The following is a 72,089-nucleotide window of genomic DNA, read 5'->3' as shown; positions in this document are numbered from 1 at the left end:
TTAGAGAAATAACCTTATTGGATTTTTTGGAAATTTTTAGAAATTTTTCATGATTTAAATGGAGTTCGTATGACTCGTTTAGAGAGGATGAACCGGTGGAACTAGTTGGAGGCCAGTTTTGAATACCCAAATAACTGGGAGTTGATTAGGAATGGACTTAGGCTTTAATTAAAGCTAACCTAAGTAGAGATTAAGGTTAGCCTTATAAACGACGAACTCCTCTTCTGTTCCCCCCGATTCTCCCTTCTTCCCCTGTTCATCGCATCCCGAGCCTCACCATCGGCGATTTCTCCTCTCCGCTTCTTGGTGTCGCCGACACAACTGATGGTGGAGCGTTGAGGAGGGAAGGCAAGCTACAAGCACTACAACAAAAACCTTCATAGACATCGGTTTTCCACCGGTGTCTATTTCATTTTCGACCGATGTCTATGAAGCCGATGTTAAAAGTCTGTCATTTTAGACATCGGGTTAAAACCGGTGTAGTATCACTTAACGACACCGGTTTTCGAATCGGTTATTAACCGATGTAGTATCACTTAACGACATCGTTTCATCAACGGTGTAAAACCGATGTAATATTAGTTAATAACACCAGTTTTACAGCGGTGGAAAACCGATGTAATATCAATATTTTTTAACAGTATAAATTTGATTTCCGAAATAGTAACAAAAAAATACACAAATATTAACAAATTACACAAATATTCTTCATTCAACATTATCCATAAAATATACAAATATTCACAAATTACATAAATATTCTTCTTACAACAGTATCCATAAAATACACAAACATTCTTTTTACATCAAAAGCTAATAGATATCATAATCAAGGTAGAACATTCTTTTAACAGCACATCAAAGTAGAACCGCACTTCAAATGTAATCTAGCATGCATTCAGCACACTCGAACCGCACTTCATCAATTTCAACTCTGGAGTACTTGAGATTTGTAAACTGTAAAAACACATAAATAATATATTAGTAAACCAAGATAAAAAATCATAGTTGAAAAAGTAGTAAGAGCACCAGGTAACAAGATGACTAATTTGAATGCTTAAAAAGAGACATATTCATCATTTATCTCAACCACATCAATGCTTACTTCAATGCTTGCAATAAGGATCTTCAGTGGTTCACAAGGTATCAGAAAGTTGAATTTGCAGTTACAAATGAAGTAAAAGAATCATATTCAGCTGTCAAAAGATAACTAGGTCCATGCTCTTAGAGAGAACCATACAAAACAAAATGAAAGGTTTTGAACATAAAAAAAAAAATGTTAGTCATGCCAAGACTGAGATCACTCATCTATCTATCATTTCAACCTAATAAATTAGTTACTTTGGTTTTGCAAAGTCTCCCAATTGTGTAGGAAGATCACAGAAGAATATTCCTGATAAAAGTTAACTTTCTTTAGTAGAAACAACCAATAGCGCTATAACAAATCCAGGAACAGCAACCAACCATTAGTCACTAATATATGAAGAGATTGCAAATGGAAGTGAACTTAAAGAAACAAAAAGAGCAAATAAAAATCAACTAGACAGCAATGGATCCAACATAAAAAATTGTGCAAAAACTAATAAATAATAATAAGGGTTACAAATCACTCCTACACAATCAGCACTACACTTGCTTCCAACTAAGAGAGCCTATAATTAAACAATCAAAAGTGTACCAATAATTCTCCTTTCTGATAAATAGCTGTAATAATAAATCAAAAGCATAGCATGTTGTGCTCATATAGCTAACAATAAAAGTGAAACAAAAAAATATAGCTCTTGGGAATTAACTGACACGTATGGTAAACATGACCACCAAATCAAAGATGAAGTGTGTGAAAAATACCTTTGGTTTCTCTTCCTCCTTTGGTTTCAGTAGCTCTTCCTTTGAAATAGCTTTCCCTGCAGAAAATAATTCAGTCACTCAGCAGTCAGAAACATGCAAATATAAAACTACAAAACCGGTAGAATCTGGGCTTCCAAATGTACATGAAAAAATTTCAAATTCAATGCTGTGTCAGAGAACTCAAACCTTTTGCATCACGATATATTGGTTCTGCACTTTTACCACTCAAACTAGGATCCAAGGATGCAAATCTGGGACAAAAAAACAAAGAATAGTGAACATATATATACCAGTCGTGAAGGCATACTCAGCCGATGTCGTATCCTTTTCCCAGTCCTTCCATCTGTGTATCTGCCCAAGAGAAGATTATCAATGCAAAGTGGATACTGCAATAGCTAAACTAAATCATCCTCAGGCAATGCTATGGAATTATTCAGAATGATACATAATGTAATCCACTACTCTGTCACTGCAGATTCACCTTTGCTCTTCCAAGGACCATTATAAGAGCACTATTTACCACATGAAACACAGCCAAAAAGAAGATCAGAATGTGCAACTGGTGCAAGCCTGTGGAAGTAATCAGTTGCTCCTTTTCCTACAAGTGATCGCAACTGAACATTTTAGTGAAAGCTTCTTAGATTTTGTTTACAATAGATTATTTTCAACCAAACAATCAGAGAATTGGAAGTTGCTGTGCACTACTCACTGGGGGGCATTCAACCACTGAACCACCAGCAGCTAAAATCCTGCGCTTCAGGTGTGACTCCGTCAGCACCAGCGTGAGCAGCCGCCTTTTATTTCTGCCAGTTGACTCTGCATCAGGGCGACATGGCAGCATAGAATCTGCAACTGCCTTTGGCACGCAGATTTTCGCGATCTGGTCCTGACTAAACGTCAACAGCAAGGAGATGAAGCCGAGAATCATCAACTCTTCAAAAACCACAATGGATCACAGAGTTACAGTAATTCATCTATTCCGGATACCATGCACGTCGAAAGAGTGCTCCAATTTAGGTATGAACTTTCTAGTTTTACTGGCTTTCACCTTCTCAAGAACTTCAAAAAGAGTTCTCTTTTGCCTCTTGATAAACCACTGACAACGAAGTCAAAGCAGATGTAACTGTCAGTCATATGAGAAAATGATGTTGATGCAGGACAAGATGGAGTAGCATAATTCCAAGCTAGGAAAAAGATAAGCCATTCAAGGATCTGAAGTATGAAATTATCAGGACAATTTCTCACTTGCAGCCCCAGACATTCCAGAAACTGAAAAATGATTAATCTTTAAGATATAAACTGAGAATTTATAAAACCATGCTTCCTCGTGAAACATGACTGATAACTCGTAAAGAAACCGCTTTCGCTTCATTTAATTTCTTGATGTTACTGATAACTCCCAAAGAAACAACAAAGCAAACAACTTTTTGTATTCGCAAACCAAGTTCATCCTGATCAAGATAGTTTAGATTTTTTTTCCCAATACATACATACATAGATCAAGATTGAGACAAACGCCTCATAATTTTCCTTTAAAAATTATAGTAAAAAAAATAAATTCCTGAGCAACTTTCTTGTCAAGAAAAATACCCAAACACATATCAGACAAAGTGAAACTCTGACTCACCTCCCGGACATGATGAAGTCCCTTCTCCAGCAACAGGGAGATGATGATGATGGCCAACTCAAAATCCGAGCAATCGACCTGCCTATCCATGAGCTACGCCATAGGACTCAAAAATCGGCCCGGCGTCGAAGATAGAACCCTCAAACGCCATTCCTTTCTTAGGGTTAAATCGGCCGCCCATGTCGCCGCTCCACCGCCTGCCTTGAACGTGCATCGCCTCGTACCCCTCCCCCTCGAACCACCGCTCCCGTTCCAGGTGGTGGCAAAGGGGGAGCCGTCGAAAGGGCGCCCACGAAGGCAAGGTCGTGATTGCCGAAGAGGTAGATCTGGCGCAAAAGGGGAGATAGCGGGAGGGGAGGGATAGGAGGAAGTAAGTCGATGCCCCTTCTGTGTACGAGCTCCTGGATCTCGGTGTTGTTCTCTCTTCCTTCGGATTCCCTCACGTTGCCGACCAACCGTGCCATGGTGGTCGTGGGCGTCCTCTCGCTGTTCGGATCTCGTCGGCCCCTACCTTAGCCGGGAAGAGCGAAGAGAGGAAGGAGGAGGAGGAAGAGAGGATCGGACGAGCTTAGGACCGAAGCAGATGCATTTTGATCCTGGGAGAGGAAAGGGCGTCGATCCGGAAAAAACGTCGATCGAAGGGGAAGAAGGAAGGGGCGTGGATCGAAGGGGAAGAGGGAGATGAGGCTGAGAGATGGTCGGAGGTTTAGGTTTAGGTTTAGGCTTGAGAGAAGGGGCGCGATATTGGTTTAGGTTTGGAGGGAATTTTGTGAAGTGTAGCCGGTGGAAAAATTAAATTATTATTTTTGGTTCATTAACACCGGGTTTTAAAAACTGCTGTTAAAACCGGTGTATATTAACAAAAAAAAAAGGTGCTCATAGACATCGGCTAAAAAACCGATGTCTATGAGCGAAAATCTGAGCTCATAGACACCGATTTTTGAAAAAATCGGTGTAAAATACTCAAAGACATCGGTTTTTGCTTAAAACCGTTATTGTTCCACCGATGTCTATGAGGGTTTTTCTTGTAGTGAAGCGCTCATCTTCTTCCTCTCCCTCTCAATTTCTCTCTCTCGGACAATCCGACGCCCCCGACATCGACGGAGGGCAACTTCTTCCCCGACATTCTTGGCCTCACCGCGTCACCTGAGCATCGCCTGAGGACCGTCACCAGATTCTTGAAGGTGCTGATGCCGTCCAAGCCTTCCCCGGTGGAGCGATCGCCTTCTTGGCCATTCTTGCACGTGATCGGTGGGATCCGATCTAGGGCACAACGAGATTAGGATCGCGTCGCCCCCCTAGCCGATTGACCCCCTTCCATCCTCCTCCTAGATATGATCATAGGTGTATGCTCTGTAACGCCCCGCCCCTTCCTGCTTAAGCTGACGAGGGTTACTTATCTTTTCTTCTTAAAACAGCGGAAGTCTTATCTATAGTATATATTTTTTTTTCTTTTAAAACTTTTTCTTTACTTTTCAAATCATCATCACTAACTACCTATCATATGAGTCACATAACATGCTTAACATAAATTTAAGTCATAATACTAAAGAGCATGATGAAATGTCATGGAGTCATAAAAGAACGATATAAACATAATTCTTATTAACTAGAAGCAGGTCTTTCTCTTTAGCCGAGTCACTACTACACACGTCCTTCTTGCCCCCCTCCTGCTGCTCCCTTAGTACATCTATTCTTTGCCCTTATCTGTGGTACAAGGAAAGTAAGCTGTGAGCACACAAGGTTCAGTAAGATCCTTTCCTACTCACAAAAACCATATAGCATAACTTAATCTCCAAGGCATAAAACATAAAGACAACTAATCATATCATGTATAGAAGCATCATATCGTAACATAATCGTAAGGTATCATGGCATATCATAACATGCATCCTAGCTTAACATAATATAGTCATAAGCATCATGGCATATCATGGTAAATCATAATGTGCATCCTAGCATAACATAACATAATCATAAGCATTATGGCATATCATGATATAATCATAAAGTGCATCCTAGCATAACATAATTCATATGTATCATGGCATATCATAACATAATCATAAGGTGCATCCTAGCATAACATATCATAAACATAAGCATCATGGCATATCGTAACATAATCATAAAGTGTTATGCGAGATGACTTTCAAAAACATGTATCATGAAAAATATATGCAACATGTCTTTTGAAAACTTATTACATACATACTTAAACATAATCATAACATGATTAGGGCCCCCGTCTTGTACCACATACATAAATGCGTGCGTCCTATGTAGGTCCAAGGTAGCAAGTCTTGAACCCTACAAGGCATACATACTAGGCCCGTTTCTTAGTCCATCGACCTAGGGGCACTTAGGAACTCATCCCTAACGAGGCCCGTTTCTTAGTCCATCGACCCCGGGGCGCTTATGGAGCCCACCCTTGGTGCAAGCCATATAAAGTAAAGTAGCATGTCATACATATCATGGTTCTTATTATTTCATGCACATCATATTTCTTATCATATCATACCATACAACATTTGGGCACACAGCTCATCATAATAGCATGTATAATTTGGGCACACATCACATCATAAATACATGCATAGTTTGGGCACACAGCTCATCATAAATAGCATGCATAATTTGGGCACACACTCATCGTAATATCATGCATAAATTGGGAACACAGCTCATCATAAATAGCATGCATATCTTGGGCACACAGCATAGCATAAGGGTTACCAACATACATAGATCATAAGTATACATAATTAAACATAGAAGCATAACAAGCTCTTACCACATTATAAAACATTGCATGTGAGATACATGGGAAATCATATTTAGATTTCTAACCCTAATGTCATGTAATGGCCGAAACATATAGATGTGACTTAGGTTAGAAATCAACATACAAGCATGTGAACCCTAAACCAATATCATATCATATATCATAAGGAAACATCATGAGCATGTTTTAGGTTAGGTTCTAGGTTTCCTAAGCTTATAAATCTTATCATGGCCGAATCTTATCAATCATTACATTGGGTTAAGAACAACATTCAAGCATGTGAACCCTAAACCAATTTCATAGCAAATATTACAAGGAACATCATGAGCATAGTTAGGTTAGGTTCCAAGTTTCCTAGGCCCTTAAACTTGTTGTGGCTGAAACCTTTAAGGCTTGGAGTTAGGTTTCAAGTGTCATAAAAACATGGAAGCCCTAAACAAATTTCATAGCAATTATTACAAGGAACATCATGAGCATAATTAGGTTAGGTTCTAAGTTTCTTAGGCCCTTAAACTTGTTGTGGCCGAAACCTTTAAGGCTTGGAACTAGGTTTCATGTGTCATAAAAGCATGGAAACTCTAAACCAATTTCATAGCAATGATTACAAGGAACATCATGAGCATAATTAGGTTAGGTTCCAAGTTTCCTAGGCCCTTAAACTTGTTGTGGCCGAAACCTTTAAGGCTTGGAACTAGGTTTCATGTGTCATAAAAGCATGGAAACTCTAAACCAATTTCATAGCAATGATTACAAGGAACATCATGAGCATAATTAGGTTAGGTTCCAAGTTTCCTAAGCCCTTAAACTTGTTGTGGTTGAAACCCTTTAAGGCTTGGAACTAGGTTTCAAGTATCATAAAAACATAGGAACCCTAAACCAATATCATAGCAATTATTACAAGGAGCATCATGAGCATAATTAGGTTGAGTTCTAAGTTTCCTAGGCCCATAAACTTGTTGTGGCCGAAAGTTCATGGGGCATTAAAAACAAGTTCTAACCACACTACAACATGAGCATGTCATATTAATTTCATAACTTGTCTTAAGAAGGATCATGGCAAGATTAGTTTTGGTTTAACAATTTTCTAGGCCCTTAATCCTATCATGGACGAATACTTATGAGCATGGAATAAAGTTTAATCATCATATGAGCATATCATGTTAATAACTTTCTCATCATGAGGCACATATCATAAACCAAAAAGGAGCATGCTTGGTTTGAGTCTTTACTTACCTATTTCCTTTATTCATGTTTGGCCGAGAGTCTAGGGTATGACCCTAAGTTCTAACCAATCATTCTAGCATATGAACATTAGATAAATCCCTACCATAAGATACATGTTACAAGAAGCATATTGAGCATGTCAAAATTTAGGTCTTTACATTTCCTAGGTCCTTCTTTTTGGTCTTGTCTTGGCTGAAAATTTCATGAAGGTATCCTAGATTTTTAGGTAACCAAATCTCATAGAAAATACACAAGCTATTGTACTACAGGTGAGGGAAACTTACATCCTTTCGCTTATGGTTTTTCTTAAGGAAAAAGGTATCCTAAGTGCCAAGGAAGGAGAAAGCTTCTTCTTCTTGTACCTCCTTTTGCTTCTCTTGCTTGGAAGGTATAGAACTTGAAGGCTTCTTCTCGAAATTTAGTTTCCTTGGAGAGGAACTTAGCTTAGCTTTTGGAATAAGGAGAGGGAAGGGGCTCTTGGTTTCGGTGAAGAATGAAGAAGGAGAAGGAAGGAGGAAAAAAAAAGGAATTTAATCTCTTGTTTTTTTCTTCTCTCAATCAATTTATTCCTTTGTAAATGAACATGTCTTCATTCATTCCCTCAACTCCTCTCTTCCCTCATTCCTTTAATTCCCATGAAAATAGAGAGAGGGAGAGAAGTTGGCAATTTATCTTTTGCCTGCTTCTTCTCTTAACCAAGAGGAAGAGGAAGTAAGCAACTTGGTTTTCTCTTGCTCTTTTTCTTAGTTTTCTTTTATTTCCTTCTCACCTTTAACTAAAATTTCATTCTTTTCTATCCATATATTATTCATTATTCTAGTGGTTATCATACATCAATTTATCTCTATTATTTGTGGGAGGTTCAAGGTTTAATCCTTGCCCTCACCTCTTCTTATTCTATTTTTTGGTTTCTATTTTCCCTTTTCTCTTATTCTTTTTATTTCTATGCTCTAAAGAAAAATGATACCCAGATACCTATCTTATAATTTCGTGGGTGTTACAGTACCCTATACCTCTTAGAAAGTTCGTCCTCGAACTTAGAATAGCGATGTCAGGTGGTACCGGACTTCCGGCTGAGAGCATCAGCCACCTTGTTCGCTTTCCCAGGATGATAAAAGATTTCGCAATCGTAATCCTTGACTAGCTCGAGCCATCTGCATTGTCTCATATTTAGGTCTTTCTGCGTGAAGAAATATTTCAGACTCTGGTGATCTGTATAAATCCTGCATTGGGCTCCATATAAGTAATGCCTCCATGTTTTTAGAGCGAAGACCACCGCTGCTAGTTCTAAGTCATGAATGGGGTAATTTCATTCATGCTCTTTGAGTTGTCTAGAGGCATAGGTGATGACTTTGCCGTCTTGCATGTAATACCCACTAAGCTTGTAAGATAAATATATGAATGTGGGATTTTGCCTTAGAAAAATAATAGGAAGTGAGTTGAACCAAAAAGGAAATAAAAAGAAATAAAAATAGGGAGAGGTCAAGGATTGAACCTTGAACCTCTTATATTATATTTCATAGAATTAATGGGTAATAACCAGTTGGGATAGGAATAATATGTTGATAGCAAAGGAGGGAAACTCATGATAAAGGTAAGAGTAAAAGCTAGCCAAAAGGAAACAAGTAAAGAGCAAGAGAAAGGCAACTTGCCTTCCTCCCTTCCTCTCCCTCTTCCTCTTTGATTTTGCCGAAAATAAAAGAAGTTAATTAAGGGGATTCATTCCCCCTTATTTCACCATGAATGATGAGGATAAATAAACAAATAAAAATAAAAATAAAATAGAGAAAAAGGGCTAAGGGAGAAGGAAAGCAAAAACTAAGTTTGCTACCTCTTCCCCCTTAACATAAAAGGGAGCAAGAAAAGAGAAAACTATTTTTCTCTCATTTTCTCTCATTCATCCTCTCCCTCACCGAGAACACCACAGTCCCCTCTCCTCCATCTTCATCCCCAAAGCCAAGTTTTTCCCTAAGGAAGCCTAGGATACAAGGGGAACTTAGCAAAGGAACCAAGGGAAAGGAACTAGAAGAAGAGGCTACTTCTTCTTCACCATACCTTAGATCCACAAGAGAAAAAGGATGTAAGCTTCCCCTCACCTGTGGTACAAGGCTTTTATGTGTTTTTTGGATTTTATGAAGATTTTAAAACCTAGAAACAAGTTTGGGAAAATTCGGCAAAGAAGAGCTTCCAAAATCTAATGGTGTTTAAACTAGTCTTCACTACATGATAAATTTTTCTATGCTATGTAAAGGGGTTCTTCTTCATGCTTTTATACCTATATGATGCTTGATCAGAGGAGTACTGAACCCTAGAATTTAGGCCAAAAATATTCTTAAGAGGCTAGGGAAATTTATTGTTTCACCCAACTAGTACAAGGTTCTCCCTATGAAATATTAAGGGTTATGTATTAGTTTTTCTTCCTTAGAAGATATTTGAAACTAAAAGAAAACCACTCATATGTTTCGGCCAAGAAAGGGTTTAGGGTTAGAAAGACTTTTAAATTTAAATAACCATGCTCATGTGATAGAATACAAAGATCTTTAAGGATTTGTATGCTTGAATATTGCTAGAATTCCATGAACTCCTTCTTAGGGTTTTTCGGCCATGATGAGATGGATAGCTTAGAAAAGCTTAAACAAGATTTTAATATGCTCAAGACCTCTGTGCTGTTTAGATATGAAAGTTGTTCAATGCCCTCATGCTTAGTTAGGGTGTAGAAAAATTAGTGGATGACATATAACATGTATAACCACAAGGGGTCCTAGCTTATTCATGAACCAATTTGTATATATGTTTCTTAGTAACTTTTGCCATGAAACTTACTTAGGTTTTTCATGCTTTAGGCCACTTAAAAACCTAGCTAAAGAATGGTAGGTTTCGGCCATGAGAAAAAAATAAAAGAAAAAGAGAAAAAGAAACCTAGAAAGCCTAAGACACAATTCATATGTATACTCATTATGCTTGTCTTTATACATGCTATGAAACTTGTATAAATTCTCATGCTTTTAGGCTATTTGAAGCAAGTTTATATTCTGTGAGTTTCGGCCAAGTAGGGTTTAAAAGACCTAGAGGCCTTAGAAATGAAACCAAATGTGTTAAAAGTACTTCTTATGTAAATAGGATAATGTATTGATTTTGTCACATACTTGTATAATTTTTCCATGATCTAAATGGGCCATTGTGAGTCTCGGCCATGAAGGCTTAGATGCCCTAGAAACCCTAGGACTTAAATTAAATATGCTCATGTCACCCTATATGAAATATGATAAGTAGAAAGCCAAGGTTCAATTACTATATGTTGTTTTATGACCTAAAATGATGCTAGGGTTTGTTTCGGCCATAACTATTAGATGATGCCTTGTATGAATTTATACATAATGTTAGTCCAAGTTCACATGCTTGTATGCTTGTTTGTAGCCCTAATGAGAACTTGTTAAATTTCGGCCATGACATATGTTAAGGGCTTAAAGAACTTAGGAACTAATTCAAATGTGTCAAATGTGTTTACCTTGTTCCTTGGTAAAAATGTTATAAATATGATTTAAAGTTGTCCATGATTTTATGTCATATGGAACCTTGTTTCACACCTTAAGGTTTCGGCCATATGAAATTAGGGACTTGAGGAACTTAGAAACTAAGTTAATCATGTTTATAATGCTTCCTATGAAAATGTTATGATGATAATTTAGGTGCCACATGCTTGGATGTTGTGTTTAACCTAAATTGAGCTCTAAAGGGTTTCGGCCACAAGGGTTTAGGAAGCTTAAAACCAAGATAAATATGATACCATGTTTCCTATGATAGGATAATCACAAGATACACCCTTATGCTTAATATGTATGCTTGTGATTTATGACTTATGATATGATATGCATGCTTTTATGATATGATATGCTTTGTGCTTAAATTATGCATGCTTATGTTATGATATGTGGTTAAATTATGCATGCTTGATGCTATGTTTAGTGCTTAAAATATGCATGCTTTCATGATATGATATGTGGTTAAATCATGCATGCTTGACGATATGCTTTATGCTTAAGATATGCATGTTTTTATGATCTATGCCTAAGTGATGCATATTGATATGACATGATGTATGCCTAAGTGATGCATACCTTTATGATATGATGTATGCCTAAGTGATGCATACCTTTATGACATGATGTATGCCTAAGTGATGCATACCTTTATGATATGATGTATGCCTAAGTGATGCATACTTTTATGACATGATGTATGCCTAAGTGATGCATACTTTTATGATATGATGTGTGCCTAAGTGATGCATGCTTTTATGATACATGATATGTATGACATGTACTTTACTTTATATGTGAGTGGCTTGTACCAAGGGTGGGCTCCATAAGCGCCCCGGGGACTAAGGACCTCGTTAGGGATGGACTCCTAAGTGCCCCTAGGACTACGGGCCTAGTATGTTTGCCTCGTAGGGTTCAAGACTTGCTACCTTGGACCTACAAGGTTGCGCGCAATATGTAAGTGGTACATAGCCGGGATCCCCCTTATGTTGAGATTATTTTCAAGTATATATGTAAAAGAAAATGGTTTAAAAGATCATGAGACCTACACATGTTTTTCGGATACATGTTTTCCAAAATCATATTGCATACACCCTATGATTATGCTATGTTTCATGTTATGCTCTTGATTATGATATGCCATGATAAGGTATGATTACGTTATGTTCATGCTATACCTTATAGACATGTTTCGGCCATTGATTTGTTGATGCTTGCTATATAAATTTCGGCCATGGATATGATGATGCCTTGATGTACATGTTTCGGCCATAGTATGATGCTTTGATATACATGTTTCGGCCATGCTTTGATATACCATGATACTTGTTGTTATGCCATGTCTAGCTATGTTTTATGCAATGCACTATGTATATGTTTCGGCCATGGTGATGCTTGATATGCTATGACTAGTTGTGATTATATTATGATGCATGATATGCTTGAATAGAATGCTATGTTATGCCATGATTAGTTGAGATTATGACTTGTTGATGCATTCTTGATTATGTGCTGATTGTTGGTTTTAGTGAGTAGGAAAGGAACTTACTGAGCTATGAGTGCTCATAGCTTACTTTCCTTGTACCACAGATAAAGGAAAAAGCTGGATGAGTTAGAGGAGCAGCAGGAGGGGCAACGAAGATGTGTGTGGCAGTGGCTAGGCAACCAAATAAATAAGAACCTGCTTAAAGTTTCTTTAAAGAACTATGCATTGGTATTTTATGACTTGTGATACCTAAACATGTGTGGCTTGACATTATGGTTCCACTGGATTTGATGTTATGATTTTTGATGCCATGTGATAGTATAGTTCAAAAGAAATTTAAAAGAAAAGTTTTATTAAAACTATGAAAATTATTTTAAGTCTTCCGCTGTTTTAAAAAGAAAAATTTATACGTAGAGTATCGTAGCCCCGTCCCTTAGGGTCAGCAAGGAGGGCTGGCGTTACAGGTTGGTATCAGAGCCAGGTTTATTGCCAGCTCACTACACACACATCAAGCCTCCTACCTGCCGCTCCAAGTAAGAATGTTTATGCTAAATTTGTTGGTTATATTCTTATGTTTGATTTTCTTGTTATATTGCCTATGCTTTATTTCTTTATGTTACATTGTTGTCATTATATTCCTTATTTTTCCTTATGTTGTTTATGATTTAATTTAATGTTTTACTTGCTTATGTTTGATGCTTTATTCTATGCTTTTAGTTATAATTTTGATTAGGATTACATATTGGTAGGTTAGGAATAATACCAGAACAAATAGATAGAAACAAAAACAATAGGTTAGATTGGCTAAAAACGATAACCACTTACACTAGTCTGTTTGTCCGTATTTAGATAAACATGGTTAGGACACGCAATGCCCGAACCGGAGGAACAGTGACTCCACCAGATCTGACACAGGTAGTCGCAGACCTCCAGCATCAGATCGCAGAGCAACAGCAGCTGATCACTACCTTGATGGGTGAGCAAGGCAACCCAGTCACCCCACCGGTGAATCCACTACCTGTTGTACCTACAGCTGCACCAGTACCCCCGGCAGCCCCTACTCCGATGGTCCGACTAGAGGCCTATCTGATTTAGTGGCAAAGGCTTAAGCCGGAAGAATTCTCGGGAAACTGTGAACTATGGGATGCGCAAGCCTGGCTCAAAATCGTGGAGAACATAATGGAATTATTGGATTGGCCTGAACATGAGAAGGTCAAATGCGCGTCGTTCTGTCTTACCGGAGATGCCCGGATGTGGTGGGACAGAGTAAAGGCTAAAAGACAAATCAACCAAATGCAGTGGACAGATTTTGAGACAGAATTCTTAGAGGAATTCTTCCATATGCGAGTGACCAACAAGCACTATGACGAGTTCACTGAGTTCCGGCAAGGTGATCTGTCGGTTAACGAAGTCGTTAAGAGGTTCAACCGCCTAGCCCGACTGTGCCCAGAACTGGTCCGAACCGAAAAAGAAAGGGTCCGGTTAATGTTAAAGATGCTTCGACCCGAGATAGCTCTGAACGTAGCCGGCGGAGTTAATAGACCGCAGACTGCAGAGGAACTAGTCAGCAGCGCCCTGATTACCGAGCACTATCAGGAAGCAATGAATAAGGGCAAGAACCAAGCACTGACCGGAGGACAAAAATCGCACAGTACCAGAACTGACTGGAAAGGAAACTCAAGTGGAAAGAGGAAACAGTGGAATAAAACAAAAGGTGGTCCGGCCAATAAGCAGACTAAGTACCCTCAGTGTGCCACATGTGGGAAGATGCATTCTGGAGTATGTCTTCTGAGCACCAAAAAGTGCTACAACTACGGAGGGGAAGGTCATTTGGCGAGAAATTGCCCTACTCAGTCTCAGGCACTACCTTCGCAGAACTTCCAGAACATGAGTGCCCCTGCACAGCTTCACCAGATGCAAGCTGCCATAGAAGGGACTTCGATCAGCCAAGGAAGATTAGAGGCCCCTCCCACTATGACCAATGCCAGAGTCTACTCTCTCGCTCAGGATGACGTGGCAACCGCCTCTACTATCGTCACAGGTCAGATATCTAATTTCAGTCAGTATACTAGAATTTTTATTCAATGCTGAAAGCGAACTAATAAGGGAATCCATCGAGAAACTGAAACATGTTTCGTGTCCATTAGTTGAAACCATGTCCGGACGACTCTCTACCCTCACCATAACACCAACGTTATTCGAGAACATGTTAGAGAAGCAAACCAAAGACCCGAGCCTTCAAAGAATTAAACAAGAGACCGCAGAAGGAAAGAATGACAGGTTCCGTATCGCAGACGATGGAATATTATACCTCAGGGATCGATTATGTATTCCAGAGGATCCAGAGTTGCAAAAGAAGATACTGGACGAAGCCCATACAACGCCTTATGCAATGCACCCGGGTTCCACTAAGATGTACCAGGACCTGAAAAAGAAATTTTGGTGGTCCGGTATGAAAAGAGAAGTGGCTCAGTACGTCAGTACTTGTCTGACGTGCCAAAGGGTAAAAGTTGAACACTAGAGACCCGGCGGATTATTACAACCTGTCCAAATTCCAGAATGGAAATGGGAAGAAATCTCCATGGATTTCATTTCAGGTCTACCCAAGACGACAAACGGGTATGATGCTATATGGGTGATCGTGGACAGACTGACGAAGTCTGCACACTTTTTGGCAATCAAGATGACTTATTCAATTGAACAACTAGCTCAACTATATGTTAAGGAAATCGTCAGATTACATGGTATCCCTAAGACCATTATTTCTGATAGAGACGGACGTTTTATCTCGCACTTTTGGGAGTGCGTTCAGAAGGCCCTCGGCACAAAGTTGTTGTTTAGCACAGCCTTCCACCCACAAATTGATGGGCAGACTGAAAGAGTAAATTAAGTATTGGAAGATATGTTAAGAGCTTGTGCCCTGGATTTCAAGGGGAGCTAGTGTCGATATTTATACCTGGCAGAATTCGCCTACAATAATAGCTACTAAGCTACTATTGGAATGGCACCTTACGAAGCTCTATATGGGAGGAAGTGTAGATCTCCTATATGCTGGTATGAAAGTGGTGAAAAGAAGGAAATGGGGTTCCGAACGGAACTTATTGATGACACCACCCGAGCTATACAAAAGATCCGTCAACGAATAGAAACTGCTCAGAGTCGGCAGAAGAATTATGCCGATAAACGGCGCAGGCCGCTAGAATTCAACATCGGAGACTTAGTATTCCTTAAAGTATCCCCCATGAAAGGGATAATGAGGTTCAGAAAGAAGAGCAAGTTAAGCCCCCGATACATAGGACCGTATCGGATTTTAGAAAGAGTGGGCCAAGTCGCATATAGACTGGAACTACCTCCAGACATGGCAGCCATTCATAATGTGTTCCATGTATCGATGCTCAAGAAGTGTACTCCCAGCACAGATCAAGTAATTGAGCCGCAGTCGGTACAGGTTCAGGAGGACTTAAGTTACGAAAGTAAACCCATCCAGATTCTGGACCAAGAAATCAAGAGGTTAAGGAACAAAGAAATACCCTTAGTAAAAGTCTTGTGGCGGAATCAACGATTTGAAGAAGCCACCTGGGAACGCGAGGACGATATGAAACAAAAGTACCCGGAGCTATTTTAAAGTTCGAGGACGAACTTTTTTAAGGTTGTAATACCCACTAAGCTTGTAAGATAAATATATGAATGTGGGATTTTGCCTTAGAAAAATAATAGGAAGTGAGTTGAACCAAAAAGGAAATAAAAAGAAATAAAAATAGGGAGAGGTCAAGGATTGAACCTTGAACCTCTTATATTATATTTCATAGAATTAATGGGTAATAACCAGTTGGGAAATGAATAATATGTTGATAGAAAAGGAGGGAAACTCATGATAAAGGTAAGAGTAAAAGCTAGCCAAAAGGAAACAAGTAAAGAGCAAGAGAAAGGCAACTTGCCTTCCTCCCTTCCTCTCCCTCTTCCTCTTTGATTTTGCCGAAAATAAAAGAAGTTAATTAAGGGGATTCATTCCCCCTTATTTCACCATGAATGATGAGGATAAATAAACAAATAAAAATAAAAATAAAATAGAGAAAAAGGGCTAAGGGAGAAGGAAAGCAAAAACTAAGTTTGCTACCTCTTCCCCCTTAACATAAAAGGGAGCAAGAAAAGAGAAAACTATTTTTCTCTCATTTTCTCTCATTCATCCTCTCCCTCACCGAGAACACCACAGTCCCCTCTCCTCCATCTTCAGCCCCAAAGCCAAGTTTTTCCCTAAGGAAGCCTAGGATACAAGGGGAACTTAGCAAAGGAACCAAGGGAAAGGAACTAGAAGAAGAGGCTACTTCTTCTTCACCATACCTTAGATCCACAAGCGAAAAAGGATGTAAGCTTCCCCTCACCTGTGGTACAAGGCTTTTATGTGTTTTTCGGATTTTATGAAGATTTTAAAACCTAAAAACAAGTTTGAGAAAATTCGGCCAAGAAGAGCTTCCAAAATCTAATGGTGTTTAAACTAGTCTTCACTACATGATAGATTTTTCTATGCTATGTAAAGGGGTTCTTCTTCATGCTTTTATACCTATATGATGTTTGATCAGAGGAGTACTGAACCCTAGAATTTCGGCCAAAAATATTCTTAAGAGGCTAGGGAAATTTATTGTTTCACCCAACTAGTACAAGGTTCTCCCTATGAAATATTAAGGGTTATGTATTAGTTTTTCTTCCTTACAAGATATTTGAAACTAAAAGAAAACCACTCATATGTTTCGGCCAAGAAAGGGTTTAGGGTTAGAAAGACTTTTAAATTTAAATAACCATGCTCATGTGATAGAATACAAAGATCTTAAAGAATTTGTATGCTTGAATATTGCTAGAATTCCATGAACTCCTTCTTAGGGTTTTTCGGCCATGATGAGATGGATAGCTTAGAAAAGCTTAAACAAGATTTTAATATGCTCAAGACCTCTGTGCTGTTTAGATATGAAAGTTGTTCAATGCCCTCATGCTTAGTTAGGGTGTAGAAAAATTAGTGGATGACATATAACATGTATAACCACAAGGGGTCCTAGCTTATTCATGAACCAATTTGTATATATGTTTCTTAGTAACTTTTGCCATGAAACTTACTTAGGTTTTTCATGCTTTAGGCCACTTAAAAACCTAGCTAAAGAATGGTAGGTTTCGGCCATGAGAAAAAAATAAAAGAAAAAGAGAAAAAGAAACCTAGAAAGCCTAAGACACAATTCTTATGTATACTCATTATGCTTGTCTTTATACATGCTATGAAACTTGTATAAATTCTCATGCTTTTAGGCTATTTGAAGCAAGTTTATATTCTGTGAGTTTCGGCCAAGTAGGGTTTAAAAGACCTAGAGGCCTTAGAAATGAAACCAAATGTGTTAAAAGTACTTCTTATGTAAATAGGATAATGTATTGATTTTGTCACATACTTGTATAATTTTTCCATGATCTAAATGGGCCATTGTGAGTCTCGGCCATGAAGGCTTAGATGCCCTAGAAACCCTAGGACTTAAATTAAATATGCTCATGTCACCCTATATGAAATATGATAAGTAGAAAGCCAAGGTTCAATTACTATATGTTGTTTTATGACCTAAAATGATGCTAGGGTTTGTTTCGGCCATAACTATTAGATGATGCCTTGTATGAATTTATACATAATGTTAGTCCAAGTTCACATGCTTGTATGCTTGTTTGTAGCCCTAATGAGAACTTGTTAAATTTCAGCCATGACATATGTTAAGGGCTTAAAGAACTTAGGAACTAATTCAAATGTGTCAAATGTGTTTACCTTGTTCCTTGGTAAAAATGTTATAAATATGATTTAAAGTTGTCCATGATTTTATGTCATATGGAACCTTGTTTCACACCTTAAGGTTTCGGCCATATGAAATTAGGGACTTGAGGAACTTAGAAACTAAGTTAATCATGTTTATAATGCTTCCTATGAAAATGTTATGATGATAATTTAGGTGCCACATGCTTGGATGTTGTGTTTAACCTAAATTGAGCTCTAAAGGGTTTCGGCCACAAGGGTTTAGGAAGCTTAAAACCAAGATAAATATGATACCATGTTTCCTATGATAGGATAATCACAAGATACACCCTTATGCTTAATATGTATGCTTGTGATTTATGACTTATGATATGATATGCATGCTTTTATGATATGATATGCTTTGTGCTTAAATTATGCATGCTTATGTTATGATATGTGGTCAAATTATGCATGCTTGATGCTATGTTTAGTGCTTAAAATATGCATGCTTTCATGATATGATATGTGGTTAAATCATGCATGCTTGACGATATGCTTTATGCTTAAGATATGCATGTTTTTATGATCTATGCCTAAGTGATGCATATTGATATGACATGATGTATGCCTAAGTGATGCATACCTTTATGATATGATGTATGCCTAAGTGATGCATACCTTTATGACATGATGTATGCCTAAGTGATGCATACCTTTATGATATGATGTATGCCTAAGTGATGCATACTTTTATGATATGATGTGTGCCTAAGTGATGCATGCTTTTATGATACATGATATGTATGACATGTACTTTACTTTATATGTGAGTGGCTTGTACCAAGGGTGAGCTCCATAAGCGCCCCGGGGACTAAGGACCTCGTTAGGGATGGACTCCTAAGTGCCCCTAGGACTAAGGGCCTAGTATGTTTGCCTCGTAGGGTTCAAGACTTGCTACCTTGGACCTACAAGGTTGCGCGCAATATGTAAGTGGTACATAGCCGGATCCCCTTATGTTGAGATTATTTTCAAGTATATATGTAAAAGAAAATGGTTTAAAAGATCATGAGACATACACATGTTTTTCGGATACATGTTTTCCAAAATCATATTGCATACACCCTATGATTATGCTATGTTTCATGTTATGCTCTTGATTATGATATGCCATGATAAGGTATGATTACGTTATGTTCATGCTATACCTTATAGACATGTTTCGGCCATTGATTTGTTGATGCTTGCTATATAAATTTCGGCCATGGATATGATGATGCCTTGATGTACATGTTTCGGCCATAGTATGATGCTTTGATATACATGTTTCGGCCATGCTTTGATATACCATGATACTTGTTGTTATGCCATGTCTAGCTATGTTTTATGCAATGCACTATGTATATGTTTCGGCCATGGTGATGCTTGATATGCTATGACTAGTTGTGATTATATTATGATGCATGATATGCTTGAATAGAATGCTATGTTATGCCATGATTAGTTGAGATTATGACTTGTTGATGCATTCTTGATTATGTGCTGATTGTTGGTTTTAGTGAGTAGGAAAGGAACTTACTGAGCCATGAGTGCTCATAGCTTACTTTCCTTGTACCACAGATAAAGGAAAAAGCTGGATGAGTTAGAGGAGCAGCAGGAGGGGCAACGAAGATGTGTGTGGCAGTGGCTAGGCAACCAAATAAATAAGAACCTGCTTAAAGTTTCTTTAAAGAACTATGCATTGGTATTTTATGACTTGTGATACCTAAACATGTGTGGCTTGACATTATGGTTCCATTGGATTTGATGTTATGATTTTTGATGCCATGTGATAGTATAGTTCAAAAGAAATTTAAAAGAAAAGTTTTATTAAAACTATGAAAATTATTTTAAGTCTTCCGCTGTTTTAAAAAGAAAAATTTATACGTAGAGTATCGTAGCCCCGTCCCTTAGGGTCAGCAGGGAGGGCGGGCATTACATTGCATGAGTACAACTCCAAGTCCTAGTAAGGAAGCATCGCTATACATATCAAAGCCTTTGTTACTTTCCGAAAGAGTAAGGATCGGAGCACTGGTCAGTCTCTGTTTCAGTTCTGTAAAACTCTTCTCGCAGTCGTCCGTCCATTCATACTTTTTGTTTTTCTTGGTGAGATTCGTCATAGGGGCTGCAACTTTGGAGAAATCCTCTACGAACTTCCTGTAGTAGCCCGCTAATCCCAGAAAACTTCTGATTTTGCTGGCATTCTTTGGCCTGTTCCAGTTACTTACGGCTTCAATCTTGCTTGGATCTACCATGACTCCATCCTTGGAGATGGCATGACCCAAGAATATTACTCGGTCTAGCCAGAACTCACATTTGGAGAACTTTGCATATAGTTGTTTTTCTCGGAGAATCTGCAGTACAATATTCAGATGTTCAGCATGTTCTTCCTGGGTTCTTGAGTAGATGAGAATATCGTCAATGAAGACGATCACACATTTATCGAGATATGCCACAAATACCCGATTCATCAAATCCATGAACACAACAGGGGCATTTGTCACTCCGAAGGGCATAACTACGAACTCATAGTGTCCGTATCTTCTTCGAAAGGCTGTCTTTGGTATATCATCTTGTTTCACTTTCACTTGATGATAGCCGGACCTTAGGTCAATCTTCGAGAAGACGGTTGCTCCCTTCAATTGGTCGAACAGATCGTCGATCCGTGGAAGGGGGTATCTGTTCTTGATCGTCGCATTGTTCAGCGCTCGATAGTCTATACACATTCGCATAGACCCATCCTTCTTTTTCACAAACAGTACCAGAGCTCCCCATGGAGAGTGACTAGGGCGAATAAGTCTCTTGTCGAGTAACTCCTGTAGCTGTTCTTGAAGTTCCTTCAACTCAGTCGGCGCCATCCGGTAAGGTGCTTTAGAGATTGGTTTAGTACCAGGAACTAATTCAATCGTAAATTCTATTTCTCTATCAGGGCTAATCCCGGTAGTTCATCAGGAAATACTTCCGGATAGTTACATACTACCCTGACCTCTTCTAGCTTCTGGCCCCCGGTTTGACTTGTATCAACCACGTGCGCTAGAAATCCAGTACATCCTTTGTCTAACATCCTCTGTGCCTTTACAGCTGATAAGAATCTTTCAGTTTCTTTCCCAGATTCCCCAATAAATTCAAACATCGGTTCAGCTTTAGGTCGGAAGACTACCTTCCTCTTACAACACTCGATTGAGGCGCCGTACTTGCTCAGGAAATCCATGCCCAATATAATGTCATAATCCCGCATGTCGAGTACTATCAGATTGCAATAGAGTTCCCTGTCTGCGATTTGGATAGGTACGGCCCGTAGCATATGATCCGATGGCATAACTTCCCCGGATGGTAGGGTTGTTAAAAACGTGCCATTTAGTGTTTGGGGTGGTATGTCTAATTTCTTTGTAAACGGTGCTGAGACGAACGAGTGTGTCACCCCAGTATCAAATAATACTAAAGCATACTGACTGAAAATAGGCAGCTAACCTGTAACGACAGTAGAGGCGCTCGCCACATCTTCTTTAGTAAGCGAGAAAACCCTGGCGTTCGTTGTAGTTGGTGGGGCTTCCAATCTCCCTTGGCTAATCGGTGTTCCTTCAATAGTAGCTTGCATCTGATGTAGTTGTGAGGGGGTACTCTTGTTCTGGTTGTTCTGCTGGGGTGGTGCCTGAAACCGGTTAGTGCAGTCTCTGGCCAGATGTCCTTCCCCTCCACAATTATAGCACCTTCTTATACCCTTGTGACATACTCCGGAATGCAGCTTTCCGCAAATAGAGCACTGGGGGTATTTCGGTTGCTTATTCACTGAGCCACCTTTAGCATTGTCCCATTGTTTCCTTTTTCCGGTAGAGGCCCCTTTCCATCTTGTTTTGATACCTGAGGGTCTCTGTCCTTCTGTTCAGGCCTGACTCTTATTCTCGTTCATCGCTTTCTGATAATGTTCTGTGATTAGGGCACTGCTGACCAATTCCTCTGTAGTTTGCGGTCTATTAATTCCGCCGGCCACGTTCAGTGCTATCTCGGGTCGAAGCATCTTCAGCATCAGTCTGACCCTTTCTCTTTCTGTGCAAACTAACTCTGGACATAGGCGTGCCAGACGGTTGAAGCGCTTTACTGCTTCGTTCACTGATAGGTCACCTTGCCGAAACTCGGTGAACTCATCGTAATGTCGGTTTGTCACTTGCATATGGAAGAACTCTCCGAAGAACTCTGTCTCGAAGTCCGTCCAATTCATCAGATTAATCTGTCTCTTTGCCTTTACTCTTTCCCACCACATCCTTGCGTCTCCGGAAAAGCAGAATGATACACATTTCATCTTTTCCGATACGGTCCAGTCCAGTAATTCCACTATGCTTTCCACTGTCTTGAACCAGGCCTGAGCGTCCCATGGCTCACAAGTACCTGAGAAGTTTTCCGACTTCAGCCTTAGCCACTGTATCAAGTAAGTCTCCTGTCGGACCACTAGGACAGGGGCTATCGGTGGTACTAGTGCAACTACTGGGATGACGGGCACTGCATTCTGATTTACTAGCGGGGTGGCCGGAATTTCTTGCTGACCCATCAAAGTCGTGATCAGCTGTTGTTGCTCCGTGATCTGACGCTGGAGGTCGGTAACTACCTGAGTCAGATCTGGTGGAGTTGCTGTCTTGTTTGTTCGGGTAGTACGTCTCCTAGCCATGCTTATCTTCATTAAATGACAATAAATTATCGTTATTTCTATCCAGGCTAACATAAGATCATTATTATTCTTATCCTACCATCATGCATACCTAAACTAGAACTGTGACTTATCATCATAAAAAAAAAATAAGTAAACATGCATAATATGAAAGCATCATAGAAGAATTAATTTAAGCATATAGATTCTTACTTGGAGCGGCAGGATGGAGGCTTGACATGTGTGTAGTGAAAAGGCTAAACCTGGCTCTGATACCAAACTGTAACGCCCCGCCCCTTCCTGCTTAAGCTGACGGGGGTTACTTATCTTTTCTTCTTAAAACAGCGGAAGTCTTATCTATAGTATATTTATTTTTCTTTTAAAACTTTTTCTTTACTTTTCAAATCATCATCACTAACTACCTATCATATGAGTCACATAACATGCTTAACATAAATTTAAGTCATAATACTAAAGAGCATGATGAAATGTCATGGAGTCATAAAAGAACGACATAAACATAATTCTTATTAACTAGAAGCAGGTCTTTCACTTTAGCCGAGTCACTACTACACACGTCCTTCTTGCCCCCCCCCTTCCTGCTGCTCCCTTAGTACATCCATTCTTTGCCCTTATCTGTGGTACAAGGAAAGTAAGCTGTGAGCACACAAGGCTCAGTAAGATCCTTTCCTACTCACAAAAACCGTATAGCATAACTTAATCTCCAAGGCATAAAACATAAAGACAACTAATCATATCATGTATAGAAGCATCATATCGTAACATAATCGTAAGGTATCATGGCATATCATAACATGCATCCTAGCTTAACATAATATAGTCACAAGCATCATGTCATATCATGGTAAATCATAATGTGCATCCTAGCATAACATAATATAATCATAAGCATCATGGCATATCATGATATAATCATAAAGTGCATCCTAGCATAACATAATTCATATGTATCATGGCATATCATAACATAATCATAAGGTGCATCCTAGCATAACATATCATAAACATAAGCATCATGGCATATCGTAACATAATCATAAAGTGTTATGCGAGATGACTTTCAAAAACATGTATCATGAAAAATATATGCAACATGTCTTTTGAAAACTTATTACATACATACTTAAACATAATCATAACATGATTAGGGCCCCCAGCTTGTACCACATACATAAATGCGCGCGTCCTATGTAGGTCCAAGGTAGCAAGTCTTGAACCCTACAAGGCATACATACTAGGCCCGTTTCTTAGTCCATCGACCTAGGGGCACTTAGGAGCCCATCCCTAACGAGGCCCGTTTCTTAGTCCATCGACCCCGGGGCGCTTATGGAGCCCACCCTTGGTACAAGCCATATAAAGTAAAGTAGCATGTCATACATATCATGGTTCTTATTATTTCATGCACATCATATTTCTTATCATATCATACCATACAACATTTGGGCACACAGCTCATCATAATAGCATGTATAATTTGGGTACACAGGACATCATAAATACATGCATAGTTTGGGCACATAGCTCATCATAAATAGCATGCATAATTTGGGCACACAGCTCATCATAATATCATGCATAAATTGGGCACACATCTCATCATAAATAGCATGCATATCTTGGGCACACAGCACATCATAAGGGTTACCAACATACATAGATCATAAGTATACATAATTAAACATAGAAATATAACAAGCTCTTACCACATTATAAAACATTGCATGTGAGATACATGGAAAATCATATTTAGATTTCTAACCCTAATGTCATGTAATGGACGAAACATATAGATGTGACTTAGGTTAGAAATCAACATACAAGCATGTGAACCCAAAACCAATATCATATCATATATCATAAGGAAACATCATGAACATGTTTTATGTTAGGTTCTAGGTTTCCTAAGCTTATAAATCTTATCATGGCCGAATCTTATCAATCATTACATTGGGTTAAGAATAACATTCAAGCATGTGAACCCTAAACCAATTTCATAGCAAATATTACAAGGAACATCATGAGCATAGTTAGGTTAGGTTCCAAGTTTCCTAGGCCCTTAAACTTGTTGTGGCCGAAACCTTTAAGGCTTGGAGCTAGGTTTCAAGTGTCATAAAAACATGGAAACCCTAAACAAATTTCATAGCAATTATTACAAGGAACATCATGAGCATAATTAGGTTAGGTTCTAAGTTTCCTAGGCCCTTAAACTTGTTGTGGCCGAAACCTTTAAGGCTTGGAACTAGGTTTCATGTGTCATAAAAGCATGGAAACTCTAAACCAATTTCATAGCAATGATTACAAGGAACATCATGAGCATAATTAGGTTAGGTTCCAAGTTTCTTAGGCCCTTAAACTTGTTGTGGCCGAAACCTTTAAGGCTTGGAACTAGGTTTCATGTGTCATAAAAGCATGGAAACTCTAAACCAATTTCATAGCAATGATTACAAGGAACATCTTGAGCATAATTTGGTTAGGTTCCAAGTTTCCTAGGCCCTTAAACTTGTTGTGGCCGAAACCCTTTAAGGCTTGGAACTAGGTTTCAAGTATCATAAAAACATAGGAACCCTAAACCAATATCATAGCAATTATTACAAGGAGCATCATGAGCATAATTAGGTTGAGTTCTAAGTTTCCTAGGCCCTTAAACTTGTTGTGGCCGAAAGTTCATGGGGCATTAAAAACAAGTTCTAACCACACTACAACATGAGCATGTCATATTAATTTCATAACTTGTCTTAAGAAGGATCATGGCATGATTAGTTTAGGTTTAACAATTTTCTAGGCCCTTAATCCTCTCATGGACGAATACTTATGAGCATGGAATAAAGTTTAATCATCATATGAGCATATCATGTTAATAACTTTCTCATCATGAGGCACATATCATAAACCAAAAAGGAGCATGTTTAGTTTGAGTCTTAACTTACCTATTTCCTTTATTCATGTTTGGCCGAGAGTCTAGGGTATGACCCTAAGTTCTAACCAACCATTCTAGCATATGAACATTAGATAAATCCCTATCATAAGATACATGTTACAAGAAGCATATTGCGCATGTCAAAATTTAGGTCTTTACATTTCCTAGGTCCTTCTTTTTGGTCTTGTCTTGGCCGAAAATTTCATGAAGGTATCCTAGGTTTTTAGGTAACCAAATCTCATAGAAAATACACAAGCTATTGTACTACAGGTGAGGGAAACTTACATCCTTTCGCTTATGGTTTTTCTTAAGGAAAAAGGTATCCTAAGTGCCAAGGAAGGAGAAAGCTTCTTCTTCTTGTACCTCCTTTTGCTTCTCTTGCTTGGAAGGGATAACACTTGAAGGCTTCTTCTCGAAATTTAGTTTCCTTGGAGAGGAACTTAGCTTAGCTTTTGGAATAAGGAGTGGGAAGGGGTTCTTGGTTTCAGTGAAGAATGAAGAAGAAGAAGGAAGGAGGAAAAAAAAGGAATTTAATCTCTTGTTTTTTTCTTCTCTCAATCAATTTATTCCTTTGTAAATGAACATGTCTTCATTCATTCCCTCAACTCCTCTTTTCCCTCATTCCTTTAATTCCCACGAAAATAGAGAGAGGTGTTGGAACCCCAAGGTTGTTTTGGTGTGATCAACAACTTAAGTTAGGTCCTGCGTTGTTTCTAACCTTGTGTCTAAGTGTGCAGGAGCTTAGGAGCATAGGTACTCGAGCGGAAGACGCAGCTAGCGAGAAGGACGGCACACGGTGCGTCCGAGGGACGAGGTGCTGCGGAAGAGTACATCGGCGGACGAGAAGGAAGTGCGCACGGTGGTTCCGAGGTACGAAAGCCGGAGCGGAAGATTGCTCGGGGAGCAAGAGACGCAGCTAGCGCGAAGGTCGGCACGAGGTGCGACTGAGGGACGAAGTCTGCGGATGAGTACGCTGATGGATGAGAAGGGACACGCGGTAATTCCGAGGGACGAGAAGCCGGAGGGAAGCACGCTCGAGAAGACCGGAAGATGGGTTCGGGTGAGCCCTATTCCGGATGTCAGAGATCACCCAAGCAAGAGGAGCCTGAGCAGAAAGACCCAGACCAGAGGCGAGCTGAACCAGAGAAGAGAGCACGGACCAAAAGTCAACTGGGTTGACTTTTGGCTCCGGGGCGCCCGGAACTATCCAGGGCGCCCGGAGCTGTCCGGGGCGCCCGGAAGGGACTTTTTCATAGGATCGAGCTTTGACTCGATCCAACCGTTGGGGGATAAATTTTATCCCCCCAGGGCGCCCGGAACCCATCCAGGCGCCCCGACCAAGGCTATAAATATAGCCTTGGTCCAGAAGCTTTTCAACAATCACGATCATTCTATTTCCAAACACTTGTATGCTTTAGTTGTAGTTAAGCTTCTGTTTTCTGTGCCTAAACGCTGTAAGAGGCTTCTCCGCCTGAAGGAGTTTTTGAGCTTAATCTTCCTTGGATTAACAACCACATCGGTTGTAACCAAGTAAACATCTGGTGCATCGTCTTTTCTTTTATGCTTTTATTTATCTGCTTAATTCATTTTACAAGTGTTAGCTTAATCGTTCGAGGAAGGGTTGTCTGTTTTTAATTGACAGGTTATTTACCAACCCCTCTAGCCGGCCCAATGGTCCTACAAGAGGGAGAGAAGTAGGCAATTTATCTTTTGCTTGCTTCTTCTCTTAACCAAGAGGAAGAGGAAGTAAGCAACTTGGTTTTCTCTTGCTCTTTTGCTTAGTTTTCTTTTATTTCCTTCTCACTTCTAACTAAAATTTCATTCTTTTCTATCCATATATTATTCATTATTCTAGTGGTTATCATACATCAATTTATCTCTATTATTTGTGGGAGGTTCAAGGTTCAATCCTTGACCTCACCTCTTCTTATTCTATTTTTTGGTTTCTATTTTCCCTTTTCTCTTATTCTTTTTATCTCTATGCTCTAAAGAAAAATGATACCCATATACTTATCTTATAATTTCGTGGGTGTTATATGCTTTATGTCTATCCATTAAATGGATTGAATCGGGCGATCAGGTTAGGTAAGCTTCCTCTGGACTCTAGTGGATTCAAGGGTTTTGCTGCTTTGTGATGTTCTTCCTGTTCTGGATTGAAGGCATCGGATTAAGGTATTGGTGGATTTCCTTGCTACCGATCACTACTTCTCCACTTCTTGAAGCTGTGGAGGTCACGGGTGAGGAGGTAAGGGTCTATTGAGGTAAGTTTTGGTCTATTGATTCAGGTTTCAGCAAACCCTTTGCTGTATAATTGGTATTCTAGATTTGTTCTTGGAAGAAATTTGGTGGGTATTCTTTTGTAGCTTCCGGATAGTGAGTTGTAGGGCGGTTGAGCTACTCGATTTGCTTCCATACCTCAAGGTAGTTGTTTTTCCAATGATGTACTTTGGGTATTCTAATTAGTATGTTATGCAATTATGTTTTCTATGGATTATAGGGATTGATTATGTGGAAGAATTATGCATGTTGGATTCATGACGTTTAGTAGTTGATCCAATGGATTAAATGATTGGATGATTATCGAATTGTGAAGGATTATGGATTTAGTTAAACCTAATTAGATTAAGGAATTAGGTTAATTATTTTAATTAGGGTTTTTCCTAATTAGATTGGGGAGTTTATTTAGCTATTTGCTACCTATGTAATTAGCTAAATATATTATGTGATTGCAGGACTTTGATTTTAGGCGAGCGTCTCGACGTGCGATTGGTTTATCTGATCACGATAGACAAATAAAGGCGGGTATTTCTTCCTTGACCTCTATGTATATTTTCTTGATCTTAGTGCATGATTATTATGTGATGGTTTAGGCTGTCTTACCTTATATCATGTTCGTTTGTTGTTTTCCTGCTTGACACTGATGCTTGACCCTTGTGATGATCTATTTAATTCTTATACAGTCTGCACCTTTGTTATCTATAGTCTGAGGTATTTTTACATGTAGAGTATGTATGGTAGGGGATAATTCGTTGGTGGTATTCATATGATGATTGTTCATTTGTATATCGTGTATACATTTGTCTGGTGTGATGATTGGAGGAGTTGAGTTGATTGTATATACACGTGTCTGATGTATTTTACTAGAGGATACATGTTGATTGTACCTATGTTCTGTGTACATGTGTCTAGGGGGCACTACAACAAAAAGCCTCATAGACATCGGTTTTCCACTGGTGTCTATCTCATTTTCGACCGATGTCTATGAAGCCGATGTAAAAGGTCTACCATTTTAGACATCGGTTTAAAACCGGTGTAGTATCACTTAACGACACCGGTCTTCGAATCGGTTATTAATCGGTGTAGTATCATTTAATGACACCGTTTCATCAACGGTGTAAAACCGATGTAATATTGTATGTTAATAACACCAGTTTTGGTAGCGGTAAATGACCGATGTAATATTAATTAATAACACCGGTTTTGCAGCGGTGGAAAACCGATGTAATATGGATATTTTTTAACAATTTGATTTCCGAAACAATGAAAAACCGACAATAATAAAAAAAAATACACAAATATTCACAAATTATACAAATATTCTTCATTCAACAATATCCATAAAATACATAAATATTCACAAATTATATAAATAATCTTCTTACAACAGTATCCATAAAATACCCAAACATTCTTTTTACATCAAAAGCTAGCTAATAGATATCAAAATCAAGGTAGAACATTCTTTTAACAACACATCAAGGTAGAATCGCACTTCAAATGTAATCTAGCATGTATTCAGCCCACTCGATCCGCACTTCATCAATTTCAACTCTAGAGTACTTGAGATTTGTAAACTGTAAAAACACATAAATAATATATTAGTAAACCAAGACCAAAAATCATAGTTGAAAAAGCAGTAAGGGCACCCGGTAACAAGATGACTAACTGAAATGCTTAAAAAAAGAAACATTCATCAATTATCACATAAATATAAGGGATTAATTTGTAACAACAACTCAACAAAATGTACTACCTCCCTAAACTAAGGGATTGGTGTGCATTGAGATCAAGAAAGGTGAAACAAACAACTATATATATCCACTAAAGAACTTGAGCTTTTCTGACTTGTAATTCTCTCCCCTAAACAATCCAAAACTCTTGTATGTATAAAAAGTGACAAAGAATAAATTTCCTTTAGAACCAACAGAACTATGAGATCAACTTGATAATTAAATTACTAATATTATGGTCAATATATAACTGTATATAATTTCCAAGGCCTATAATATATGGATGAGGATGCTCAATAATACATCAAGTAAAACAAGAAATAAGTAAAGAAGTAAATTCACCATATATCATCATTGCTTATTGTATATTGTTTATAATGTGCATGTGTAGATCATATCATAAAAGAATGATATTATATCTGCTATAATACTACCCTGTTTACTTGATGATATGGACAGGATGGAAGGAAGAAATTTATGCACAGGCACAGGGGGATTAGCAGTGGATAAACAGGAGGGTAACATTTGCTACTTTCATTGTGCTAAAAATGCAAAGCCCGAACTCTGACAAAGGAAAGGCGGTGGATCAATATCTGCTATATCTATTTCTGTCATTAACTTTGAGATATCATCGACTAAAAATGGAATGCTTCATCAAAGGAGAATGTAAATCTAATTTATAGTAACTAATATGTAGAACAGAGGAAGAAAAAGTTTAAGGCCTACCTGGGATCATCATCTAACAAGAAAGAATTATTGGAAGAATTATTTGAGCCCTCGGCCATCACAAGTATCATACTTGAAATGATCTATAAAATTGAAAAGGAAAAAAAAAACTCTACGTCATTACTTGGAAAGACCTAAAAGTGCAGCAGAACAGTTTGAAGTCATTGCAAAATAAGGTTGATACCATTTGTCCCAAAGGCAAGCTATGAGATGGAACACTTGGTATAGGCCAATATATTTATTCCCAATTGTCTTCCATCAGTTGGTTATGTCAACAAGAATATTACTAGATGCTAGAAACACACCATTATTGCGTCACTAGACTGGCCCCGTCTTGGTGCCTTAATTGATCTCTATTTTGTCCCCACACAAACTTAGTTGGTACCACACTTAGCTATTCCATTGTGAATATGAAAATTATGCATGTGATATATATATATATATATAAACAGAATGCAACTTAAGAACATATCTAAGTGAAATCAGACCTCTGATGTAACACTCTGCATGCCATACTTGTCATCCCAGTACATAGTACTGATTTTGTATAACTGTTGTATGCTAAGAACCTGAAAACCAAATCAAACCAAAAAAACAGTTTGTTACTGACAATCTAAATGACTGAAACTTTGAATATTTATAAGTGGTCTCAACTGGGCATAAATCTTTGGTTATCTCCTTCAGTGTCTTCTTTGGTTTCTGATGTAAAACCTATATCACGATATAATATTAATAGTTCAAAGATAAGTTATTGGACAACAAGTACAGTATACAATAAGCAATTTTGATGTCTGGTAAGTACGTGCTGAATCGCTCAAACTCATGGCAAATCTGCACAAATATAAATATGAATCAAAATTCTAGAACCACCAAAATCAACATAAATCATTCTTTAAAAATTAAGTCAAACCTGGAAGGCCAATTCTCTTGTATGACACATCACAAGTGCAGCAACTTGGCCTGCTGTTGGCTCAATTTACTGAAGAGTAGAAAGTACAAAAACCGCCGTTTTACCCATTCCAGACTTTGCTTGACAAATAACATCCATTCCCAGAATAGCTTGTGGAATACATTCATGTTGTACTGATGAAAATTGAGGAGTACCCCAGTAAGTAAAAAATAATCTTCTGGATCCTTTAATGGAAAGGTTTACCTTATTCTCCACCAAACTGAGAAACATGCAAGTGATCTTTACCTGCAAAATACCATAAAGATTTATGCATCTATCCACTCGATGATGAAACGAGATATCTATTTAAATTTAAATAGGGTTCTCCTGATTTGCTCTCAAATTAAGAAAGTAAAATGAGCAGAGGACAAGTCTATAGTTCTAGTACTTTAATTGAAAAAAACCACTTCCGTATAATTTCACTGATTACCTTATACGCCTAAGATAAAAGCAGCATGGACTTTAATTGAAATTACTAGGCATGATAATGATAATGATCCTATTTTTTGCACCATCACTTACCAAGGCACACAATTCTTCCTAGTGTTTAGTGACTGTGGCTTTTGATTGTGCCAAATAATAGAGATAAACAGACTAAAAAATGTCTCTAAGAAGATCTTAACTACAAATATAAGTTGATGATTCACTCTGATCCAACATTTCCCACTGAATTAAAGGGTATATCCATTTTCAGTAGTCAAAAACCGCATCAAACTATTTATTCTCAGGTTTGTGTGAAACAATCAGAGAGAAGGTCAACAAGTAGAATATTTTCACTTCTCTCTGCAATATGGATAAGAACTCATGTTAGCCAACACAAAGAAAGAGATTGAGGATAAGATAATATTGGAATTCATTGTTTTAAGCCAAAGTGAAAGATAAACTTACAGCTAAACTATTTAAGGAACATTGATACTAATTCATAACAATAACCAATTTTCCCAACACACACATCTAGAAGTTATCCAACACTATTTTAATGTTGAAAAAGAATAAAAACAAGGTGTCGGAAAGATAAAAACAAGGAAACATTCTAACCGAGCAATAAACGTTGAAGTTGCCGCAAAATGTGGTTGGTGCACCAAGCGAGGTGCGGTACCATAGTATGCCATTTTCCACAAAGCACCATGCTTTACCAAAAAATTGTAGCTTCTCGGTAATTGATTAAATGGCCAGGGCGTATGCTCCGTCCACAAGTCAGTCACAAAGACCTACACTAGCACAAGATTTTGATCCATAGAGCAACAAGGGGAAAAAGCTACTTTTTGGACCACTTGGAGACAAGACCACTAATTAAATTTCTAATTCACCTGGTACTCATCGTCGAATTCCTGGTTGAAGGCAGCCCTGATGGCCTCCATCGACGCGCGATGCCCACCACCAGTATCACTCATCAAAATCAAAACCTTCTTCGGCCTCTCATACTCCGCCACGCCGTTAATGGGGGCGCCGTTGTCCTCGGCAAGGAGAGGGCTCTCATCCTCCAGATAGATCTCGTCATTCGAGAGGCCGGCGGAGGCAAACCCGATGGGGGCATTAAATTATGAGAATCAGAATCTGTTCAACTTGCTATACTGCTCCATTCTTCTTGCACCTTTCATTTCCCTAATCTCACCACTTTTCACCTTCAAATGCCTCTTGCAGTTCCCTCTTGACATTTTCCAGCCCACCAATATCATCCCAACTGACATTCGGTACTTCAACAACCTGATCAAAACCCAACAAACTATCAGCATATCTCAAGGTAGAAATAGAAGTGGTTTTTAGGCCATTCATCAATATATGACAGTAAACACAAGTTACCAACCAGGCACATGAGGCTATAGAATTTCTTGAGTTGAAAAAGGTAAGTTTAATTTAGAGTTGAAATGTGGTTCCAGTAAATCAAAACCCTAACATAGAGTTGAAATGCACTGGTATGCATAAATTCATGAGATTACTTATGGAAGAAACGATTAGGAACTGATCAAGACTGAACCAAACAAGATAGATGTAGCTAACATAAACCAAATGAGTGAAACCAGTCACTCATGCATAAACGAGACATGGAACTAGCATATGTTGAATCAAATTACAGGAACTATGATCCACTCCAATTAGAACCATCAATGTGAGGTCATGAAAACATTGAATATTTACAAGAGAAAAATACTCTTGAAGCTTCAAGCAATGACAGGTAGCTTGATTAGTTACCTGATTACAAAATTAGCAATTCTTTTTCTTAGTAGCCCACTGTCTTCAGTTTGAATCAAGTACTCTTGAAGCTCCTAATGGTTCAAAGTTTCCAAAGATTCACAACACCAATGAAATAGAAGTTAGGTTAACATTTCAAACAAATTGAATATAAATCATTTGCGCTGACAAAATTAGCACCTTCCAAGCCTCATCAAGACTTTGGTTGGTATTTTCTGCATTAACCTTCTTGGAAAGGGTAGTCAACTCAGCTTGTTGCAACAAGGAAGTTAGTTTTGGGTCATCTCTCCCAAGGAAAGTTGCTTGACTAACCTTATTGGAAGCTTCTTAGTCATTAGGAAAAGGCGAGGGCTTAGGGGGAAGCAGAAGGCATCAACAAATCTTTTCACAAAAAGAAGATAAACCAAATTGATAGTGGTTTACCATCATATGTATAGCCTCTCATATTACCTGATGACTGATTAACTGTGTCAAAGTTTTAAACTTCTAATAGAGGTGGCCTTTGCAGATGTTGAGCTGGACCATGTTCCCCAAGAGATCTCCTATGTGCTTCAATTGTCTCTTTGAGAGGAGAGATGTGATACCTATCTTGCAAATGAAATACTAATAAGAAAAATAAATAATTAAACTTTTTCTTGGTGGTTTAGTTCACAGTGAATTCATCTACCCCATCTGCTTATTTGATGTCGATGGTTCCCCTATTAGTATTGCTATAGATGGTTCTTCAACAAGAACCCTCTTATTGCTTGGGTCCAAAGATGGAACACTATTCTCCTTGGATGAAGCCTCAAATTTTGCCCTTTTCTTGCAGAGGGTGGAGAAGCGGTTCTTTACAGCGTTATCTGTTCTGTTGTAAAGCAAATACAAATCATATTTATACAACCTGTCCACCCATCACAGCGGATGGTTTATTAGTAAATACTAAATAAAGAAGTTTGGTTGAAATACCTTCCTGATACAACCTTTGCAATCTCTGTCCATCTGTTGCCAAACATCTTTTGTGCCTGATTGTTAGAAAGCTTCAAGCAATGATAGGTAGCTTGATTAGATAGATTACAAAACCCAAACAACTATATAAGAAATCCAGATTTGATCAAACCAGTAACTTAAATCAATAAATGACACAGATGTAAGTAATAATGCAATAAAAAGGAGAAAAGAAATTACTTAAAGGCAAGGTACTGATCTGTCTTGTTAATTAGCTCCAGGGAACACGAGCTCTGCTTCTTCAACTCAACTACTCGATCCACAACCAGCAAAACAATTGTTAGAAAACTAACTGAATTCCTTGCGATCAAACAGTCCACCCAAGAAGCCAAACAAAACAATCCACAACCATCATGCATGATCATAAAAAAAGGGAAATGTAGGACTTAGACTGTTTCGAAGACCAAATGCGAACCATTAAGCAAGTTTAAGATCGTACACGACTCCAACCTCACACCGTCCAGAAAGAAAGCAAACCACGAAAAACACATAAAACATGGATCGCTTGATCGAGGAGGAGAAAAGGGAAATGTAGACTTACAGACGAACTTGAGCTCCTTAGGCTCGATTTCCAGTAACCCTCCTCTCATTTCTCTTCGACTATGTTTGCGATTTGTTGCCTCCTCCTAACAAATTGAAAGTGTAGAACCTGGAGATTGGTACAACGATGGTATCTCAGAGAGGAAAGGTTCGATTTTGGCGGAGTGCGGATTTTGTAGACCCAGGAGATTGATATAATCGGAGTTCGAAGGTGGTCTCGCAGATAGCCACTAAAAGGTAGGAACCAAACCGATCTACGGGCGTAGATTTGCAAAGAAAACAAATTGATCGAGTAAACCCTACACATATCAACCGATCCACTCAAATCTCCCAGTGACAACCACAATAGTGAAAAGGCAAACAAAACCAACATCGGATTAAAGAACTGCAACAGGTAAGAGTGTAGATGTAAGGAGGGGATTAGGGTTTTCACATTTCCACAGGGCCTCAATCTTCACCCTCAATCTTCCCAGGCGGCGAAAAGGGCCTCAAAGACTTCATCCAGTGGAACCCCTCTCCTTCCGAGGTAAAGGCAAGGGCGGGCGGCGAGGAGAGCATCGCGGTGTTGCTAGCGCGGGCGAAGCCGATGCTCCCCGAGCTTCCCCTTTTCCTGCCCGGGATGATCGTGATCCCCAAAGAACCCTTTCCACATGTACAGTGGGATCGTGCAGAGGGTCACCGACGGGAAGGCCGGTGTGCTCTTCGAAGGGGGGAATTGCATCTATCATTTATGCTGCGGTTTTGCTTAGGACCGGAGCAGGTGGTTTTGATCCTGATCGGGAGAGGCAGGTACGCTAGAAGGAGAAGAGGGAGATGAGGGGCTGAGAGAGATGGCCGGAGGAAAGTGGTGGTGTCGTAGCGACGATATAGGTTTAGGGCTAAGTATGGGTGGACGGCGCGACATAGGTTTAGGTTTGGAGGGAAGAATGAAGTATTACAAATTTCGGCTAAGTATGGGTGGAAAGATTAAATTATTTTATTTAATTATAGACATCAGATTTTAAAAACCACTGTAAAAATCGGTGTCTATTAACAAAAAAAAGGCGCTCATAGACATCGCCTAAAAAATCGATATCTATGAGCGAAAATCTGCGCTCATAGACATCGATTTTGGAAAAAATCGGTGTAAAATACTCAAAGACATCAGTTTTTGATTAAAACTGTTGTTGTTCCACCGATGTCTATGAGGGTTTTTGTTGTAGTGGGGATTATTGGAGAGTCTTGGTTGATTATACATGTGTAGTTGTGTACATATGTTTGGTGGGATATGTGGAAGTATCATGACGATTATACTCATGTTGTGGGGTACTTAGGTGGATTTAGAGTTTGCATGGATGATGACATTGTTCGTATCATGATTATGTATATATATCACATTCATCATTCATTGCATACTGACGATTATCGTCTCCCTTGTGGTTGAGAGGGTTGTCAGACTTTTATAGTTGTCCTTTCGACCACTGATAGAGAGTGGTAGCTAGGAGTGGAGCTATGTCATGTCCTGTCGTGCTTACTCAGCAGCTCAATATTTTTACTCTGTCAGCCTCCACCACTCTGGAGTAGTGGGTCTTGAGGATACAGTAGTCAGGGGGCTTGAGTTGTGAGTGGTCAAGGACCCTTAGCTATATAGTTAGATAACTACATACAATACTGTCGCCTCAGTCGCTTTATAGCGGTTACGTGCGTGAGGCTTGTACGGTTTGTGACGGACCCAAGCCTCTTGGCCATACCGGGGTCATGGTGTCTTGAGAGGTGGCGGGGGTGACCATGGAGCATGCATACACATTTTTACATATGATGCGCGGTGCATCTGTGGATATATATTTGCATACATGCTTAGTAGATACTAGTTTCATGTGATTATGATTGTTGCACTTGTTTGAGATATGCTTGTTGCATATGGTTGTCATGCTGCATACATGTCATTTATTTTACATGTATATGCAGTTGTATTTATATTGCACAGGTGTCATGAGTGGGTTTGTTGCAGAACAGGTGAGGTTACTAATCATTATACGATGAGTCGATTCCAGATTGGGTATGTGTTTATCATTTTGTCAGTTGTAGTATCTGCAGTTTTTGTATGTCAGTTATGATCGTTATACCATGTGAGATAGACTGGTACTGGTAGTTGTGTTTATTGGATATGCTAGTATGATCATGTTCTTTATTCTCTACTGAGACTGTATATTTTGATCTCCATGTTTATTTATGGACCATGCACTATCCTTTCTATTACCCGCTGAGTTACCTATACTCACCACCGTATGTATATCTTTATGTTTTCAGGTAGCTTGTAGATAGTTGGTGTGTCGCTTGGAGTATCCTGTCAGCCAGGTCCTATGTCACATCCGAAGACTATTTCATCTCGTTTTGTTTGCTTTTGTATATCCTTCTATTATTTTGGCATTGTATTTATGTTTAGCCATGTGGCTATCTTATGGTTTTGGTGGTGTATTTGTATAAATCCTAGCCGGCTTGCAGTGTTTTGATTTGTTTTGTATGGGCTTGTCTTTATGTTTATCCGCTGTGTTGGTTTTGATTACAGTCGAGTGGGCTGATAAAAATATATATAACTGTGCGATTGTTGTTATATTTATCTAACCGTGTAGGCTGAGATTATTAACTGTGTGGTTGTGTATATATTCCAGCCGCATGTAGCTGATGTATATTTTGTATGTATGTATACTTTGGATTGTCACCGGTACAGGGGAGATGCTGCTGGATTTTTGTTTGGCAGGGACTCCTCTAGGGGCGTGACAAATTAGTGGTATCAGAGCAGGTTTGCGATGCCTATTGATTTTTCATGTTTTGGATTTTCGAGTTAATCTGATACCAATTTAGTGATATCAGAGCAGGTTTGCGATTCTTGTTATTTTTCGTGTTTCAATTTTCTTGATGTGACTTTTCAGATTTTGAGACTAGGCAGCAGCAGGACATCTCCAGGCTTTAGGAGGTATGTATGCATATGGTTATCATACATTTCTGTTGGTATATGTACTGTTGTTCATGATAGTTTGTTATGACATGTGTTAGTACTCTTCTGCTAGTACATGTCTTGTTATTTGTAGCATGAATTTCATGTGTTGGGTCAATCACTGATCATGGTTGACCCTACTGGAGATAAAGGATTACAGTCTTAGGGGATTCATCATATCATACTACCAGTAATTTTAGTATCTGCAATTACTAGTTGGTTGAGAGTTAGAGTCGCATACCGGTCTCTGTTACTATTAGCTGGGTGGTGGATGTTATTTGTATACTCATGTTGACTCATGCAGTTGTGGTTTGACTTACCTTAGTTGGTTTCGTGCTCTTTTTGGTTCTGTCTGTAGAGGATCGATTTACCCTGGTTAACTTGGGTAGTTGTGTATCGATTTACCTTAGTTAGTTTCATTAGTAGAGGATTGATGTACTCTTGTTGGATCATATAGTAGTTGATCGATTTATTTATGTTGGTCGGATCAGTAGGTGACCGATTTACTCTAGATTATAGAGATTCCGACCCATGGGTTATTCGTGCATGGTTAGATATTTTGGAAGACATATTTGAGTACATGACTTGTATCGGCGTAGAAAGGACTGAACTAGCCGTATACTATTGTCGGCTTGATCAATCTATAGTGGATCGATAAATTCTATTCCATGGGGACTTTAACCATGGATTGTCTATACCTAGTTGGATGACTTGGAAGGTACATTCGGATAGGATATCGCATGGTGTGGACTAGTGTAAAGCTACCTGCTTAATACTTATAAGATACAGCCGTTACTAGGGTGTATAACATGGAGAGTACATTTGGATATATGCTTTGTATTAACGTGAGAGAGTTGAAGTTAGCTGCTTAACCTTTACGTGACCCGGTATCACATGAAGGAAGAAGCAGAGAATGCCTTTTGGAGATCTGGACATCACTTAGTGATTTCCTTGAGGTGTTTGGAGAGAGAGTAGTTCTCTACTTCTTTCGATAGCATGATGGGTTTTAAGGCGATGACTAGTAGACTCGTCTAACATTGCTCCATGGGAGATCTTGACTCATAGACCTATCGGATGTAGTTAGATATCCTTGATGTACCTAGTGATCTACGACCTGTAATGATAAGGAGAAAGTGGTATTAGTTGAGTAATACCTAGGAGGTCCGTGTTGGGTTCGTCGGGCCGCGAAAACCGCTTTTTCGCGTCGCGGAAACCCCGAGTAACCCAAAGCCATGGATCTCGTGCAAAGATTCGTAAACAAAACTTTTCGAAAAACTTTTTTCTTGTATGAGTTTGTAAAAACTTTAGATCTACACTAAAGTTAAGATCATTACCCTTGTAGCGAAGCCCTTCGCGTTCCCGCTCGTCCAAGAAGTTGCTGGATCTCTAGACCGTCAAGCGTCGGTCCTCTAGAAGTATCCACACGAACAATTCTTGATGGAGAAAACCTAAACAAAGGTGTGCTAGCACCTTGATAGGTCACGGCAAGGAAGAGGAGGGAGAGCAAGGAGAGAACACAAGGAAGAAGAAGGAGTTACACCACTTGAATGAAAAATGAAATCCACACACATCACAAAGTGGCCGGCCACTCTACCTTGTAAAACTCCCAAATTAATTGCATTAATTGCAATTAATATGAAGTTATTATGAAAATGGCTTTGTAACTTCCATGAGGTGGCACCCATGATGATGTGGAACATCATTATTGGTCCACCTAATGCCAACTCACCAATGAGGTGGCAAAAAGTCAAGTCAAAAATTGACCTTTGGTCTTCCTTCTCAAGTCAAGTCAAACTTGAACCAATCTCTACCATGGTTGATCTAATCTAACCATTTGATTCGAGCCAACTTAATATAATGAATCTAATTCATTAAATTAAATTGATTCAATGAGTCAAAATCTAAATTAGACTCATTGAACACATGAATCAACTTGAGTCGAACTCAAGTTAGCCCAATTAGGATTACTCTTAATCCAATTTGATTCATCAAATGAATCTAATCCTCTTGGTTCATCATATGAACCTAATCTCCATCTAATTATCCTAAGTGTGTGACCCTATAGGTTCTTGTAACGTTGGCAATGCCCCTAAACCCATTTAGGAGAGTAAGTAATGAGCGGTATCTAGCAACACATCATTACTACCCAAGTTACAAGAATGTCGAGATCCAACATCACCTTGTGACTACTAATTGTGACTCCTCACAATATATGACAAGTGTCATTATATCCTAGACATCTAGATTGATCAATGTGAGGCATAAACCGTGTCATCCTCTGACCAATCTAAATCTTGATCTCCAAGTAGACTCACTAAATCAAATGAGCTCAATATCTCATATTGACTCATTTGGGCATGGCCATGCACTTCGTGGTCTCACTCTATCAAGAATATCGATGTCTCTCCCATCATATAGGAGGGATAGATCCCATCTACATCACTCACATCCCTCTACATAATTCGTTATATACCCAGTAATCGCCTTTATAGTCCACCCAGTTACGGGTGACGTTTGACGAAACCAAAGTACATAACTCCTTATGTAGGGATCCATGGTGACTTCAGGTCAAAGGACTAATAGTCATACTAATAGCCACATGAGAAAGTATATGACACACATATAATGATCCATGATACTTTCTCATGGCGGGTCATTCAGTATACATTCTCCAATGTATACCCATGTGTCAGCTTGATATCTCTATATCCATGACTTGTGAGATTAAGTCATCGAGCTGACCTACATGCTAGTCTTATTGCATTAACATTGTCCCTGAATGTTAATACTCGACTAGGAATGATTTAGAGTAGTGTTCCCTATATCATCTCACTATCGATTCAACTAATCGATTGATATAGGTATGAACCTTCTACTCAAGGACGCTATTATACTTAGTCTATTTGGCACTAATACAAATAAGTATAATAACCAAACAAATGCCTTTATTAATATACAAGAATATGATACAATGAGTCCATACAATCATCAAATGATTGGCTCTAGGGCTCTAACTAACAGTCCGACAGTAATTAGGTATAATTTCAGATGATGATCTTCGAGGGGTAGATATTTAGTGATAGTGTCCCTCTATCTTGTGTTCATTGCTAGATACTAGAAGTTGCTGAACCTCTGGTGGAGCAATTGCAGTAAGATGAGTTATAAGGCAATGGTTAGATGACTCATCTAACATTGTCTCTATCAAGTAACTCAAGACCTTGACCACATGATCATTTTACCAGGTCTTGTAGTCAATATCTTAGGTCCGAGGGTTCGACCTTTTATCGATATTTGTCAAGGGACATATATGGTATGATTATGAGAGTTGTGGAGATACTCTCTTGATGTGTAGACTCTTAGTCAGAAGGTTGTGTGCCCCTTTGACTTTGGATTGACATACTTTTACTGTGGATATTTGATTATCGGAAAGGATGAGATGATGAGATTTGGTGGATACGTTTAGTTTGTTGGCAGTGGGTGTTGAAGGTTGCATGATTTCCTTTATTCGCTATCAGTGTACATAAAGCTATCAGGTTTGATTGATGTTGTGGATGATTGAAGATTGGTGGATATTGTAAGATTAGGGGTAGTGATATGTTATCTATTGATGATCTATTAGTGGATATTTAATTTGATGATATATTATTTCGTGTTGGATATTAATAGTGACATGGAGTGTAGTATGTTTGTGATATATATGGATTTATTGATTTGTAGCTGGGGATCAGATCACAGATTTGTCGGAGATCTTACGGTTGAGTGTGCTTGTTGTATGAATATTATGAGTCCTTAGTGTTACCATTTAGGCATATAGTGCCCTAGATGTTTATATGGACTCAATGTACTTGGTATTCTTAGGGTGTTTGGATCAGTTTACATTGTCTTCATTGACGATGTTTTGATCTATTCCCGATCCGATGTGGGTTACGTACACTATGTTTGCATAGTTCTAGAGAGGTTTCGACGGGGACATCCATATGCGAAGTTCAGTAGTGCTTATTCTGATTGTCTCCTGTGAGATTTCTGGAACTCATGGTCACCAGTAGGGGTACACCTATGAATCTATAGGAGATAGAAGCTGTTACCAGTTGAGAGTAGTCGTAGTCTATACAGGCGACTCACAACTTTCGTGGTCTGGCTGAATATTATAGGAGATTAGTTGAGGGTTTCTCCAACATTATGCAGTTGACCAGATTGTCTGAGAAGAGTGGAATTATTTGGATAGAGGCTTACGAGATCAGTTTCAGGAGTTGAACGAGAAGCTGATAACTGCACCTGTCCTAGTATTATTTTCTAGTGTAGACGGATTTATACTCTACACAGATGTATCATACCTGGAGTTAGGTGCAGCTCTGATATAGTAGGAGCAGAGTAGTCTTGTGTCAGTAGTTAGAATTCTCGTGTAATGAGAATGAGATTCTTTGATTTCCATGGGAGATTATGTGTGTTTCCGAGTCACTTCTTATCCAGGAGGGGTTACTATTGGAAATACATTGATCTGGATTTGCGATACATCCGAGTGACACCTAATTTATGTAGACTTGGAGCATTCTTATTGGTTGAACGATATGAAGAAGGACATCGCTGATTTTGTAGCTTGATGTCTAGTATGTCAGTAAACGGAGGTTGAATATCGGAGATCCGTAGGATTGTTTCAGTAGACTCGTATATTGGAGTGGAGATGGGAGCATATTTTGATGGACTTTGTTATAGGATTACTCAGGACATGAAGAGGATATGATGCGATTTGGGTAATCATTGTTTGGTTGACTACTTTGTTTTTTCTATGGATTTGTAGGACGAATTCTTTGGATTGAGTAGTAGAGTTATATTGTAGATTGATTACTAGACCTCATGGTATATCTCTGAGTGTGGTATCGGATGGGGATCTGTGATTTCACATTATGGTTTTAATCGAGATTACCGCAAATTTTGGGTTCGGAGCTTGGCTTTATATAGATTTTCACCCTCAGACTAATGGATAGATTGAGTGCCTTATACAGATGTTTAAGGATCTGTTAAGAGTGGATTATGGACATCAGAAGTAGTTGATTTTTCCGACAGTTGACTAGATAGCAGTGTGGGAGTAACAGAAGTAGGGTGAACTCATAACGTACATAGTCATTCTTTAGAGTTGGAGATTTGTTCATGATACATAGATGGAGTGATATATGAGTTGTTGCTTAGTTGTTACCCCTGGGTGTGGATCCCTGAGTTAAGCCAAAAATTTGAGGACCAAATTTTTTTTAGTGGAGGAGAATGTAAAATACGACACCCGAATAATAATTATAAAATAAGGTTATTGGAGAAATAACCTTATTGGATTTTTCATAAATTTTTAGAAATTTTCGGGATTTAAACGGAGTTCGTATGACTCGTTTTAAGGGGATGAACCGGTGGGACTAGTTGGAGGTCGGTTTTGAATACCCAAATAAGTGGGAGTTGATTAGGAATGGACTTAGGCTTTAATTAAAACTAACCTAAGTTGAGATTAAGGTTAGTCTTATAAACGACGAACTCCTCTTCTCTTCCCCCCGATTCTCCCTTCTTCCCCTGTTCATCACGTCCCAAGCCTCACCACCAGCGATTTCTCCTCTCCGCTTCTTGGTGTCGCTGACGCAGCTGATGGTGGAGCGTTGAGGAGGGAAGGCAAGCTACAAGTGTTCCTCTTCTTCGTCTCCCTCTCAATTTCTCTCTCTCGGATGATCCGACGCCCCCGACACCGACGAAGGGTGACTTCTTCACTGACATTCTCGTCCTTACCGCATCACCTGAGCGTCGCCTAAGGACCATCGTCGGATTCTTGAAGGTGCTGATGGTGTCCAAGCCTTCCTCAGTGGAGCGATCGCCTTCTTGGCCATTCTTGCACGTGATCAGTGGGATCCGATCTAGGGCACAACGAGATTAGGATTGCATCGCCCCCCCCCTAGCCGATTGACCTCCTTCAGTCCTCCTCCTGGATTTGATCATTGGTGAATGCTCTATGTTTGCCCATCAGTTGGATTGAATCAGGCGATCAGGTTAGGTAAGCTTCCTTTGGACTCTAATGGATTCAAGGGTTTTGCTGCTTTGTGATGTTCTTCCTATTCTGGATTGGAGGAAGGCATCGGATCAAGGTTTGGTGGATTTCCCTGCTGCCGATCACTGCTTCTCCACTTCTTGAAGCTGTGGAGGTCACGGGTGAGGAGGTAAGGGTCTGTTGAGGTAAGTTTTGGATTGTTGATTAGGGTTTCAGCAAACCCTTTGCTGTATAATTGGTATTCTGGATTTATTCTTGGATGAAATTTGGTGGGTATTCTTCAGTAGCTTCCGGACAGTGAGTTCTAGGGCGGTTGAGCTACTGGATTTGCTTCTATACCTCAAGGTAGGTGTTTTTCCATTGATGTACTTTGGGTATTCTAATTAGTATGTTACGCAGTTAGGTTTTCTATGGATTGTAGGGATTGATTATGTGGAAGAATTATGCATGTTGGATTCATGACGTTCAGTAGTTGATCTAATGGATTAAATGATTGGATGATTATCGAATTGTGAAGGATTGTGGATTTAATTAAACCTAATTAGATTAAGGAATTAGGTTAATTATTTCAATTAGGGTTTTTTCCTAATTAGATTGGGGAGTTTATTTATCTATTTACTACCTATGTAATTAGCTAAATATATTATGTGATTGTAGGACTTTATTTTGAGGCGAGCGTCTCGACGTAGGATTGGTTTATCTGATCACGATCGACAAATAAAGGCGGATATTTCTTCCTTGGTCTCTATGTAGATTTTCTTGATCTTAGTGCATGGTCATTATGTGATGGTTTAGGCTGTCTTACCTTATATCATGTTCCTTTGTTGTTTTCCTGCTTGACACTGATGCTTGACCCTTGTGATGATCTATTTAATTCTTATACAGTCTGCACCTTGGTTATCTATACTCTATGGTATTTTTACATGTAGAGTATGTATGGTAGGGGATACTTCGTTGGTGGTATTCATATGATGATTGTCCATTTGTATGTCATGTATACATTTGTCTGGTGTGATGATTGGAGGAGTTGAGTTGATTGTATATTTGTTGTATATACACGTGTCTGATGTATTTTACTAGAGGATACATGTTGATTGTACCTATGTTCTGTGTATATGTTGTTGGAACCCCAAGGTTGTTTTGGTGTGATCAAGAAGTTAAGTTAGGTTCTATATGTTTTTAACCTTGTGTCTAAGTGTGCAGGAACTTAGGAGAACAGGTAGTTGAGCAAAAGACGCAGCTAGCGAGAAGGACGGCACGCGGTGCGTTCGAGGGAAGAGGCGCTGCGGAAGAGTACACCGGCAGACGAGAAAGAAGCGTGCGGTGGTTTCGAGGGACGAGAAGCCAGAGCGGAAGACTGCTCGAGGAGCATGAGACGCAGCTAGCGAGAAGGTCAGCACGGGGTGCGACTGAGGGACGAAGACTGCAGATGAGTACGCTGGCGGACGAGAAGGAAGCACGCAGCGATTCCGAGGGACGAGAAGCCGGAGCGAAAGCCTGCTCGAGAAGACCGGAAGTTGGGTTCGGGTGAGCCCTATTCCGGATGGCAGAGATCACCCAAGCGAGCGGAAGACTCGATCTGAGGCGAACGGAGCTGGAGCAGAAGACCCGGGCGGAAAAAAGTCAACAAGGTTGACTTTTTCCTCCGGGGCACCCGGAACCCTTCCGGGCGCCCGGTGTTGACTTTTTCACAGGATCGAGTTTTTACTCGATCTGAATGTTGGAAGATAAAATTTATCCCCCTAGGGCGCCCGGAACCCTTTGGGCCGCCCCGACCAAGGCTATAAATATAGTCTTGGTCCAGAAGCTTTTAATTAATAAGAACGAACTCAAGAATTGTAATTCCAACGCTTGTGTGCTTTAAGTTTAGAGTTGAGCTTCTGTTTTTGTGCTTAAATACTATAATAGGCTTCTCCGTCTGAAGGAGATATTCTAGTGTGCTTCATCTTCCTTGGATTAACAACCACCCCGGTTGTAACCAAGTAAATCTCTTTTATCTCTTACTTTTAGTTTATTTGTTTAATTTATTTATGCAAGTGTTCTGTTGAGAGTTCGAGAAGGGTTGGTTTTTATTTTTTTATGTTTGCAGACTATCCAACCCCCTCTTCAAGCCGGCCACCATTGGTCCTACAAGTGGTATCAAAGCCGAGATGCCTCAGAAAGACTAACCGCCGACTGAAGCAACAAAACGATGACCGGAGCTAGCGTCTATCTACCAGCATTCGAGGGGGAGTTTGCTTTTTGGAAGCAACAAATGGAGGAATATCTTAACACAGATTTTGGTATTTCATTAATTATGAAATTTGGTTATGAAGCACCAAAGACAATGAATGGAGAAGAACTCAAGAAATATCTCTGGAACGAGAAGCAACGTAACGAGTCTATGGCAAACGCTCGGGCTGAATTTCATCTTGTAAGCATAAAACCAGATGAAAATCTCAACAGAATCGGAGAATACAAAAGCACAAAAGAACTTTGGGAAAAGTTCTTGAAGATCTACGATGAAATAGCTGAAGTCGAATCTAACTCCTCGATGGACATCAAGTCACCATCAAAACAATCCGAGAAATAAGAAACTGCCGAGACAGCCGAATTCCATCCCGAGGACACAGAAAACTCATCCCAGATGAGCATCAATGAAGGGGGAGAATCTTTGGAAGAAAGCAATTCAACAGGGGGAGAATCAACGACCGACAAGATAAGTCAGGTATGGTTTCCACCTCCCTACCCATTGATTTATCCAATCAAAACATTGCCGTAAGAATTCTGCAAATTAGAAATTATTTTTTCGAAAGAATTTGGCAAATTAGAAGCATTGCCAAAAGATTCTTATAAGTTACAAAATATTTTGTCGACCGAATCTTGCAAATCAGAAACATTGCCGAAATTTTTTTTTCCAATTATTTTGTCGAAAGAATTTTGTGAAATAAAACTTAAAAAATTATTAACTAATAGTGAATTAAAATAAACTCAAACAATAGATTGTCAACTAAAGAATCTTGACAAACTAATAACTGCAAATAACATGATATAATTTTTTGCATGTTTAATATTGTTTGCTTCAAATCTGAAAAATAATGATTTGAGAAATTATGATAAACTAAAATGGAAATTTAAATATCATAATGATATCAAAGAAATGACAATAACTTGAGAACAAATTTTGTTGAAAGTAAAAAAAAAATATTTTATTGCCTAAGTTAAAAGTTTTTCTGAAATTAAGAAAATTCTGCTTGAAATCTTCACTTAGAAATATCTTCAAAAATATTTTTTTTGTAAAATTTTCTAAGTTAGAATTTCTTAAATTTTTTTAGTTTTCCTTAAGAAAATTTTCTTACCTAAAGGTTTTTTTTTTAAAACTCAGAATATTTTTTGCTGAAAATTATTGCAAATTCTTTAACTTAGAATTTTTTTTTAAGAAAGTTAGAAATTATTTTTTTAACCCTTAGATTTTTTGCGGAACCCCAATTTTTTATGTGATCAAAGGGGGAGAAGGAAAGTATAAGTCTAGGGGGAGGTAAACCCAAAGATTTAAATTTTCTATATTTTTGCACTTTTATTGCAAAATTAGTTAGTTTAATTTTTATATCTATTTTACCCTAGCTTAACTTGGGTTACTCACATCAAAAATGGGAGATTGTTGGAACTCTAAGGTTGTTTTGGTGTGATCAACAAGTTAAGTTAGGTCCTGTGTGTTTTTAATCTTGTGTCTAAGTGTGCAGGAGCTTAGGAGTATAGGTAGTTGAGTGAAAGACACAGCTAGTGAGAAGGACGACACGCGGTGCGTCCGAGGGACGAGGCACTGTCGAAGAGTACATCGGCAGACGAGAAGGAAGCGTGCGGTGGTTCCAAGGGACGAGAAGCCGGAGCGGAAGACTGCTCGAGGAGCAAGAGACACAACTAACGAGAAGGTCGGCATGGGGTGCGACCGAGGGACGAAGACTGCGGATGAGTACGCTGGCGGACAAGAAGGAAGCACACGATGATTCCGAGGGACGAGAAGCTGGAGCGGAAGCCTGCTCGAGAGGACCGGAAGTTGGATTCGGGTGAGCCCTATTCCAGATTACAGAGATCACCCAAGCGAGCGGAAGACTCGGTCTGAGGCGAACAGAGTCGGAGCAGAAGACCCGGGCGGAAAAGTCAATAGGGTTGACTTTTTCTTCCGGGGTGGCCGGAGCTGTCCGGGGTGCCCGGACCGGGGCGCCAGGAACCCTTCCGGGCGCCCGAAGTTGAGTTTTTCACAAGATCGAGTTTTGACTCGATCTGAATGTTGGAGGATAAAATTTATCTCCCCCAGGGCACCCGTAACCCTTCGGGACGCCCCGACCAAGGCTATAAATATAGCCTTGGTCTAGAAGCTTTCAATCAATAAGAACGAACTCAAGAATTATAATTCCAACACTTGTGTGCTTTAATTTTAGAGCTGAACTTCTGTTTCTGTGCTTAAACACTGTAAGAAGCTTCTCCACCTGAAGGAGATATTCTAGTGTGCTTCATCTTCCTTGGATTAACAACCTCCCCGGTTGTAACCAAGTAAATCTCTTTTGTCTCTTACTTTTAGTTTATTTGTTTAATTTATTTATGCAAGTGTTCTGTTGAGAGTTCGAGAAGGGTTGATTTTTATTTTTTTTTGTTTGCAGGCTATCCAACCCCCCCCCCCCTTCAAGCCGGCCGCCAACGGTCCTACACATGTGTCTAGGAGGATTATTGGAGATTCTTGGTTGATTATACATGTGTAGTTGTGTACATGTGTTTGGTGGGATATGTGGAGGTATCATGAAGATTATACTCATGTTGTGGGGTACTTAGGTGGATTTAGAATTTGCATGGATGATGACGGTGTTCGTATCATGATTATGTATATATATCATGTTCATCATTCATTGCATACTGATGATTATCGTCTCCCTTGTGGTTGAGAGGGTTGTCAGTCTTTTATAGTTGTCCTTTCGGCCACTGATGGAGAGTGGTAGCTAGGAGTGGAGCTATGTCATGTCCTGTCGTGCTTACTCAGCAGCTCAGTGTTTTTACTCTGTCAGCCTCGACCACTCTGGAGTAGTGGGTCTTGAGGGTACAGTAGTCTGGGGGCTTGAGTTGTAAGTGGTCAAGGACCCTTAGCTATGTAGTTAGATAACTACATAATATACTGTCACCTCAGTCGCTTTATAGTGGTTACGTGCATGAGGCTTGTACGGTTTGTCACAGACCCAAGCCTCTCAGCCATACCGGGGTCGTGGTGTCTGGAGAGGTGGCAGGGGTGACCATGGAGCATGCATACGCATTTTTACATATGATGCGCGGTGCATCTGTGGAGATATATTTGCATACATGCTTAGTAGATACTAGTTGCATGTGATTGTGGTTGTTGCACTTGTTTGGGATATACTTGTTGCATATGGTTGTCATGCTGCATACATGTCATTTATTTTATATATATATGTAGTTGTATTTATATTGCACAGGTGTCATGAGTGGGTTTGTTCCAGATTAGGTAAGTTTAATAATCATTATACCATGAGTCGATTCCAGATTGGGTATGTGTTTATCATTTTGTCAGTTGTAGTATCTATAGTTTTTGTATGTCAGTTATGATCGTTATACCATGTGAGATAGACTAGTACTAGTAGTTGTGTTTATTGGATATGTTAGTATGATCATGTTTTTTATTCTCTACTAAGACTGTATATTTTGATCTCCATGTTTATTTATGGGTCATGCACTATCCTTTCTATTACCCGTTGAGTTACCTATACTCACCACCGCATGTATATCTTTATGTTTTCAGGTAGCTTGTAGATAGTTGGTGTGTCACTTGGAGTATCCTGTCTATCGGGTCCTACATCACATCCGAAGGCAGTTTCATCTCGTTTTGTTTTCTTTTGTATATCCTTCTATTATTTTGGCATTGTATTTTTGTTTAGCCATGTGGCTATCTTATGGTTTTGGTGATGTATTTGTATAAATCCTAGCCGGCTAGCAGTGTTTTGATTTGTTTTGTATAAGCTTGTCTTTATGTTTTTCTGCTGTGTTGGTTTTGATTACAGCTGAGTGGGCTGATAAAAATATATATAATTGCGTGGTTGTTGTTATATTTGTCCAGCCGTGTAGGCTGAGATTATTAATTATGTGGTTGTGTATATATTCCAGCCACATGTGGCTGATGTATATTTTGTATGTATGTATGCTTTGGATTGTCACCGGTACAGAGGAGATGCTGCTGGATTTTTGTCTGGCAGGGACTCCTCTAGGGGCGTGACACACAGAGAGGCCCGTAACTCCCACCTGACCGACAACAATTGCGATCACATCCAAAAGCAAGGGCATGTTGGATCGGTCGCACGTCGTCAGACGGAGAAGTCCGGTGGTTGTCACGGAGGAGAGAAGCCGGAGAAAGTAAATCCGGATGCTAGAAAAAAAATGTGGATGGGGAGGCAGTCGGCATCTAGGGCATGGAATGAAGATCGATGGACCTTTGCCTGTGGCTGAAGGGCCAACAAGTACTCCCACCAACCGATGATGACCCTCGCAATCGTGTTGACAGTAACCTAGAGGGAGACGACATGGATCTAGGGCACAACCGAGCGATGCACCGTGCGCCAGCTCTGGTTTGTGGCTGAAGTTGATGTGATCAGGGAGACGAAGAGAAATTTAGTGCGAGCAAGGGAGATGAGGAAAGGACCAGGAGAGGAAGTGGGGAGTCGGCCGACGTTGGGTTAGGGCGGCTGTGGCTCGGTGTTGCGAGAGGGAGGGGAGGAGACGACGCGAGATTAGGGCACGAGGGAAACGAAGAAAAAGAAGAAAAAAAAAAGAAAAGAAATAAGAAATTAAACATTTTCTCATTCAAATAGGGTAGCTTAAACAGGCTTTACCCTGGCCCAATAATATATCCCCTTAACATACGTCATACGAGCTCCGATTAAATCCTCAAAAATATTTAAAAATTCTGTTGAGGTTATTCCTCAAATAACCTTATTATTTTATTATTATTTGGGTGCCGTATTTTTTCTATTATCTGAAACTACATCCTTTGATCTTCCTATATATAGTATCATGCACTATCTTCTTATATCTACTCAGTTGTTATACTCACTACCCCTTAATTTTCCTTTGATTTTCACGCTAGTAGATAGAGGATGTGTTGTGTCGCTCAGAGGTCCTAGTTGCCTGTCTCACTTGATTTTGTATTCCTTTTCGAGTTGTTTGAGTTACCTTTCACTGTGTGTGTTTACAATTTGCTTCCTGTATCGGTTTTGAGATTTATTAGAATAATATAACTTTTATCTCATTTAGTTAGTATATTAACATGTTTATGCATACATACACGCATTGTCATTTGGGACTTGGTGATATTATATTACATTGGTGTTTATGTCGGGTTGATCTGAGTTCGATATTGTATTTTCAATATTATTACTAGGGGATATTGTTCGATTTGTCGGATAAGTATACCCTTGGGCTATGATAAATTAAGTGTTGATTTCTAATGTATCAAATTCTCAATTTGATACTTTCATGTGGACTCACAAATATGTCAACCCACTTTGATATATTTAAATTTTTATTAATTTTATGATTTCATTGGGTATGATTTTTTTTATGAGTTCTATAATTATAAGGTACTTCATGATAATGAATTTTAATATTTAATTTCAGATTTTTGTTTACATTTAGATTTGAATTTCTCAAATTTGTAGATTTATTTTATTAAATTTTAATATTTAATATTTAATTTTCCAGATTTAATTTTAAAAATTTTGAATTAGTCACTGATTGGATACTTTATTATAATGAATTTTAAAATTTAAAATTGGATTTTGTTTATCTTTTAAATTTGAGTTAGTATTTTTAAGATTTGAATTTTTATTTTCTAAAATCTTATGATAAAATTTCAAATTTTTTGAATTTAATTTCAAAATTTTAAGATTATAATTTATTTTATTTGAAATTTTATCTTTTGAATATTTTATAAATTTTTAAAAATTATATTTTTAATATTTTATTTAATTAAATTATTTTAATTTTTTTTATTAATTAGTATATTATTTAATTAAGAATTATTTAATATTTTAGGGTAAGAATTTAGAATTACCTTGATTAATTAATTTATTATTTAATTCTATTTATTTTTAAGTTTTAGAGTTGATTAAGTTATTTGAAAAATTTGCTTTCTTAATTTTTTTTATTTAATTATAAATTTATTATATTAATTAACTTTAATTGTTCATGGTAGTTTTATTTTGTGAATTATCTTTATTATTAATTAATTTTAAATTATTAAAATTATGTAGTTTTGAATTTGTAATGATTGAATTATTCAAATTAGAATTATCTTTATAATTAATTCTTATTTTTTTAATTATTCAATTTAAATTTATTTTGATTAAATAAAGAATAGATTTATCTCACTCCAAAGGAGTCCCTACCAGTATACGGACAATATCCCCTTGTAATGGTGACAAATTAAACTTGGATACATAGTCATTCGGCTATATAAGTATGATAAACAACAGCCGAAAACAAACACAATCATGCAGTTGTATATGCAGCCCACATGGCTAAAAATAATCACAACTACGCAATTATATAGGAAGCCCAATGGCTGAAATAGAAATACAATCAAATATAATAAAACTACACAGCCTACATGGCTAGTACAAACACAAACTACACAAGATAATTGACAGACTACATGTCAGCATGATTTACACCATAATAAAATCCAAAACAAATAAAAGTCGCCACAAGGCTCAAAATCATAAATAAGATAACATAACTCATTGCCAAGTCCAAATACAAAATACAAATAGTATAGAATGAAATAGAAGTAGAAAACTGATCTCAGATGTGACATAGGACTAGCAGTCAGGATCCTCCAAGCAACTCCATAAAACCTCTACCTTCTCCCCGACTAAAGAAAACCAGTAAAAGGAGTGGTAAGTCTAGGTAACTCAACGGGTATATGGCTATAAATAAGCTGAATCAAGCTGAGCTTTGGGGTGTTCAAGCTTATTTGATAAGGTTGTAATAACCCGGTTCTGAGATTCTGGTTAAGTATGGTTTAAAAGGTTAGAGGATACTATCCATATCACCAAGATGCACCTTCCTTTTCGGAAGTCCAAACTTAAGAACTTCAAAGCTAAGCGTGCTTGGCTTGGAGAAATCTGAGAATGGGTGGCCTCCTGAGAAGTTTTCCAGGGTGCGTGCGAGTGAGGACAAAGCACGTTGAAAGGACCTCTGGTGGTATGTGGAGCTAGTCATCAACCCGATGGGCAATTATGGTGGCTTTCCCGGTTCGGTTTGGGAGGGGCCGGCCCAGGCCGGGGCGTTACAGATGGTATCAGAGCGACCTTGCGACCGTGAGTGCACCTGTGGCAGGAGCACCCAGGGCACCACCTAGCGAGGGAGATTCTGGGATTTGTCTGTGATGTTATTCGTGGTTACACAACGAGGACGTTGTGTCTTTAAGTGGGGGTGATTGTAATACTCCGATTCTGAGATTCTGATAAGTATGGTTTAAAAGGTTATATGGTACTATCCATATCACCAAGGTGCACCTTCCTTTTCGGAAGTCCAAACTTAAGAACTCCAAATTTAAGGGTGCTTGGCTTGGAGAAATCTAAGGATGGGTGACCTCCTGAGAATTTTTCCAGGGTGCGTGCGAGTGAGGACAAAGCACGTTAAAAGGACTTCTGGTGGTCTGTGGAGCTAGTCGTCAACCCGATGGGCAATTATGGTGGCATTCCCGATTCGGTTTGGGTGGGGCCGACCCGGGCCGGGGCGTTACAGATGGTATCAGAGCGACCTTGCGACCGTGAGTGCACCTGTGGCAGGAGCACCCAGGGCACCACCTAGCGAGGGAGATTTTGGGATTTATCGGTGGTGTGATTCGTGGTTACACAACGAGGACGTTGTGTCTTTAAGTGGGGGTGATTGTAATACCCCGGTTATGAGATTCTGATAAGTATGGTTTAAAAGGTTAGATGGTACTATCCATATCACCAAGGTGCACCTTCCTTTTCGGAAGTCCAAACTTAAGAACCCCAAAGTTAAGCGTGCTTGGCTTGGAGAAATCTGAAGATGGGTGACCTCCTGGAAAGTTTTCCAGGGTGTGTACGAGTGAGGACAAAGCACATTGAAAGGACCTCCGGTGATCTGTGAAGCTAATCGTCAACCCGATGGGCAATTATGGTGGCGTTCTCGGTTTGGTCTGGGTGGGGTCGGCCCGGGTCGGGGTGATATAGATAATGTAAAATATGACAAATAAATAATAATTAAATAATAAGATTATTTGAGAAATAATCTTATTGGATTTTTCGAAAATTTTTAGAAATTTTTCGGGATTTAAACGGAGTTGTATGACTCGTTTTGAGGGATGAACCAGTGGGATTAGGTGGAGGCCGGTTTTGAATACTCAAATAAGTGGGAGTTGATTAGGAATGAATTTAGGCTTTAATTAAAGCTAAGCTAAGTTGAGATTAAGGTTAGCCATATAAACGCCGAACTCCTCTTCTCTTCCCCCCGATTCTCCCTTCTTCCCCTGTTCATCGCATCCCGAGCCTCACCACCGGCGATTTCTCCTCTCCGCTTCTTGGTGTCGCCGACTCAGCTAATGGTGGAGTGTTGAGGAGGGAAGGCAAGCTAAGCATTCCTCTTTTTCCTCTCCATCTCAATTTCTCCCTCTTGGACAATCCGACGTCCCCGACACCGACGGAGGGCGACTTCTTCCCTGACATTCTCGGCCTCACCACGTCACCTGAGCATCGCCTGAGGACCGTCGCCGGATTCTTGAAGGTGTTGATGCTGTCTAAGCCTTCCCCGGTGGAGCGATCTCCTTCTTGGCCATTCTTACGTGTGATTGGTGGTATCCGATCTAGGGCACAGCGAGATTGGGATCGCGTCGCCCCCCCTAGCCGATTGACCTCCTTCAGTCTTCCTCTTGGATCTGATCACTGGTGTGTGCTCTGTGTCTGTCCATCAGATGGATTGAATCGGGCGATCGGGTTAGGTAAGCTTCCTCTGGACTCTAATGGATTCAAGGTTTTTGCTTCTTTGTGATGTTCTTCCTGTTCTGGATTGGGGGAAGGCATTGGATCAAGGTATTGGTGTATTTCCCTACTGCTGATCACTACTTCTCCACTTCTTGAAGCTGTGGAGGTCAAGGGTGAGGAGGTAAGGGTCTGTTGAGGTAAGTTTTGGACTGTTGATTAGGGTTTCAGCAAATCCTTTGTTGTATAATTGGTATTCTGGATTTATTCTTGGAAGAAATTTGGTGGGTATTCTTCAATAGCTTCCAGATAGTGAGTTGTAGGGCGGTTGAGCTACTGGATTTGCTTCCATACCTCAAGGTAGGTGTTTTTCCATTGATGTACTTTGGGTATTCTAATTAGTATGTTACACAGTTAGGTTTTCTATAGATTGTAGGGATTGATTATGTGGAAGAATTATGCATGTTGGATTCATGATGTTTAATAGTTGATCTAATGGATTAAATGATTGGATTATTATCGAATTGTGAAGGATTGTGGATTTAGTTAAACCTAATTGGATTAAGGAATTAGGTTAATTATTTCAATTAGGCGTTTCCCTAATTAGATTGGGGAGTTTATTTAGCTATTTTCTACCTATGTAATTAGCTAAATATATTATGTGATCGCAGGACTTTGTTTTGAGGCGAGCGTCTCGACGTGGGATTGGTTTATCTGATCACGATCGACAAATAATGGTGGGTATTTCTTCCTTGGCTTTTATATATTTCTTTGAGCTTAGTGCATGGTTATTATTCGATGGATTAGGTTGTTTTACCTTATATCGTGTTTGTTTGTTGCTTTCCTGCTTGATGCCTATGCTTGATCTTTGAGGTGTTCTAATTATATAATATACAGTTTCAACTCTTGATATATACTCTGTTTTGATTACATGTATAGAGTATACATTGTAGGGATTGTCTGGTTGATTGAATTACCATGCTGATTGTGCATAAGATGTGGATTGTACGTAGGTTGGTATGTGTTATAGGAGTCATCATGTTGACCGTACATTTACATGTGTATGTACACACGTATTTGTTGTGTACTTTTGGGGGAGTTGTGTTGATTGTATATTTGTCGTTTATACACATGTCTGATGTGTTTTTACTAGAGGAGACATGTTGATTGTACATGTGGGGTTGTGCACGTGTGTCTGGTGGGGTTTTTGGATGTTTTTGGTTGACTATACATGTGTAGTTGTATACCTATGTTTGGTGAGATATGTGGAGATATCATGATGATTATGTTCATGTTGTTGAGTTCTTATGTGGTTTGGAGGTTGCATTGATGATGACAGTGTTCGTATCATGATTATGTATATATATCATGTTTATCATTCATTGCATACTGACGGCTATAATCTCCCTTGTGGTTGAGAGGGTCGTCGGTTGTGCGTAGCTGTCCTTTCAACCACTGTTGGAGAGTGGTAGTTAAAAGTGGAGCTAGTCCTGTCACGCTTACTTAGCTGCTCAGTGTTTTTACTCTGTTAGCCTCAACCACTCTGGAGTAGTGGGTCTTGAGGGTACAATAGTTAGAGGGCTTGAGTTGTGAGTGGTCAGGGACCCTTAGCTATGTAGTTAGATAACTACATAGTTTATCATCACCTCAGTCTCTTTATAGCGGTTATGTGCGTGAGGCTTGTACGATTTGTCATAGACCCAAGCCTCTTTGCCATACCGGGGTCGTGGTGTCTGGAAAGGTGGCGGGGGTGACTATGGACCATGTATATGCATTTGCGTATGAAGCGCGGTGCATCTTGTGGATTCATATTTGCATACTTGCATAGTAGATACTAGTTGCATGTGATTGTGGTTGTTGTACTTGTATGAGGTATGATTGTTGCATATGATTGCCATGCTGCATACATGTCATTTATTTTACATGTATATACAGTTGTATTTATGTTGCACAGGTATCATGAGTGGGTTTGTTGCAGATCCGGTGAGGTTACTGATCATTATACCATTTGTCGATTCCAGATTGGGTATGTATTTATCATTATGTTAGTTGTGGATTATGCAGTTATATGTTTGCTACGATCGTTATACCATATAGGATAGATTGGTACTAGTAGTTGTGTTTATTGGCTATGTCAGTATGATCATGTTCTTTATTCCCTACTGAGACTGTATACCTATGATCTCCATTTTTATTTATGGACCATGCACTATTCTGTCTATTACCTGCTGAGTTACCTATACTCACCACCAAATTTGTACCTTTCGATTTTCAGGTAGCAGGTAGATGGTTAGTGTGTCGCTTGGAGTATCCTGTTTGTCGGTCCTACGTCACATCCTAAGATCGTTTCGGGTTTTCGTTTATGTTTTACTTGTATTTATTATTTGATGTTTTTGGTGTTGTGATTCTATATGTGTTGTTGTGGTTGTTGTATAAAGCCTAGCTGGCTAGGAGTGTGTTGATTTGTTTTGTATGGGTTTTCCGTTGCCGATTTTCAGCTGTGTTGATTTTTGGTATAGCCGAGTGGGTTGCTTAATGTATATATATAACTGCGTGGTTGTGTTTATTCTTGTTCCAGCCGAGTGGACTGATTATTTAACTGCGTATTTGTGTATATATATTCTATCCGCATGTGGCTGATGTATTTTGTATGTATGTATGTCTCAGATTGTCACCCGTACAGGGGAGATGCTGTCAGATTTTTGTCTGGTAGAGACTCCTTTGGGGGCGTGACAATTTTTGGTATCAGAGCGAGGTTTGCGATGCCTGTTGTTTTTCATGTTTTGGATTTTTGAGTTAATCTGATACCAATTTTTGGTATCAGAGCAGGTTTGTGATACCTGTTGTTTTTCGTGTTTTGGGATTTCGTGTTTCGATTTTCTTGATGTGACTTTTTGAGTTTTGGGACCAGGTAGCAGTAGGACATCTCCAGGCTATAGGAGCTATGTATGCATATTGTTATAATACATTTCTGTTGGTATATATACTGTTGTCCATGATAGTTTGTTATGACATATGTTAGTACTCTTCTGTTATTACCTGTCTTGTTATTTGTAGCATGCATTTCATGTGTTGGGTCAATCACTGATCACGGTTGACCCTACTGGAGATCAAGGATTACAGTCTCAAGGGATTCGTCATATCATACTACCAGTAGTTTTAGTATCTACTATTACTAGTTGGTTGAGAGTTAGAATCGCATACCGGTCTCTGTTAGTATTAGCTGGGTGGTGGATGTTATTTGTATACTCATGTTGACTCGTGTAGTTGTATTTTGACTTACCTTAGTTGGTTTCGTGCTCTTTTGGGTTATGTCTGTAGAGGATCAATTTACTCTAGTTAACTTGGGTAGTTGTGTATCGATTTACCTTAGTTAGTTTCATTAGTGGAGGATTGATGTATTCTTGTTGGATCATATAGTAGTTGATCGATTTATTTATGTTGGTCGGATCAGTAGGAGACCGATTTACTCTAGATTATAGAGATTCCGACCAATGGGTTATTCGTGCTTGGTTAGATATTTTGGAAGACATATTTGAGTACATGACTTGTATCGACGTAGAAAGGACTGAACCAGCCGTATACTATTGTCGGCTTGATCAGTCTATAGTGGATCGATGAATTCTATTCCATGGGGACTTTAAACATGGATTGTCTGTACCTGGTTGGATGACTTGGAAGGTACATTCGGATAGGATATCGTAAGGTGTGGAAAAGTGTAATGCTACTTGCTTAACACTTATGAGATACAACTGTTACTAGGGTGTATAACTTGGGGAGTATATTTGGATATATGATTTGTATTAACGTGAGAGAGTTGAAGTTAGCTGCTTAACCTTTATGTGACCTGGTATCACGTGAAGGAAGAAGCAGAGAATGCTTTTTAGAGATCTGGACATCACTTAGTGATTTCCTCGAGGTGTTTGGAGAGAGAGTAGTTCACTACTTCTTTTGATAGCATGATGGGTTTTAAGGCAATGACTAGTAGACTCTCCTAATGTTGCTCTATGGGAGATCCTGACTCATAGACCTATCGGATGTAGTTAGATATTCTTGATGTACCTAGTGATCTACGACCTGTAATGATACGGAGGAAGTGGTATTAGTTGAGTAATACCTAGGAGGTCCGACAGTAAATAGGTATAATTGTAGATGATGATCTTCGAGGGGCAGAGCATCGAATGACAGATATTGATCAGCTATTTAGTGATAATGTCCCTCTATCTTGTGTTCATTGCTCGATACTAGAAGTTACTGAACCTCTGGTGGAGCAATTGTAGTAAGATGAGTTATAACGCAATGGTTAGATGACTCATCTAACATTGTCTCTATCAAGTAACTCAAGACCTTGACCACATGATCATTTTACCAGGTCTTGTAGTCAATATCTTAGGTCAGAGGGTTCGACCTTTTATCGATATTTGTCGAGGGGCATATATGGTATGATTATGAGAGTTGTGGAGATACTCTCTTGATGGGTAGACTCTTAGTCAGAAGGTTGTGTGACCCTTTGACTTTTTATTGACATTCTTTTACTGTGGATATTTGATTATCGAAAAGGATGAGATGATGAGATTTGGTGGATACGTTTAGTTTGTTGGCAGTGGGTGTTGAAGGTTGGATGATTTCCTTTATTCGCTATCAGTGTACATGAAGCTATCAGGTTTAATTGATGTTGAGGATGATTGAAGATTGGTGGATATTGTAAGATCAGGGGTAGTGATATGTTATCTATTGATGATCTATTAGCGGATATTTAATTTGATGATCTATTATTTGGTGTTGGATATTAATAGTGACATGGAGTGTAGTATGTTTGTGATATATATGGATTTGTTGATTTGTAGTTGGGAATCAGATCACAGATTTGTCGGAGATCTTACGGTTGAGTGTGCTTGTTGTATGAATATTATGAGTTCTTGGTGTTACCATTTAGGCATACAGTGCCCTAGATGTTTATATGGGCTTGATGTACTTGATATTCTTAGGGTGTTTGGATCAGTTTTCATTATCTTCGTTGAAGATGTTTTGATCTATTCTTGATCCGATGTGGGTTACGTACACTATCTTCACATAGTTCTAGAGAGGTTTCGACGGGGGCATCCATATGCGAGGTTCAGTAGTGCATATTCTGATTGTCTCCTATAAGATTTCTAGAACTCATGGTCACCAATAGGGGTACACCTGTTGATCTGTAGGAGATTGAAGCTGTTACCAGTTGAGAGTAGTCGTAGTCTATATAGGAGACTCGCAGCTTTCGTGGTCTGGCTGGATATTATCGGAGATTAGTTGAGGGTTTCTCCGGCATTATGCAGTTGACCAGACTGTCTGGGAATAGTGGAATTTATTTTGATAGAGGCTTACGAGATCAGTTTCAGGAATTGAACGGGAAGCTAATAACTGCATCCGTCTTAGTATTATTTTCTAGTGTAGACGGATTTATACTCTACACAGATGTATCGTACCTGGAGTTAGGTGCAGCTCCGATATAGTATGAGTGGAGTAGTCTTGTGCCAGTAGTTAGAATTCTCGTGTAATGAGAATGAGATTCTTTTATTTCAATGGGAGATTATGTGTGTTTCTGAGTCACTTCTTATCCAGGAGGAGTTACTATAGGAAACACATTGATCTAGATTTGCGATACATCCGGGCGACACCTAATGTATGGAGACTTGGAGCATTCTTATTGATGGAACGATATGAAGAAGGACATCGCTGATTTTGTAGCTTGATGTCTAGTATGTCAGTAAACGGAGGTTGAACATCGGAGATCAGTAGGATTGTTTCAGTAGACTCGTATATTGGAGTGGAATTGGGAGCATATTTTGATGGACTTTGTTATAGGATTACTCAGGAAATGGAGAGGATATGATGCGATTTGGGTAATCGTTGTTTGGTTGACTACTTTGTTTTTTTTCTATGGATTTGTAGGACGGATTCTTGGGATTGAGTAGCAGAGTTATATTGTAGAGAGATTAGCATACCTCATGATATATCTCTGAGTGTGGTATCGGAAGGGGATCTGTTATTTCACATTATGGTTTTAATCGAATTACCGCAGATTTTGGGTTCGAAGCTTGGCTTTAGTATAGATTTTCACCCTTAGACTAATGGATAGATTGAGTGCTTTATACAGATGCTTAAAGATCTGCTAACAGTGGATTATGGACTTCAGAGGTAGTTGATTTTTTCCACAGTTGACTAGATATCAGTGTGGAAGTAGCGGAAATAGGGTGAACTCATAACCCATAGAGCCATCCCTTGCGGTTGGAGATTTGATCCTGATATATGGTTGGAGTGATATATGAGTAGGTTGCTTAGTTGTTATCTTGGATGAGGATCTCTGAGTTTAGTAGGAAATTGGGGACCAAATTTTTGTTAGTGGGGGAGAATGTAAAATATGACACAAATAATAATTAAATAATAAGATTATTTGAGAAATAATCTTATTGGATTTTTCGAAAATTTTGAGAAATTTTTTGGGATTTAAACGGAGTTCGTATGACTCATTTTGAGGGGATGAACTGGTGGGACTAGTTGGAGGCCGGTTTTGAATACCCAAATAAGTGAGAGTTGATTAGGAATGAACTTAGGCTTTAATTAAAGCTAAGCTAAGTTGAGATTAAGGTTAGCCTTATAAACGCTAAACTCCTCTTCTCTTCCCCCCGATTCTCCCTTCTTCCCCTGTTCATCGTGTCCCAAGCCTCACCACCGGCGATTTCTCCTCTCCGCTTTTTGGTGTCGCCGACGTAGCTGATGGTGGAGCGTTGAGGAGGGAAGGCAAGCTACATGCATTCGTCTTCTTCCTCTCCCTCTCAATTTCTCTCTCTCTCTCTCTCGGACGATCCGACGCCCCCGACACCGACGGAGGGCGACTTCTTCCCCGACATTCTTGGCCTCACCGCATCACCAGAGCGTCGCCTGAGGACCGTCGCTGGATTCTTGAAGGTGCTGATGCTTGTTGGGTTTTTCAGGCCGTGAAAACCGTTTTTTCGTGTCGCGGAAACCCCGAAGCCCCAAGCCACCGGATCTGTGCGAAGTAGAAATAAAACAAAAAATACGAATACGAGTTTCTTATCTAGATCTACACTAGATTTACAAAGAGAAAACCCTTTATACCTTCAATGTGTGCCCTTTTTGTAACCCGCTCGTCCAAGGAGATGCCGGATCTCAAGTTGTCAAAGTAGCTAGACAACTCTCTAGAAGTATCCACACGAATTAATTAGGTGGAGAAGACCAAACAATAGGTGTGCTAGCACCTAGATGGTGTTCGGCCAAGAGAGGAGAGGAAGAGCAAGAAGAGAGAGCACTTGAGGAAGAAGAAGATGTAAATGACACTTGAATGAAAAATGAATTCATTCCCTTCACAAAAGTGGCCGGCCACTTTAACAAAAGTGTAACCCCCATTTTGCATTAAGTGTGGCCATTAAAGAGATTTGTAACCTCCATGAGGTGGCACACACATGTGCTAAACATGATGATGTGGCACCTCATCATTGGCCACTTAATGCCAAGTCACAAATGATGTGGCATAAAGTCAAGTCAAACTTGACTCTTCCTCTTCCTCTCAAGTCAAGTCAAACTTGACTTAATCTCTCTCATGGTTGATCTAATCCAACCATTTAATTCAAGCCAATTTAATATAATGAATCTAATTCATTTAATTAAATTGATTCAATGAGTCATAATCTAAATTAGACTCATTGAACACATGAATCAACTTGAGTCCAACACAATTAGCCCAATAAGGATTACTCTTAATCCAATTTGATTCATCAAATGAATCTAATCCTCTTAGTTCATCATATGAACCTAATCTCCATCTAATTGTCCTTAGTGTGTGACCCTATAGGTTCTTATAACGTTGGCAATGCCCCTAAACCCATTTAGGAGAGTAAGTAATAAGCGGTATCTAGCAACACATCATTACTACCCAAGTTACAAGAATGTCGAGATCCAACATCACCTTATGACTACTAATTGTGACTCCTCACAATATATGACAAGTGTCATTATATCCTAGACATCTAGATTGATCAATGTGAGGCATAAACCGTGTCATCCTCTGACCAATCTAAATCTTGATCTCCAAGTAGACTCACTAAATCAAATGAGCTCAATATCTCATATTGACTCATTTGGGCATGGCCATGCACTTCGTGGTCTCACTCTATCAAGAATATCGACGTCTCTCCCATCATATAGGAGGGATAGATCCCATCTACATCACTCACATCCCTCTGCATAATTTGTTACATACCCAGTAATCGCCTTTATAGTCCACCCAGTTACGGGTGACATTTGACGAAACCAAAGTACATAACTCCTTATGTAGGGATCCATGGTGACTTCATGTCTAAGGACTAGTAGTCATACTAATAGCCACATGAGAAAGTATATGACACTCATATAACGATCCATGATACTTTCTCATGGCGGGTCATTTAGTATACATTCTCCAATACATACCCATGTGTCAACTTGATATCTCTATATCCATGATTTGTGAGGTCAAGTCATCGAGTTGACCTACATGCTAGTCTTATTGCATTAACATTGTCCTTGAATGTTAATACTCGACTAGGAATGATTAAGAGTAGTGTTCCCTATATCATCTCACTATCGGTTCAACTAACTGATTGATATAGGTAAGAACCTTCTACTCAAGGATGCTATTATACTTAGTTTATTTGGCACCAATACAAGTAAGTATAATAACCAAAACAAATGTCTTTATTTATATAAGAATATGATACAATAAGTTCATAATACAATCATCAAATGATTGGCTCTAGGGCTCTAACTAACAATCTCCCATTAGCACTAGTGCCAATCAGTGTAGGCTCTAAGCCCCAATGACCTAGTGTGACCATCATGCTTCCTCTGTGCCAAAGCCTTGGTCAAGGGATCTACGATGTTAGCCTCTGTAGGTACTCTGCATATCTTCACATCTCCTCTCTCGATAATCTCTCGAATGAGATGGAAGCGCCGTAGTATGTGTTTGGTCCGCTGGTGTGAGCGAGGTTCCTTCGCCTGTGCTATAGCTCCATTATTGTCACAATAAAGCTCAATAGGGTCAGTGATGCTTGGAACCACGCCAAGTTTAGTGATGAACTTGTGGATCCAAACTGCCTCCTTTGCTGCCTCTGATGCAGCAATGTACTCGGCCTCTGTCATAGAATCAGCTACTGTGTCCTGATTCGAACTCTTCCAGCTCACAGCACCACCATTAATGTAAAATACGAACTCTAACTGCGATCAATAATCATCCTAGTCGATCTGGAAGCTGGCATCACTGTAACCCTTTATAGCTAGCTCATCATTGCCTCCATATATCAAGAAATATTCTTTAGTCCTTCTTAAGTACTTAAGAATATTCTTGACCGCTATCCAGTGACTTTCACCTGGATCTGACTGGTATTTGCTCGTTATGCTCAAAGCATACGAGATATCAGGTCGAGTACATAGCATGGCATACATGATAGATCCTATGGCTGAGGCATAAGGGATCTGATCCATGCGGTCTCTCTCCTCTCTAGAAGAGGGACCTTGAGTGTTCGAAAGACTCACGTCAAGTAACATCAGCAGAAATCCCTTCTTGGGGTTCTGCATGGCAAACCGAAGGAGTACCTTGTCAATATATGTACTCTGACTTAGGCCAAGCAATCTCTTAGATCTACCTCTATAGATCTGTATCCCTAGAATGCGGGATGCCTCACCTAAGTCCTTCATTGTGAAGCAACTCCCTAGCCAGGTCTTAATAGACTGAAGCATAGGGATGTCCTTCCCAATGAGTAGTATGTCATTCACATACAATATGAGGAAGACAACTATATCCCCTACAACCTTCTTGTAGACACAAGGCTCATCTTCGTTCTTGATGAAACCAAACTATTTGATTGCATCATCGAATCGAAGATTCCAGCTCCGAGAAGCTTGCTTTAGTCTATAAATAGACCTATGCAGCTTGCATACTCTGCTAATATGCTATGGATCTACAAAACCCTCAGGGTGTGTCATGTACACATCCTCGAGTAGGTTTCCATTCAGAAACGCGGTTTTGACATCCATCTGCTATATCTCATAGTCATGGTAAGCTGCAATAGCAAGCATGATCCGAATGGACTTAAACATCGCTACTAGAGAAAAGGTTTCATCATAGTCAATACCATGAATCTGCTTGAAACCTTTAGCTACCAAGCGACCCTTATAGATAAGTCCATCCATGTCAGTCTTTCTCTTTAAGACCCACTTACACCCAATGGGTTTTACCCCTTCAGGTGGATCAACCAAAGTCCATACTTGGTTGGTGTACATGGATTCCATCTCGGATCTCATGGCCTCTAACCATATCTCGGAATCTGGTCTCATCACAGCTTCCTGATAGGTGGTAGGCTCATCCTCTATGAACACAATGTTATCATGGTCAGACAAGAGAAATGAGTTTCTCTCAAGCTGATGACGTACCCTATCAGACCTGCGAAGAGGTATGTCTACTTGAACTGGTTGTTGTTGCTCAACTCCTTGTGGAAGAACATCATCCACAACACTTTGTGGTTCCAGTTCAACTTCCATTGAGGCTTCAGTGCTATTGTTCGCATCTTGAACTTCTTCAAGATCGAACGTGCTCCCACTAGTCTATCTAGAAACAAAGTCCCTTTCTAGAAAGACCCCAGTCTTTGCCACAACTACCTTGTGCTGACTGGGAATGTAGAAGTAATATCCCTTAGTTTCCTTAGGATATCCAATAAAGTAGCATTTGTCGGATTTGGGTCCTAATTTGTCTGAGACTTGACGTCTAACGTAAGCCTCACAACCCCAAATCCTCATAAAAGACACCTGGGCATCTCTCCCAGTCCATATCCTATATGGTGTCTTTATCATGGCCTTGGATAGAACTCGGTTGAGTATAAAAGCTGCCGTGTCTAGAGCATAGCCCCAAAGGTATATCGGAAGATCTGTGTGACTCATCATAGATTGTACCATATCTAATAGGGTACAATTCCTCCTTTCGGATACACCATTCTACTGTGGTGTTCCAGGAGGAGTGAGTTGGGATAGAATCCCACACTCAGCTAGATAGTCATGAAACTCATGGCTAAGGTATTCTCCACCTCGATCTGATCGAAGTATCTTAATACTCTTGCCAAGCTGGTTTTATACTTCATTCTTGAATTCTTTGAACTTTTCAAAGGATTCTGACTTATGTGTCATCAAGTACACATAACCATATCTATTGAAGTCATCAGTAAATGTGATGAAGTACCTATAACCGCCTCTAGCAGTGACATTGAAAGGGCCACATACATCACTATGTATGAGTCCTAACAAATCAGTCGCTGTTTCGCTGTGCCCACTAAAGAGAGTCTTGGTCATCTTGCCTAGTAGGCATGACTCGCACGTCTCATAAGATTCAAAATCAAATGGGTCCAGCAAACCATCCTTATGGAGCTGTGATAAGCGCTTGTCATTTATATAACCTAAGCGACAGTGCCAGAGATAGGTTTGGTTCAGGTCATTTGACTTGAACCTCTTGGTATTTATGTTATAGATAGGGCTTTCAAGATCTAGAATGTAGAGTCCGTTCATCAGAGGTGCACTACAATAAAACATATCTTTTAAATAAACAGAACAACATTTGTCCTTTATAATAAAAGAGAAACCTTTCTTGTCCAAACAAGAAACTTAAATTATGTTCTTAGTTAATGCAGGCACATAACAACAATCATCCAACTCTAATACAAGCCTAGAGGGCAGAGATAGAAAATAAGTCCATACAGCAACAGCAGCAACCCGTGCTCCATTGCCTACGCGTAGGTCCACCTCGCCCTTCGCCAATGCCCTGCAATTTCTCAGCGCCTGCACATTAGTACAAATGTGAGATGCACATCTGGTATCTAATACCCATGATGAAGAAATAGATAGATTGACTTCTATAACATATATACTTGAAGTGGAAGTCTCACTTCGCTTCTTCTTAAGATCTTCCAGTTACACCTTGCAGTTCCTCTTCCAGTGGCCGGTCTGACCGCAGTGGAAGCAGGTAGCATCCTTGGCGACCCCTCCTTTAGGCTTTAGTGCCTTGCCTTTGCCCTTGGCTTGGGACTTTCCTTTGCCTTTGGTCTTGCCCTTGCCCTTGTGTCTCAGAACCATCAGAACAGTGTGGGGCTTTGCCTTCTTAAGGTTCAGCTCAGCAGTTCTTAACATGCTAAGCAGCTCGGGCAGTGGCTTGTCAATTTCGTTCATATTGTAGTTTAGAATGAACTAACTATAGCTATCCTGCAAGGATTGCAAGATCAGGTCAATGGCCAGCTCTTGGCCAAGCGGGAATCCCAACCTCTGTAGGTTTTCTATGTACCCAATCATTTGAGTACATATGGGCCTACGGGAGCCCCATTTGACATCTTGCACTGAAACAGTGCCCTTGAGATCTCAAATCTCTCATGCCTCGCTTGTCCTTGATACAGTTGATGAAGATGTTCAACCATATCATAAGCGCCCATCAACTCGTGTTGCTTCTGAAGCTTAGAGTTCATAGTCGCGAGCATTAGACAGGACACATCTAATGCGTCATCTTGATGCTTCTTGTAAGCATCTTTGTCAGCTCGCGTGGCATTGGCAGGAGGAGCCTCTGGAATGGGCTGCTCCAGAACATACAGTTTACGTTCCTGGGTGAGAACTATTCTCAAGTTCCTGTACCAGTCCAGGAAATTTGCGTCGTTGAGCTTGTCCTTCTCAAGGACAGAACGCAGGGAGAAAGTGTTCGTATTCGACGTCATGGTTATCTACAACAGAAAAATGTAGAAAATAAATATCATATTCTTTTAAATCATTTAATTAGGCCTTTAACTAAATGATGCTCCCACTGAATTCTATAATTCATGTGGGACAAGATCCACATCATACTAACCCTTGAGTTAGCTTTGGCTAAATCGCCCAAGACTTAGTATGATCGGTAGGTAACAATTTACCAATTACATCTCTATGCAACTCTTATTTATAGGATCATTATCCGCAGTTATATTAAAACTTGAGTTAGCTTTGGCTAATACGCCCAAGAATTAATATAAATGTGATTATGTCCTATATTTCCAACCGTTGGAAGAATACCTATAGTTGTACTCGATCCAACCGAGTTAACTAGGAATACTCAATCTAATTGAGTTTGTACTCACCCATGCGTTGATAAGCGGGACCAAGATTGTCCCTCCGTACCCTACCAAGATAATATGTGTTGCTCTGCTTTGGCAGATTTAACAACACATGTGATCGAGATAGTGATAGGTATCACGGCACGGTAGGAATTAGAGTTGAAGCGATTTAGATCTAATCTAATCGTCGATGTGTATCAAATACGCGATAGATCTAATCTAATCGAAAGGGTGCATCTTGTACACGATTTAAATCTAATCAAATCGTTAAGCACTAATTAATTACTAATCATGCATCACATACACACAAGCAATTAATTAAATTAATTCGTGATTAGTCATGGCCCTACTACGATCTTCTCAAGCCAATGAGAAGATCGGATGGTCAACCTAGGGTCAACAGCTTCTCAAGCTCCTCCCTTTGACCACCTTGTGTTGCTCGCGCCTTCCTCGTAACTCCGTCTCAAGTGGATCTTCCACGGCTCCAATTTTGTACATTGCAATTTTGAAACTCGAGTTACATTCGAATCTAAACTAATTTACAACAAGAATAAATAGAGAAAGGCACGACGTGCAGGTCGCGTATCAAACAATACAGCACACACAATCACATGATGGCGCGCATGCCGTATTTTGAATTACAACACAAAATGTACCAATCCAATTGGGTCTTTTTGGGCCATGACTATCACAAATTATATATAATTCTAAATTATGTATTTTCAATAATTTTCTGTAATTTTAATACCAATTTTCACAATTTTTACGAGTAAAAATTCTCGGCGGTCCCGTTTAGCGATTTTCGGGCGTAATCGCGGAACGAATCCCCTTGCGGGGCCAGGGGCAGCGCCCCTACCCGCGATCTAACCATTGCGAGTGTCCCTAAGCAATCCTACAGTACCTTAGTCCGCTGTCCCAAAAAGTTTTGGGGCGAAACCTTGTCGTTTCGGAAAAAGCTTCTCGGTAGTCGAAGCCTACAAGTGTATAAACACTTGTGCTTCGCTTCTACGAGAAAATTACTCATAAAAACTATAAAAAACTTAAATTTACAGAAAATCACAGAAGCAATATTTTTCATAAAAAATCAAATTAAACTCGTACAAGTCTTCGCATATGGCTCTGATACCACTGTTGGGTTTTTCAGGCCGCGAAAATCGCTTTTTCGCGTCGCGGAAACCCCGAAGCCCCAAGCCACCGGATCCGTGCGAAGTAGAAATAAAAAAAAAATACGAGTATGAGTTTCTAATCTAGATCTACACTAGATTTACAAAGAGGAAACCCTTTATACCTTCGATGCGTTCCCTTTTCGTATCCCGCTCGTCCAAGGAGATGTCGGATCTCAAGTTGTCAAAGTAGACAACTCTCTAGAAGTATCCACACGAACTAATTAGGTGGAGAAGACCAAACAATAGGTGTGCTAGCACCTAGATGGTGTTCGGCCAAGAGAGGAGAGGAAGAGCAAAAAGAGAGAGCACTTGAGGAAGAAGAAGATGTAAATGACACCTGAATGAAAAATGAATTCATTCCCTTCACAAAAGTGGTCGGCCACTTTCACAAAAGTGTAACCCCCATTTTGCATTAAATGTGGCCATTAAAGAGATTTGTAACCTCCATAAGGTGGCACACACATGTGCTAAACATGATGATGTGGCACCTCATCATTGGCCACTTAATGCCAAGTCACAAATGATGTGGCATAAAGTCAAGTCAAACTTGACTCTTCCTCTTCCTCTCAAGTCAAGTCAAACTTGACTTAATCTCTCTCATGGTTGATCTAATCCAGCCATTTAATTCAAACCAATTTAATATAATGAATCTAATTCATTTAATTAAATTGATTCAATGAGTCATAATCTAAATTAGACTCATTGAACACATGAATCAACTTGAGTCCAACTCAATTAGCCCAATTAGGATTACTCTTAATCCAATTTGATTCATCAAATGAATCTAATTCTCTTGGTTTATCATATGAACCTAATCTCCATCTAATTGTCCTTAGTGTGTGACCTTATAGGTTCTTATAACGTTGGCAATGCCCCTAAACCCATTTAGGAGCATAAATAATGAGCGGTATCTAGCAACACATCATTACTACCCAAGTTACAAGAATGTCGAGATCCAACATCACCTTGTGACTACTAATTGTGACTCCTCACAATATATGACAAGTGTCCTTCTATCTTAGACATCTAGATTGATCAATGTGAGGCATAAACTGTGTCATCCTCTGACCAATCTAAATATTGATCTCTAAGTAGATTCACTAAATCAAATGAGCTCAATATCTCATATTGACTCATTTGAGCATGGCCATGCACTTCGTGGTCTCACTCTATCAAGAATATCGATGTCTCTCCCGTCATATAGGAGGGATAGATCCCATCTACTATAACGCCCGCCCCTCTTGCTAGTAGGGCGGGGTTACTTTACTTAACCATTACTATTGCGGAAACATACATGCATATTAAAATTTCTTTAGAAAGTAAAACAGTAGAAATATCCTGAAGTCATGCGGGACAATAACATAATACACTTAGTTCATGTTAACATAACAAAATAACATAAGCAGGTCTTTTATTTATCTTAGCCGAGCCACCACCACACATATCTCCTTGCCTCTCCTACAGCTCCCTTAGGTCATCCAATCTTTGCCTTTATCTGCGGTACAAGGAAAGTAAGCTATAAGCACACAGGCTTAGTAAGATCCTTTCCTACTCACAAAATCCATATATCAAGCATAAACATATAAACATATAATCATGGAAATATTATCATCTAACATCATATGGTGAATACGTAGCATCATAACATATTATCTCATAAAGATCATCAAGCTATGTCCTATCATAAATCATCATGTCATATAAATCATAAGAGCATAGCATGTCAAATCATAAATCATAAAGAACATCATGCTATATCACATCATAAATCATCATGTCATATAAATCATAAGAGCATAACATGTCATATCATAAATCATATAGAATATCATGCTATATCATATCATAAATCATCATGTCACATAAATCATAAGAGCATAGCAAGTCATATCATAAATCATATCATGCAAGATGTCTTTTAAAACATGTGTCATGTCATATGCAAGATGTCTTAAACATATCATATAGTACTTGAACATAATATCATCATGAGGGCCCGGCTTGTACCACATACATACATAAATGCGCGCAATCCCTAGGACAGGGTAGCAAGCCCCGAACCTACTAGGGATCTAGGTTCGTACTACGACCATCGACCTAGGGGAGTACTAAGGAGCTCATCCCTTTACTAGACCCGTTCATAGTCCGTCGGCCTAGGGGCGCTTATGGAGCCCACCCTTGGTACAAGCCATATAAAGTAAAATAGCATATCATGGTTCATGTCATAACATAACATATCATATCTTATCATATCATGAAGAGTGCTCTTAATCCCCAAAGGGAAGAAACTCTTAGGACTTCACTTATCATGTCATAAAGAGTGCTCTTAATCCCAACAAGAAGGGAAGCAACTCTTAGGCCTTTGCTTATCATATCATAAAGCATGCATATTTGGGCACATAACACATCTTAAGAGACATTATTATGTATGGATCAGAAGCATACATAAATGAGCATGTTATATGTCATATCATAAAGCATGCATACTTGAGCACATATC

The 72,089-nt window shown here is 39.3% G+C and overlaps 1 protein-coding gene and 1 long non-coding RNA gene across 3 annotated transcripts; both read right to left on the bottom strand.

Annotated features, from left to right (window-relative positions):
- Positions 1–919: 919 nt before the first annotated feature.
- LOC122039564 lies at positions 920–2,633 on the bottom strand. Of its 2 annotated transcripts, XR_006128237.1 has the most exons (5): positions 2,558–2,633; positions 2,330–2,446; positions 2,035–2,199; positions 1,849–1,904; positions 920–957 (listed from the first exon to the last, which is right to left on the bottom strand). It is a non-coding gene; the product is annotated as an uncharacterized LOC122039564 (long non-coding RNA). The 2 variants fall into 2 exon arrangements; XR_006128236.1 differs by lacking the exon at positions 920–957 and having other exon boundaries at positions 1,848–1,904.
- Positions 2,634–34,242: 31,609 nt separating this feature from the next.
- On the bottom strand, positions 34,243–55,020 carry LOC122043613 (transcription factor MYB88-like). Its single transcript, XM_042604224.1, has 4 exons — positions 54,850–55,020; positions 34,713–34,768; positions 34,432–34,611; positions 34,243–34,348 (listed from the first exon to the last, which is right to left on the bottom strand). The coding sequence occupies exons 1-4, from the start codon at positions 55,018–55,020 to the stop codon at positions 34,243–34,245; spliced, it is 513 nt and encodes a 170-aa protein (XP_042460158.1).
- Between the last annotated feature and the right edge of the window lie 17,069 nt (positions 55,021–72,089).

This window comes from Zingiber officinale, chromosome 2A, assembly GCF_018446385.1.
Source record: "Zingiber officinale cultivar Zhangliang chromosome 2A, Zo_v1.1, whole genome shotgun sequence".
NCBI lineage: Eukaryota > Viridiplantae > Streptophyta > Magnoliopsida > Zingiberales > Zingiberaceae > Zingiber > Zingiber officinale.
This window is presented reverse-complemented; position numbering and strand designations above follow the sequence as displayed.

What these genes read in the sequence shown, in the direction of transcription:
- LOC122043613 (XM_042604224.1), bottom strand. Translation starts at nt 55,020, where the DNA reads ATGTCAGGGAAGAAGTCGCCCTCCGTCGGTGTCGGGGACGTCGGATTG. An exon ending in GCAAAGGTTGTATCAGGAAG is followed by an intron (nt 34,612 to 34,712) that starts GTATTTCAACCA and finishes GCTTTACAACAG; the next exon opens with AACAGATAACGCTGTAAAGA. An exon ending in ACATCAAATAAGCAGATGGG is followed by an intron (nt 34,349 to 34,431) that starts GTAGATGAATTC and finishes TTTGCAAGATAG; the next exon opens with GTATCACATCTCTCCTCTCA.